Raw genomic sequence first — 64892 nt, 5'->3', positions numbered from 1 at the left:
CAGACGCTAGTCCCTCCATGGAATGAGTTTGACACCCCAGTTTTAAGGGGATTCATGGATATCGAAAAAAGTGTTTTTGGGCTACTGATGAAATGCAATGAACTAATTATCTACCCCAAGACAACAACTCTACTGAGACAGACCGATCAAAACTCTAATGAGACAAACCAATCAAAACTACTGAAACAGATCAATCAAAACTCTACTGAGACACAGACCAATCAAAACTCTACTGAAACAGACCAATCAAAACTCTACTGAGACAGACCAATCAAAACTGTTTTGATGTGTTTTGTGTTTTCACTTTTTTCTCTGAGGAAACAAGATGCCTCATCTCAGGGGTTAAACTATTTTCTAACTAAACGAGAGGTGTCCGCCCCTACTGCAGGGGTAGCCAACTAGATTCAGCCGCGGCCTGATCTTTGTTGGAGTGGATGGTCAGGGGGCTGGAACATAATTATAATCATTTGTACACTGCAAATTGTCCACAACTACGACCAAAATTAGATTGTATTTGAAAATAACAATCATTTCATACCATTGTATTGGGAAATAACAATCATTTCATACCTTGATTACATTGAGACACAATCACATATGTCTATTTTTATTCATGGGAATATGAGGTGAACAGATGACCTAAATCAAACACATTTTGTGCTGAATTCCTGGTGATTTTAGTCATTTTTTGACCAAAAACTAAAATCCCCCCAAAAGAAAATACATACATATACAGTGGGGCAAAAAAGTATTTAGTCAGCCACCAATTGTGCAGGTTCTCCCACTTAAAAAGATGAGAGAGGCCTGTAATTTTCATCATAGGTACACTTCAACTATGACAGACAAAATGAGAAAAAAATCCAGAAAATCACAATGTAGGATTTTTTATTAATTTATTTGCAAATTATGGTGGAAAATAAGTATTTGGTCAATAACAAAAGCTTATCTCTTTGTTATATACCCTTTGTTGGCAAAGACAGAGGTCAAACTTTTTCTCTAAGTCTTCACAAGGTTTTCACACACTGTTGCTGGTATTTTGGCCCATTCCTCCATGCAGATCTCCTCTGGAGCAGTGATGTTTTGGGGCTGTTGCTGGGCAACACGGACTTTCAACTCCCTCCAAAGATTTTCTATGGGGTTGAGATCTGGAGACTGGCTAGGCCACTCCAGGACCTTGAAATGCTTCTTACGAAGCCACTCCTTCGTTGCCCGTGTGTTTGGGATCATTGTCATGCTGAAAGATCCAGCCACGTTTCATCTTCAATGCCCTTGCTGATGGAAGGAGGTTTTCACTCAAAATCTCACGATACATGGCCCCATTCATTCTTTCCTTTACACGGATCAGTCGTCCTGGTCCGTTTGCAGAAAAACAGCCCCAAAGCATGATGTTTCCACCCCCATGCTTCACAGTAGGTATGGTGTTCTTTGGATGCAACTTAGCATTCTTTGTCCTCCAAACACGACGTGTTGAGTTTTTACCAAAAAGTTCTATTTTGGTTTCATCTGACCATATGACATTCTCCCAATCTTCTTCTGGATCATCCAAATGCTCTCTAGCAAACTTCAGACGGGCCTGGACATGTACTGGCTTAAGCAGGGGGACACGTCTGGCACTGCAGGATTTGAGTCCCTGGCGGCGTAGTGTGATACTGATGGTAGGCTTTGTTACTTTGGTCCCAGCGTGGAGGACAGAGGAGCCTCTTAAAGAAGAAGTTACAGGTCTGTGAGAGCCAGAAGTCTTGCTTGTTTGTAGGTGACCAAATACTTATTTTCCACCATAATTTGCAAATAAATTCATTAAAAATCCTACAATGTCATTTTCTGGATTTTTTTTCTCATTTTGTCTGTCATAGTTGAAGTGTACCTATGATGAAAATTACAGACCTATCTCATCTTTTTAAGTGGGAAAACTTGCACAATTGGTGGCTGACTAAATACTTTTTTGCCCCACTGTACATACATATATTATGTAAAAAAAAATTCTACAAACTTTTGAAAACACTTGCTGGCTAGTTTTGCCATTTTTTCTCACACTGTGGGTTGCTCTTGCAAAAGAGATTTTCAACCTCAAGGGTATTTTCTGATTGAATAAAGGTTAAACAGTCTTTACCAATCAGAATCTCTGACCCTGTTCTTCTTCCCCTGTCCCTCAGAACTGGTTGAAACTGGTTTGAGCATGAGAAGAACCCTGAAGACTGGAATACAGACTTGCGCTCCATACCTCAGCTTCTATCTCTGACCTCCTGTCTGTGTAGTCACTAGTTCTGTGGTTGACATCAGAACAAGAGAAAAAGAGCAGATCTCTCTTCCTGATTCTCAGAAAGTAAGTAAAGGGGCAAATCTGAACCTATTGAAGTACCACAATAACAGCTGAAAGAGCTTCAGTGAATGATTCATAGATATAGAAGATTATTCAAATCCAATCACATGTTTTTTGTCACATGGGCCGAATGCAACAGGTGTAGATTTGATCTGTGACATGCGTTGAGCCCTTTCCCAACCATTCAGAGATAAAAAGGAAGAAAAATGGTATATTGTCTTTGGGATGAATTGGTGTCTGACGTTTTGATAGGGAGGAGGGACCTTATCTGACTGACTAGTAACGGATTCTTAACCTACTTTTGTGAGACACAACCTCGATCTGTCTGTAGATTGACTGAACAAACCTGGATACTTCGTATATTCATCCTATAGTAAGACATTAACATCAAGGAAGTTAACCTATCCTAACGTGCTTTTTGTCTTAAAACCTTTTATCTCATATTACTCCAGTTGTTTTTAGGTCAATCCTTCATTAACCGGTGACATCACTGTATGTCATCCACTTCTACTGAGTCAAAGTGTGACGAAAACCCAAGAAGTGATGTCACAGTATGACTCCCCCTTTTTTATTGGGATATTGTCAATGAGTGACACTTCATGATTCAACGTGAGAACACAGTGGTAGTTGATTATATGGCATAAATAACCCAAGAGACTAAAACCTCTGGATAGGCCTACAGGTGGATACTAATGGTAAACATGTGCTGCATAGCATCAACAATAAAACAAATAAGTGATAGGAAAAAGAGACATAGATGGAGAGCATATTATGATCGCTGAGCATATAAGCCGTGTGTGTGTGTGCGTGTGTGTGTGCGTGTACGTGTGTGTGTGTGTGTGTGCGTGTGTGTGTGCGTGTGCGTGTGTGTGTGCGTGCGTGCGCATGCGTGTGTGTGTGCGTGTGTGTGTGTGTGCGTGCGTAGAGAAGCTCCTGACTAACTGTACCTTTAGCCCACACACTGGTGTGTGTTTATTGAATGTTGTATAACAGTCATGTGTTATCTGAATTGGTCTTTGACATGCACATACTCAGGGACAATAACACACACCTGTTCCTTTTTGCCCTTTCAGCCAGCCCAACACGAGGGGAGGTGTCTACTGTCACTTCACTTCACATTATCTACCAGTCCAACACGAGGGGAGATGTCTACTGTCACTTCACTTCACATTATCTACCAGTCCAACACGAGGGGAGATGTCTACTGTCACTTCACTTCACATTATCTACCAGTCCAACACGAGGGGAGATGTCTACTGTCACTTCACTTCACATCACATTATCTACCAGTCCAACACGAGGGGAGATGTCTACTGTCACTTCACTTCACATTATCTACCAGTCCAACACGAGGGGAGATGTCTACTGTCACTTCACTTCACTTCACATTATCTACCAGTCCAACACGAGGGGAGATGTCTACTGTCACTTCACTTCACTTCACATTATCTACCAGTCCAACACGAGGGGAGATGTCTACTGTCACTTCACTTCACTTCACATTATCTACCAGTCCAACACGAGGGGAGGTGTCTACTGTCACTTCACTTCACATTATCTACCAGTCCAACACGAGGGGAGATGTCTACTGTCACTTCACTTCACATTATCTACCAGTCCAACACGAGGGGAGGTGTCTACTGTCACTTCACTTCACATTATCTACCAGTCCAACACGAGGGGAGATGTCTACTGTCACTTCACTTCACTTCACATTATCTACCAGTCCAACACGAGGGGAGATGTCTACTGTCACTTCACTTCACTTCACATTATCTACCAGTCCAACACGAGGGGAGATGTCTACTGTCACTTCACTGTGTACTGACATTATCTACCAGTCCAACACGAGGGGAGGTGTCTACTGTCACTTCACTTCACATTATCTACCAGTCCAACACGAGGGGAGGTGTCTACTGTCACTTCACTTCACTTCACATTATCTACCAGTCCAACACGAGGGGAGATGTCTACTGTCACTTCACTGTGTACTGACATTATCTACCAGTCCAACCATACATTATATTCAGACAGTCTTGGAGGACAATGGAGATTGGAAGCTCAGTAGAGAAATGTTTTCTGGTTTAGCTTGTCATTGAGATATAATTAGTTTTTTACTCCATTGTCCTTCAGTGGTTGAATATTTTGTCTGATGTCCAGTCATTCCAGCTTGATCAATGGCCAAGACAGGCCAGAGAGATTCTGAGGGGAAGTTAATGGTTTTATCAATAAGAGTAACTCACTGGCCACCATACTGTCTGTCTGTGGGTATGTGAACCCTGTACCAATCCCTGATGATGACAATGATTAACAAATGTAGAGAGGTAAATGGCAGTGTGGGAGTCTTTATCCCTTTTCAATGCTACACAAGCTGACAGAACACATTAGAACAGAGTGAACAAGACAAAGCACTAACTCAGACTGGAGGAAAAAGAACATCATCAATGTTCATTTATAGTTGAATGAACAAGTTGAGCAAACACATCATTTTTAATTGACTGAATTTTTGCCACCGTTTTCTCAAGTTGGATCTAAGTTTGGGCCAACAATTCTTTGTTGTTGTTCAGGTAACACTTAGCTCCAAAAGAGTAAACAAAAAAATTGTATGTGGAACCAGTTACTTAATTAGTTGAAACAATATATTTGTTGGGGTTTCTTTTTTTTTTTACAGTGTGTGTTCTCAATGTAATTAATAACAGAAACTGTTTTGGCCTAAAGCTGAACAATTACAAGTGGAGGTAAGGGGCATTGGAGTGTGATAGTAACTAGTACATTTTTTATTTATTTAACTAGGCAAGTCATTTAAAAACGATGCTGGGCCAATTGTGCACTGCCCTATGGGACTCCCAATCACGGCCAGATGTGATACAGCCTGGAATTGAACCAGGGACTGACGCCTCTTGCACTGAGATGCAGTGCCTTTGCCCACTGCACCCCTGGGGAGTTTTACTATAGGCTAGTCCTAGATCATTTATAGTCATTGTTCACTCTGTGTTCTAGGCACGTCAATAGATGAAACAGTCAATAAGATCTTCATTTTGCTGAACTGGTAGGCTCTCCATTCTTTATAAGAGATTGGACATTGGCTATATGGATGCCCACTGTTGGTTCACGATGTTGTGAGAGAGAAAAATAATATCACTTTTTTAGAGTAGCGGTGGTTGTCTCTCAAATAGCGGCAACGTGAGATGGCCATGTTCGGTATCTAACGTAATAACAAATTCACACACTCAGCCATAACCCTATAGGTCATTGTCGCCTCCCTTAAAGCAGCTCCTGACGTCGAAGTCAAGGACAGACAGACGTTTGATGGACATCAGGTGTGATTTGAGCAGGGGCGGCACGCGGCAGTAAATGATGTCACCCCCGTGTAACTTTGATATAAGAGAAGCGCTGCTGCCTCCCTTGTTTCTCTATTGTGAGAGCGAAACAGAGGCAGATAAAGAGAGGACAGCACCGGAGCTGGGGGGTAAGCACCGATAGTGGACCAACTGGCGGGAAAGAAGCGGTGAGTTTATCTAATAACCATTATGTATTTGTAATGCGCTCGACCGGATCTTCCGGTACACGTTGTAATGTCAACTGCTTTTTCTAATAGCCTACAAGACAAGTCTAGACTATAGCCTATACTACACAACTATTTCAAAAGTGGGCCTAATAAATATGAAGTAGACTTCTGAGGCATATTGATGGTGTAAATTCACTACTGAGTCCAGACCATAGATATAGAATCTCATTCTAGTCATGTGGGCAAGATGTCATGAACCAGTATCATGCAACCAGTTCGTTATCGTTTAAACAATGAATTCGCACGCACGCCCATGATGAGTTCAAGCCTGTGGGTTAGCCCCTTAAATGCTTTATTGCAGGTGTCAAAGTTTGTCTTTCCCCAGACTCTTGAGGACGCTTAAATATCTAACCGTTACACGTCTTTGCGATCTCACCTGTACGGTTGTACCTGTCTGTATTGTTTCCTACATGCCATAAGACCCAGACATGGGCAAGAAGGACGAGATAGCTGTGGCCAAAGTCAAGATTGAGCAAAACGGAGACATTGGGTAAATATTTAGGTGCTATGCTGAGAATGTTGTCTTTGGGTGTTTGTATTTTGTCAACAATCGATTTGTGTTATTATTCCTTCATTGGAATTACGGTCTAGTTCCTGAGTTAACTAACTCAATAACTTTATCTGCCGTTTTTAAAGTTTAAAGATTATTATATGAAATTGATTTATAAAATGATGTTGTATATATTCTGTCTCTTCTAGAGAGGATAAAGATGAAGAGAAAAAGGGGGAGAAAGAGCCAAAGATGCCGATGATTGGCGCCATAGCTCTGGTGAGTAGCCGAGGTAAACTGTCACATACTTCTCCAGCTTTACACACTGTAGACTATTTATTATCAGGGCCCTGAGGTATTATTGGTGTGTGTGTCTGCGCGCGCACGCGTGTGTGTGTATGGGTTGGTGGTTGTGCGAAGGTGTGTGCATGTGACTTGTGTGCCTGCATGTGAACGTGTGCGTGCAACGTGCTTGCATGTGTGTAAAGTTGGAACCGAGATCAGACATGAATGTGGAAATAGGGGGGGGGGGGGGGGGGGGGGGGTTGGGAGTGGTCTGTTTCCTCTGTTTCCCTGCTGGGCCAGTAGAATAGCTGAAGGTTGAATTTCCTCTGTTTCCCTGCTGGGCCTGTAGAATAGCTGAAGGTTGAATTTCCTCTGTTTCCCTGCTGGGCCAGTAGAATAGCTGAAGGTTGAATTTCCTCTGTTTCCCTGCTGGGCCAGTAGAATAGCAGAAGATTGAATTTCCTCTGTTCCCCTGCTGGGCCAGTAGAATAGCTGGTTAAACTTCCTCTGGTTAGGAGCCTCTACCACTGGAGAAACATACTGGAGTTCTACATACAAAATGACTCAGAGTATTCATTACCTTCATATGTTCTCTTTCTCTCTCTGCTCATCTGTCCATCTCTGTCCCTTTTGTCCTCTCCACTTATCCTTCCCCCCTTTAATTCTTTCTCCCCTTCCCTCTCCCCTGCCCTTTCTCACTCCCTTTCTCTCTATCCTTCCCAATCTCTCACTTTCCTCATATCCCCACCCTGCCCCTCATTCTCGCTCCTCTTCCCCCATGCCTCTATAGTTCAGGTTTGCTGATGGTTGGGACAGGTTGATGATTGTGCTGGGGACCATCATGGCTATGGTTAATGGAACGGTCCTCCCTCTCATGTGTATCGTCTTTGGGGACATGACTGACAGCTTCATAGGAGACTCCATACAGACACAGAATAATTTCACCAGTGAGTCAGTCCCTACACACACACCCACACACACACACACAAGCATGCACGCAACCATACACAAACACACACACACACACCCACACACACACACCCACCCACCCACACACACACAAGCATGCACACAACCATACACACACACACACACACACACACACTCTTAAAGGACAACGCCACCACTTTTCAACCTCATTTTCATCTCCAACGCAATACCAGTGCCTGAAAACAACGCATTTCTACATCTTTAAAAAAATATATAAAGTTAAGTAGTTATACCTGATGACATCATAAAAAGCTAAAACATTTTTAAAAAACAGTGATTTTCAAACAATATGAGATTTGAGGTGATGCGGGGAGCAAGAAATTACCCTCTGGCTAGAAACTCAATGCAGGTTTTGAAAGTCACATTTTTTTGTCACAGATGACACTTTTTCAGGACCTTTCTTCTTGTCTTTTTAACCACAGATCATAGAAACAGGCTGTTTTCACATGTAGACACTGGTTTGGTGTTGGAGATAATGAACATGAGGTTGAAAAGTGGTGGAATTGCCCTTTAACTGTCTAACTGTCACATCTTTTCCTGCTCTAGACATCACATTCCCTGTTTCCAACACCACTCTGGGAGAGGAGATGACGGGGTGAGGCTAAGACTCAATGATATTTCAGTTTACCAAGAAGGGAGTAGTTCCTGATCTTTGACCGGATCTATTTCAGAGGCTCCGTATCCGTGAGTCCGCAAATTCTCACAGTATCTCACGGGAACTTGGACTTCATCTATTTTCATAACCTAGACAGGGTGAACTGCATAGTTAAAGGGCAATTCCACCACTTTTCAACCTCCTATTCATTATCTCCAGCACCATACCAGTGTCTACATGCGGAAAGTATTCAGACCCCTTGACTTTTTAACATTTTGTTATGTTACAGGCTTATTCTAAAATTGATTAAATTGTTTTTTCCCCCCTCATCAGTCTACACACTATACCCCATAATGACAAAGAAAAAACTTTGAAATGTTAATTTATATTAAAATTCAACTGAAATATCACATTCACATAAGTATTCAGACCATTTACTCAGTACTTTGTTGAAGCACCTTTGAAAATGATTACAGCTTCAAGTCTTCTTGGGTATGATGTTACAAGCTTGAGGAGTTTTTCCAATTCTTCTCTGCAGATCCTCTAAAGCTCTGTCAGATTGGATGGGGAGCATTGCTGCACAGCTATTTTCAGGTCTTTCCAGAGACGTTTGATCAGGTTCAAGTCCGGGCTATGCCTGGGCCACTCAAGGACATTCAGAGACTTGTCCCGAAGCCACTCCTGCGTTGTCTTGGCTGTGTGCTTAAAGTCATTGTCCTGTTGGAAGGGGAATCTCCTCCCCAGTCTGAGGTCCTGAGCTCTCTGGAGCAGGTTTTCATCAAGGATCTCTCTGTAATTTGCTCCGTCATCTTTGCCTCAATCCTGACTAGTCTCCCAGTCCCTGCTGCTGAAAAACATCCCCACAGCATGATGCTGCCACCACCATGCTTTACTGTAGGGATGGTGCCAGGTTTCCTCCAGACGTGACGCTTGGCATTCAGGCCAAATAGTTCAATCTTGGTTACATCAAATCACATTTGATTTGTCACATACGCTGAATATGTACATGTAGGTAAAGTTATTAAAGTGACTATGCATAGATAATAACAGACAGTAGCAGCAGCGTAGAGTGAGAGGAGGGGGTAATGCAAATAGTCTGGGTAGCCATCTGATTAGCTGTTCAGGAGTCTTATGGCTTGGTTGGTAGAAGCTGTTTTAGAAGCCTCTTGGAGCTAGACTTGGCGCTCCAGTAACGCTTGCCATGCAGTAGCAGAGAGAACAGTCTATGACTGGGGTGGCTGGAGTCTTTAACAATTTTTAGGGCCTTCCTCTGACACTGCCTGGTATAGACTGGGACTTACGAAATCTAAGGCTATCTTTTTCAAACAGAAATTTGCATCCTGTAGCACTAATTCCGAAAAGTTTTGGGACACTGTAAAGTCCATGGAGAATAAGAGCACCTCCTTCCAGCTGCCCACTGCTCTGAGGCTAGGAAACACTGTCACCACCGATAAATCTACAATAATCGTTCATTTCAATAAGCATTTTTCCATGGCTGGCTATGCTTTCCACCTGGCTACCCCTACCCTGGCCAACAGCTCGGCACCCCCTGCAGAAACTTGCCCAAGCCCCCCCTTGCTTCTCCTTCCCCCAAATCCAGAGAGCTGATATTCTGAAAGAGCTGCAAAATCTGGATCCCTACAAATTAGCTGGGCTAGACAATCTGGACCCTCTCTTTCTAAAATTATCCACAGAAATTGTAGCAACCACTATTACTAGCCTGTTCAACCTCTCTTTTGTATCGTCTGAGATCCCCAAAGATTGGAAAGCTGCCACTGTCATCCCCCTCTTCAAAGGGGGGAGACACTCTAGACCCAAACTGTTATAGACCTATATCCATCCTGCACTGCCTTTCTAAAATCTTCGAAAGCCAAGTTAACAAACAGATCACCGACCATTTTGAATCCCACCGTACCTTCTCCACTATGCAATCTGGTTTCCGAGCTGGTCATGGGTGCACCTCAGCCACGCCCAAGGTCCTAAACAATATCATAACTGCCATCGATAAAAGACAGCCGTCTTTCGACCTGGCCAAGACTTTCGACTCTGTCAATCATCGCATTCTTTATCGGCAGACTTGCTTTCTAAAATGACTGCCTCACCTGGTTCACCAACTACTTCTCAGATAGAGTTCAGTGTGTCAAATCGGAGGGCCTGTTGTCCGGACCTCTGGCAGTCTCTATGGTGGTGCCACAGGGTTAAATTCTCGGGCCGACTCTTTTCTCTGTATACATCAATGATGTCGCTCTTGCTGCTGGTGATTTTCTGATCCACCTCTATGCAGACTATACCATTCTGTATACATCTGGCCCTTCTTTGGAAACTGTGTTAACAAACCTTCAAACAAGCTTAAATGCCATAAAACACCCCTTCCGAGGCCTCCAACTGCTTTTAAAACTAAATGCATAATCTTCAACCGATTGCTGCCCGCACCCACCCGCCCGACTAGCATCACTGCTCTGGACGGTTCTGACTTAGAATATGTGGACAACTACAAATACCTAGGTGTCTGGTTAGACTGTAAACTCCCCTTCCAGACTCATATTAAGCATCTCCAATCCAAAATTAAATCTAGAATCTGCTTCATATTTCACAAACAAAACCTCCTTCACTCATGTTGCCAAACATACCCTCGTAAAACTGACTATCCCACCGATCCTTGACTTCGGCGATGTCATTTACAAAATAGCTTCCAACACTCTACTCAGCAAACTGGATGTAGTCTATCACAGAGCCATCAGTTTTGTCACCAAAGCCCCAAATACTACCCACCACTGCGACCTGTATGCTCTCGTTGGCTGGCCCTCGCTACATATTCGTCGCCAAACCCACTGGCTCCAGGTCATCTACAAGTCTATGCTAGGTCCCTGCCTTATCTCAGCTCACTGGTCACCATAGCAACACCCACCCGTAGCAGGCGCCCTAGCAGGTATATTTCACTGGTCACCCCCAAAGCCAACACTTCCTTTGGCCACCTTTCCTTCCAGTTCTCTGCTGCCAATGACTGGAACGAATTGCAAAAATCACTGAAGCTGGAGACTTATATCTCCCTCTCTAACTTTAAGCATCAGCTTTCAGAGCAGCTTACCGATCGATCACTGTACCTGTACATAGCCAATCTGTAAATAGCACACCCAACTGCCACACCCACTATCATCCCCATATTGTTATTTATCTTCTTGCTCTTTTGCACCCCAGTATCTCTACTTGCACATCATCTGCACATTTATCACTGGTGTTAATGCTAAATTGTAGGCCTCTATGGCCTATTTATTCCCTTACCTCCCTAATCTTCTACATTTGCACACACTGTACATATATTTTTATATTGTGTTATTGACTGTATGTTTGTTTATGTGTAACTCTGTGTTGTTGTTTTTGTTGCACTGCTTTGCTTTATCTTGGCCAGTTGTAAATGAGAACTTGTTCTCAACTGGCCTACCTGGTTAAATAAAGGTGAAATAAAAGAGGTCCTGGATGGCAGGAAGCTTGGCCCCGGTGATGTACTGGGCCGTACGCACTACCCTCTACAGGGCCTTGCGGTCGGAGGCCGAGCAGTTGCCATGCAAGGCCGTGATGCAGACCAGAGAATCTTGTTTCTCATGGTCTGAGAGTCTTTAGGTGCCTTTTGGCAAACTGCAAGTGGGCTGTCATGTGCCTTTTACTGAGGAGTGGCTTCCGTCTGGCCACTCTACCATAAAGGCCTGATTGGTGGAGTGCCCCAGAGATGGTTGTCCTTCTGGAAGGTTCTTCCATCGCCACAGAGGAATTCTAGAGCTCTGTCAGAGTGACCACCTCCCTGACCAAGGCCTTTCTCCCCCGATTGCTCAGTTTGGCCAGGTGGCCCGCTCTAGGAAGAATCTTGGTGGTTCCAAACTTCTTGAGGACCTTCAATGCTGCAGAAATGTTTTGGTACCCTTCCCCAGATCTATGCCTCAACAAAATCCTGTCTCGGAGCTCTACGGACAATTCCTTCGACCTCATGGCTTGGTTTTTCCTCTGACATGCACTGTCAACTGTGGGACCTTATATAGACAGGTGTGTGCTTTTCCAAATCATGTCCAGTCAATTGAATTTACCACAAGTGGACTCCAATCAAGTTGTAGAAACATCTCAAGGATGATCAATGGAAACAGGATGCACCTGAGTTTAATTTGAGTCGCATAGCAAAGGATCTGAATACTTATGTAAATAAGGTATTTCTGTTTTAGTTTTTTTATAAATTTGCAATAATTTCAAAAAAACTGTTTCAGCTTAGTCATTATGTGGTATTGTGATGTCATTATGGGGTATTGTGATGTCATTATGGGGTATTGTGATGTCATTATGGGGTATTGTGTGTAGATTGCTGAGGAAATTTATTTTTTTAACCCATTTTAGAATAAGGCTGTAAAGTAACAAAATGTGTAAAAAGTCAGGGGGTCTGAATACTTTCCGAAGGCACTGTGTGTGAAAACAGTGTTTTTATGTCCTGTGGTTAAAAAGATAAGATGAAAGATATAAAAATGTAATTTAAAGTAAACACAATGAGATGAAGCGGTGACGCGGGGAGCAGGACAACTGCACTCCACCCTGGCTTTTTACTTAACCACCAACATGGAACAGGACAGGACAGCGTCTGGACAAGAACACACAACAACATTAATGCAGACACAGGGAACACACGGGGAAGCAGACAGTTATTGATAGGACAATCAACAAAGGGAAGGAGTCCAGGTGAGTCCAATGAGCGCTGCTGCGCATAATGAGCGCCAGACAGGGAGAGCGGGAGCAGGCGTGACATGAATGATGTCATAGGGTAGGATTGTGTGGGACCTTTTATTTTGAACCACAGAACGTTGAAACACACCGATTTGACATATTTCAGATATGTGAACAGATACAGAGCCTCAGAATTGAAAGATCCGGCCCCAGATAAGGAGCTACTTCCCTATACAATACATTGTAATGTTAAATGGTATATTCAAGGGATCACCTTTACCTCTCTGCCTTTGTGCCTCAGTATCCTTGCTATTTACTCCATAATGGATGGCATTTTGTATAGATTCATATGTATAGATTAACCTGCGTAATGTAAACACACGAACAGTCATGTGTCACCGTCATGTTTACAAAGTCATCATTCCATAACATGTACCCCTGTGCCCCAATTATCTACAAACCATCATTAAGGTTTTGTATGTCTGGATGTGTGTGTGTTGACCAGCCGTATGTCTGTATTCCAGCCATGCTATCTACTACTCTATAATGGGTGCGGTGGTGTTGGTAGCAGCCTACATGCAGGTGGCCTTCTGGACCCTGGCGGCAGGCAGGCAGGTCAAACGCCTCAGGAAGCTCTTCTTCCACTGCATCATGCAGCAGGAGATCGGTTGGTTCGACGTCAACGAGACGGGAGAACTCAACACCCGCCTAACAGAGTGAGGAGATACCTATAGGAATGGATTGGCGTTTATAGGGGAAGGTGTTTTACATTGATACCATCTGGATGTAGCTTCAGGGTTTAAACAGCCCTGTTCAATCAAATATGTGGAGTGTGTGTATGTGTGTGTATCTATGTGTGTGTGAATGTGTGTGTGTGTATGTACGTGTGTTTGCGTGTATGTGAGTGTGTGTGTGTGTATGTGTGTGTGTATGTGTGTGTGTGAGTGTGTGTATGTGTGTGTGAGTGTATGTGTGTGTGTGTGTGTGTGAGTGTATGTGTTTTATTCGGTATTTCCTCCCCTCCACAGTGACATCTATAAGATCAACGAGGGAATAGGTGACAAGGTGGGCATGTTGATCCAGTCCTTCACCACCTTCATTGCTTCCTTCATCATCGGCTTCAGCAAAGGATGGAAGCTCACCCTTGTCATCCTGGCTGTCAGCCCTGTGCTGGGCTTCTCTGCTTTTATATTCAGCAAGGTGGGCCACACACACACACACACACACACACACACACACACACACACACACCTCTCTTGACTGTCTTTCTCCATTGTGTGTCTCTAGGTACTGACGTCCTTCACATCCCTGGAGCAGAGTGCCTATGCTAAAGCTGGAGCCGTGGCTGAGGAGGTGATCTCTTCTGTCAGAACAGTCTTCGCTTTCGGTGGACAACAGAAGGAGATAACCAGGTGTGTGTGAGAGAGAGAGCGGGGTAGAATGGAGACATTTTGCTAACGTTAAAGGAGCGGTAACTAAGGCAACAGACGGGTCACCAGGATAATGTTCCTAAAGGACTTGTTGCTGCTGTGAAGACCATTAGCCTGAGCAGTTAGTAGTTGTTATTATTGTTCTATAAGTGGATAGACCAGTCCACACCACTCTGTATAAAACCATCAGTGAGGAGGACAATTGGATTAGTGTGGTGTGTTTGTATATGTATACCATCTGTCTCTCTCTCTCTCTCTCTCTCTCTCTCTCTCTCATTCCCTATGTCTCTGTCTCTCTCTCTCTCTCTCGCTCTCTCATTCCCTCTGTTTTTTTCTCCCTCTTTCAATCCCTGTGCGTTTCTGTGTGTGTGTGTGTTGTTTTGTACCACAGGTACGAGAAAAACCTGGAGGATGCTAAGAACATGGGGATCCGTAAAGCCATCTCTGCTAACATCGCCATGGGCTTCACCTTCCTGATGATCTATCTGTCCTACGCTCTGTCCTTCTGGTACGGCAGCACACTCATCCTATCTGGAGAATACACCATTGGAACTGTCCTCACCGTGAGTACACACACACACACACACACACACACACACACACACACACACACACACACACACACACACACACACACACACACACACACAGAGATGTTTATTTGTGTCCTGTAGGTGTTCTTCACAGTGTTGATCGGGGCGTTTGCCATGGGACAGACTTCTCCTAATGTCCAGGCCTTCGCCAGTGCCCGGGGAGCGGCACACAAAGTCTACAACATCATCGACAATGTGAGACACACACACACACACACACACACACACACACCCTCTCCTCTCACACACACACACACACCCTCTACTCGCGCACACACACACACACACACACACACTCTCTACTCACACACACACACACACACTCTCTACTCACACACACACACACACACACCCTCTACTCACACACACACACACACACCCTCTACTCACACACACACACACACACCTCACACACTCTCACCTCACACACACACACACCCTCTCCTCACACACACACACACACACCCTCTCCTCTCTCACACACACACACACACACACACACACACCCTCTCACACACACACTCCCTCTCCTCACACACACACACACACACACACACACACCCTCTCCTCACACACACACACACACACACACACACACACACACCCTCTCCACACACACACACACACACACACACACACACACACCCTCTCCTCACACACACACACTCTTCACACACACACACACACACACCCTCTCCACACACACACACACACACACACACACACACTCTGGGCTGATCAGGGTTAACACAAAAAGCATCACTGTGGTTATAGCAGAATGGACTGTTCTTAGTTCACTGTGCATTTGTGAATGGTTCACGATTGTTAATGTTTCACGATGACTTGAGTTTACAACGCACAGTCAGACAGACAGAGCTGCTCTTACCATGCTTACATACAGTATATACACACTGGGGAGCGTGGTTGAATATGAATATCCTGACCATCAAAATGTTGGGTTGCAAAACTAACTTTTTACTATCAAGAGAAATCAAAGTTACATTCTTTGAACTCTCCCCCCAATCATACACACACACACTCACACACACAAACAAATACACACACACACACACACCAAAGACAAAAACAAGGGGAAACTGTGGAAGGGTGAGGTACCCAGGGGAACTTACATATTGTAAGATCTGAAAGAGCGAGAGAGAGACACACACACACACACTCCCTGGTACAGACACACAAACATACACACACACTGTAACAGACAGGCACACACACGTACTGTTCATGCTCTGTAACACAAAAACTTGTGTAAATAAACAGGGCTAAACTAACACGTAGATAAACCTGCCCTCTGGCTAACACTCTTTCTCCTATTGTCCCTCTGAGAGGGGAGAGAGAAGTGGGGGACTCATCGAGAGAGGGGAGAGAGAAGTGGGGGACTCATAGAGAGAGGGGGGAGAGAGGCGGGGGACTCATCGAGAGAGAGAGGTGGGGGACTCATCGAGAGAGGGGAGAGAGAGGCGGGGGACTCATCGAGAGAGGGGAGAGAGAGGCGGGGGACTCATCGAGAGAGGGGAGAGAGAGGTGGGGACTCATAGAGAGAGGGGAGAGAGCGGCAGGGGACTCATAGAGAGAGGGGAGAGAGCGGCAGGGGACTCATAGAGGGAGGGGAGAGAGGTGGGGCACTCATAGAGAGAGGGGAGAGAGAGGCAGGGGACTCATAGAGGGAGGGGAGAGAGGTGGGGGACTCATGGAGAGAGAGGCAGGGGACTCATAGAGGGAGGGGGGAGAGAGAGACGGGGGACTCATAGAGGGAGGGAGGTCTGATGGAAAGAAGGAGGGTGGTGGGAGGGGCGTAGAGAGCAGGAGGCACAGTCCCCAATCACCAATCACCACACTCCCACCAGAATCAAGCCTTTCTGATTCGGCCCACCATTTTAGCTGCGGGCTGCTCTGAATGGGGCCTTGAATTCCAGCTGGAATTACTGTCTACTTATATAATGTCTATGGTGTGAATGGGGAAACTGTTGGGACTCTGTAGAGTGCTTAACACACAGTAGAATAACACATCTTTCCCCACTGAGCAGTCAGGAATACAGGGAGTCTTCAGAAGGGGATGTTTATGCTGCTGTATAAACCAGGATACTCTTCTCACGCACCATATTGGTTGAAAAATAGTTACCGGCAGTACAATAGGCCTGTAGTATTTTATGGTATAATGTATGTTGTTTTCAGATGTTCTGAAAGAGCTGCAAAACCTGGACCCGTACAAATCAGCTGGGCTTGACAATCTGGACCCTCTATTTCTGAAACTATCCGCCGCCATTGTGGCAAACCTTATTACCAGCCTGTTCAACCTCTCTTTCATATTATCTGAGATCCCCAAGGATTGGAAAGCTGCCGCGAGTTCAGTGTGTCAAATCGGAGGGCATGTTGTCCGGTCCTCTGGCAGTCTCTATGGGGGTGCCACAGGGTTCAATTCTCGGGCCGACTCTTTTCTCTGTATATATCAATGATGTTGCTCTTGCTGCGGGCGATTCCCTGATCCACCTCTACGCAGACGACACCATTCTGTATACTTCTGGCCCTTCCTTGGACACTGTGCTATCTAACCTCCAAACAAGCTTCAATGCCATACAACACTCCTTCCGTGGCCTCCAACTGCTCTTAAACGCTAGTAAAACCAAATGCATGCTTTTCAACCGTTCGCTGCCTGCACCCGCACGCCCGACTAGCATCACCACCCTGGATGGTTCCGACCTAGAATATGTGGACATCTATAAGTACCTAGGTGTCTGGCTAGACTGTAAACTCTCCTTCCAGACTCATATCAAACATCTCCAATCTAAAATCAAATCTAGAGTCGGCTTTCTATTTCGCAACAAAGCCTCCTTCACTCACGCCGCCAAACTTACCCTAGTAAAACGGACTATCCTACCGATCCTCGACTTCGGCGATGTCATCTACAAAATAGCTTCCAATACCCTACTCAGCAAACTGGATGCAGTTTATCACAGTGCCATCCGTTTTGTTACTAAAGCACCTTATACCACCCACCACTGCGACCTGTATGCTCTAGTCGGCTGGCCCTCGCTACATATTCGTCGCCAGACCCACTGGCTCCGGGTCATCTACAAGTCCATGCTAGCTAAAGCTCCGCCTTATCTCAGTTCACTGGTCACGATGGCAACACCCACCCGTAGCACGCGCTCCAGCAGGTGTATCTCACTGGTCATCCCTAAAGCCAACACCTCATTTGGCCGCCTTTCCTTCAAGTTCTCTGCTGCCTGCGACTGGAACGAATTGCAAAAATCGCTGAAGTTGGAGACTATTATCTCCCTCACCAACTTTAAACATCTGCTATCTGAGCAGCTAACCGATCGCTGCAGCTGTAAATAGCCCACCCAATTTACCTACCTCATCCCCATATTGTTTTTATTTATTTACTTTGCTGTTCTTTTGCACACCAGTATCTCTATCTGCACATGACCATCTGATCATTTATCACTCCAGTGTTAATCTGCTAAATTGTAATTATTCACTCCTATGGCCTATTTATTGCCTACCTCCTCATGCCTTTTGCACACAATGTATATAGATTCTTTTTTTTCCTACTATGTTATTGACTTGTTTACTGTTTACTCCATGTGTAACTCTGTGTTGTTGTCTGTTCACACTGCTATGCTTTATCTTGGCCAGGTCGCATTTGTAAATGAGAACTTGTTCTCAACTAGCCTACCTGGTTAAATAAAGGGGTTCTCAACTAGCCTACCTGGTTAAATAAAGGGGTTCTCAACTAGCCTACCTGGTTAAATAAAGGTGTTCTCAACTAGCCTACCTGGTTAAATAAAGGGGTTCTCAACTAGCCTACCTGGTTAAATAAAGGTGTTCTCAACTAGCCTACCTGGTTAAATAAAGGTGTTCTCAACTAGCCTACCTGGTTAAATAAAAATGTGTCCAGTAATAGTATTAGTTGGTGACCTGCTTGAATGTTCACACCTACATGTTTATGTTCTAAGTCTCACTGCTGTTGTTGTTTGTCTGTTCAGAAACCCCACATCAACAGCTACTCAGACCACGGCTACAAGCCTGATGTCATCAAAGGAAACATAGAGTTTAACAACATCCATTTCACCTACCCCTCACGGCCCAACGTCAAAGTATGTGCTGCCTTCTTTACGTGTGCGTGTGTGTTGATGTCCAGTAGATGTTTGTAGATGTTAAACGGTGTGTTTCTGTGTGTGTCTCTTTGTAGGTGTTGAATGGAATGTCTCTGAGCGTGCGTAGTGGCCAGACCATAGCTCTGGTAGGCAGTAGTGGCTGTGGGAAGAGCACCACCGTTCAGCTGCTGCAGCGGTTCTATGATCCACAAGATGGATCAGTGAGTATCATGGAACACACACACACACACACACACACACACAGTATCTGTTTTGTAACAGAACCCTCTGTGTTCTGTAGGTGTTTGTAGATGGTCATGACGTGCGCTCCCTGAACGTGCGCTTCCTGAGAGAGATGATTGGCGTTGTCAGTCAGGAGCCCATCCTGTTTGCTACCACCATCGCTGAGAACATCCGCTACGGACGACCTGACGTCACACATCAGGAGATAGAACAGGCTGCTAGGGAGGCCAACGCCTACGACTTCATCATGACACTACCTGATGTATGTTACTCTGTCTGTCTGTTTGTCTGTCTGTCTCTGTCTGTCTGTCTCTGTCTGTCTGTCTGTCGTAGTGGTAGTACTATAATTAATTCTAGATAATGATTGATTACAGTATATTGATAATATTGTTTCTGTTGAGCAGAAGTTTGAGACTCTAGTGGGAGACAGAGGAACCCAGATGAGTGGAGGACAGAAACAGAGGATCGCTATCGCACGCGCTCTCGTACGCAACCCCAAGATCCTCTTGTTGGATGAGGCTACCTCAGCCCTCGACGCCGAGAGTGAGACCATCGTACAGGCTGCTTTGGACAAGGTAGAGAACACACACACACAGACACCCTTTGCACCAGTTTATCAACATCCACTAAACATTGCTATACCCCCCTCCTCCCTCCCTTTCACTCCTACTCCCTCCTCCCCCTCCCTCCCTCCCTCCCTCCCTCCCTCCCCCCTCCCTCCCCCCCTCCCTCCCTCACACCCACCCCCACCAGGTGAGACAGGGTCGTACTACCATCGTGGTGGCCCATCGTCTGTCTACTATCCGTAATGCTGATGTCATCGCAGGCTTCCAGAAGGGAGAGATCGTAGAGCTGGGAACACACAGCCAACTGATGGAAAAAGAAGGAGTCTACCACACACTGGTCACCATGCAGGTAACACACACACACACACACACACCCACCCCCTCCTCACACCCTCTTCACACATCTTGCATCTATGTCACCATTTAGGTAACAGCGTTATCAAAACAGTGTCACACACACGCCACATAACAAACAAATACACACATTTGACTCTATTCTATTATTATTATATTCTATTCTGTTGTGTTCTTCCAGACGTTTAAGAGTCCTGAGGAGGGCGAGGAGGCTGTGGAGGAGCAGGTTCTGGAGGAGAAGAGTCCATCAGTGACGCCGTTCTCAGAGACCACCCTCATCAGCAGGAAATCTACCAAGGGATCATCCTTCATCGGCTCAGAGAAAGGAGACAAGGACAAGACAGAGGTGGAAGAAAAGGTAAGGCTATGGAGCTAGAGGTACTAACTGGAATGGATATTCTCATTTTAATCCAGGATCAGTGGTGGACACACTGTGGGACATAATTGGTGTACCATTTGGAATGTTTCTGATGATCTCTCTCCTTCTTTTCTCTCTCTTTCTTCTCCCTCTCTTTCTCTCTCCTTCCTTTCTCTATTTTCTCTCTCTGTCTTCTCTCTCCTTCCTTTCTCTCTTTCTCTCTCGTTCTTCTTGCTCTCTGTCTTCACTCTCTCCTTCCTTTCTTTCTCTATCTCTCTCTTTCTCTCTCCTTCCTCTCTCTCTCTGTCTTCTCTATCTCTCTCTCTCTCATCCCAGGATGAGGAGATTCCTCCTGTGTCGTTTCTGAAGGTGTTGAAGCTGAACCTTCCTGAGTGGCCCTATATGGTGGTTGGTGTGATCTGTGCCACTATCAACGGGGGCATGCAGCCTTTCTTCGCTGTCATCTTCTCTAAAATCATCGCTGTATGTTAAATATCAGTTAATACCAGATATCATCATTCTATGTTTACTCATTTATTTCAGTTTATTCATCTTCACCCAAGTCGTTACTGTAAGTTGAATTAGTCATATTCTATCAAATAGCATCACCTCAGATGATCATGTTTGTGTTGTTGTCATGTTTCAGGTGTTTGCAGAGCAAGACCAGGAACTAGTTAGACAACGCTCCTCGTTCTACTCTATCATGTTCGCCCTCATTGGAGTCGTCTCCTTCATAACCATGTTTCTGCAGGTACGCACACACCTCACCTAATGCTAAATAATATGACGAATGAGTGACAGAATGTGGGAGGGGCTTAGGTTTGTATCTATCCTACAGCAGGTCAGTGGTCCCTTATGTATTTCTATTGATCGACAGCATCTTGAAGTTTTACTTACTATGACTGTGATATATGGTTTTCTTCTCTCCAGGGATTCTGTTTTGGGAAGGCCGGGGAGATTCTGACCATGAAGCTGAGACTGATGGCCTTTAAAGCCATGATGAGACAGGCAAGACAGTTTATTTAGGCTTATAGGGTGTTTTATAAAGGTGAGACAGTTTATTTAGGCTTATAGGGTGTTTAATAAAGGTAAGACAGTTTATTTAGGCTTATAGGGTGTTTTATAAAGGTGAGAGTTTATTTAGGCCTATAGAGTGTTTAATAAATGTGTTTATTTAGGCTTATAGGGTGTTTAATAAATGTGTTTATTTAGGCCTATAGAGTGTTTAATAAAGGTAAGACTGTGTATTTAGTCTTATATAGGTTATAGGGCTTATGGAGTGTTTATAAAGGCTCAAATAGGTTATAGACAATTTGAACATGTAACTCTCTTCGTTCTCCTGTAGGAGTTGGGCTGGTATGACAGTCACAAGAACAGTGTTGGAGCTCTCACCACTAGACTGGCTACAGACGCAGCACAAGTACAGGGGGTAAGTAGTAAGTACACACATGAACACACAACACACACACACACACTAACCCTCCCTCCCTCCCTCTCCAGGCTACAGGAGTGCGTTTGGCCACTCTGGCCCAGAACGTGGCTAACCTGGGCACCAGTCTGATCATCTCGTTTGTGTACGGCTGGCAGCTGACTCTTCTCATCCTGTGTGTGGTACCTGTCATGGCTGTAGCTGGAGGCATACAGATGAAGATGCTCTCTGGTCACGCTGTCAAAGACAAGAAAGAGCTAGAACAGGCTGGCAAGGTACACAACCACTCACACACACAGTCTTATTCACTCTCTTCATAGCTCCCAAAATTTGCAACAGTGAATATCTATACGTTCTATCTATACTTCTCTCGAGTCTAACCAGTGTGTGTGTGTCAGATTGCCACAGAGGCCATAGAGAACATCCGTACGGTGGCATCTCTCACCAGAGAGCAGAAGTTTGAGTCTCTGTACCAGGAGAACCTCATAGTGCCTTACAAGTACGTGTGCTACAAAGTTTACAATTTCCATTATAAAAAGTCCTAGTCACTGCTGTGTTTTTAATGTGTCAACAGTGTCAGTCTTGTAAATGTACTATATTACTTTTGTTTATGTAATCACCCCTCTCTTTAATCTCTCTCTCTTCCTCTGTAGGAACTCTCAGAAGAAGGCCCATGTGTATGGCATCACATTCTCCTTCTCTCAGGCCATGATCTACTTTGCCTATGCAGGCTGCTTCCGCTTCGGAGCCTGGCTCATAGAGGAAGGCATCATGACCTTTGAAAATGTCTTCCTGTGAGTACAGCAGCTACCTTTGATTGGATTAATTCAGTCATGTGTCCATGTTCACAACTGTCCTTATAGCCTTTTCCTATGTGACTCAAAGGCCATGTTGGAACGACTCAATTGCTTCCCTAATATTGGTTCTTGGTGGACACAGGAACAGTAGTGTGCCGATTTGTGTATACATTGTACAATACAGCTCAGGTACAGTAGTGGAGGATGTGTGTGTACATTGTACAGCTCAGGTATAGTAGAACACACCCCGGCCCAGCTCATCTAGGCCTGACAGGAATGTCCAGTATTACAGTGGTCAAAGGTGGTTGTGGTTAATCATTACCTAACTGGGAAGTGTGTTGGAGGTCAATGCTGATCTAGGGACTCATCACCGTAGCAACAATGGCCATATAGCCATGACATGTCTAACATGTAACCCATAGAAATGGATGTTATAGAGTAGATATCACGACTAAAGGCTTAGATAACATTTTATTTTAAAAGTCAGTCATAACACTGTCATAACAGCAACATAACGTCTGTCATAAACAGATGTTACTATTGTCATTTTAAAGCTGCAATATGCAACTTTTTTGGGTGACCCAAGTTCCAGATCTGTCATTCTCATTGAAAGCAAGTCTAAGAAGCGGTAGATCTGTTCTATTTTCTCTATTTCTATGCATTCATTTTTTTAAATTTAGTTTTTGCTTCATTTACTTAAGTTTTTTTTTTTTTTACACCAGCTTCTAACAGCTGAAAATACCATATTTTGAGTTATTGAAGATATATTTCACAGAGGTTTAGATCGTACAATGATTCTCTACTACTTGTTTTGTCACATAAACTAAAATTAGACAAACTATTAGAATTTTAGCAACCAGGAAATGGCAGAGCGATTTCCTACATATTGCACCTTTAAGTGTCATGCGGTTGTATTATTTCACTTTCAATGTGAAGTTCAAATAACTCTGGCATGACTTCAAGATAATTTAAGTTTAACCTAAATTAGACTTTAGTGAGCTTGATACAATAGTTTCCGAGCTTGATACACTGTTTTAGCATTTGTGACGCAAAACCAATGCACATTTTTTCATGCTTCATGTCCAAATCATAGCATCTTAAATTGATTGTGTAACTCGATGCAGTTATTTATCGCTTTTCATTACAGTGTTATCTCAATGCTCTACATGGGCAAATAATTTGAATCAAGGCAGGAAATAGCAAAAGTAGGCTAGGTGCTGAAATACTTTTCAGATTAGGACTATGAGGAAGATAGTCTGTAGAAATGTATTTTAAAGGCTCCAATTGATGTAGCGGCTCTCAGATGGTCAGGGAGAGCATTCCATAGGCGAGGGGCATCGGAGCAGGGGACGTGCCCTGGGGACTTGAAGTGGTGATTTGGACATTGATTTGAACATGGAGCTCGTAAATATAATATCGGTAACATTGACTTGCATTGGATTTGTGCCACGAATGCTAAAATGTTACCATTTGGAAACAGTGGCCGGGTAAACAAAACCAAAGCAGCCCATAGACTGCTTACAGGGTAAGGAAACCAATATGTCATTTTGAACTTTGGGTGAACTATCCCTTTAAGATACATGTTAGATAGAGAGAAACCTGTTCTCTCTGTCTCGCTCTCCAGGGTGATCTCTGCAGTGTGAACTGTCTCTTTAAGATACATTATATATACACTGCTCAAAAAAATAAAGGGAACACTTAAACAACACAATGTAACTCCAAGTCAATCACACTTCTGTGAAATCAAACTGTCCACTTAGGAAGCAACACTGATTGACAATACATTTCACATGCTGTTGTGCAAATGGAATAGACAACAGGTGGAAATTATAGGCAATTAGCAAGACACCCCCAATAAAGGAGTGGTTCTGCAGGTGGTGATCACAGACCACTTATCAGTTCCTATGCTTCCTAGCTGATGTTTTGGTCACTTTTGAATGCTGGCAGTGCTTTCACTCTAGTGGTAGCATGAGACAGTCTACAACCCACACAAGTGGCTCAGGTAGTGCAGCTCATCCAGAATGGCACATCAATGCGAGCTGTGGCAAGAAGGTTTGCTGTGTCTGTCAGCGTAGTGTCCAGAGCATGGAGGCGCTACCAGGAGACAGGCCAGTACATCAGGAGACGTGGAGAAGGCCGTAGGAGGGCAACAACCCAGCAGCAGGACCGCTACCTCCGCCTTTGTACAAGGAGGAGCAGGAGGAGCACTGCCAGAGCCCTGCAAAATGACCTCCAGCAGGCCACAAATGTGCATGTGTCTGCTCAAATAGTCAGAAACAGACTCCATGAGGGTGGTATGAGGGCCCAACGTCCACAGGTGGGGGTTGTGCTTACAGCCCAACACCGTGCAGGACGTTTGGCATTTGCCAGAGAACACCAAGATTGGCAAATTCGCCACTGGCGCCCTGTGCTCTTCACAGATGAAAGCAGGTTCACACTGAGCACATGTGACAGACGTGACAGAGTCTGGAGACGCCGTGGAGAACGTTCTGCTGCCTGCAACATCCTCCAGCATGACCGGTTTGGCGGTGGGTCAGTCATGGTGTGGGGTGGCATTTCTTTGGGGGTCCGCACAGCCCTCCATGTGCTCGCCAGAGGTAGCCTGACTGCCATTAGGTACCGAGATGAGATCCTCAGACCCCTTGTGAGACCATATGCTGGTGTGGTTGGCCCTGGGTTCCTCCTAATGCAAGACAATGCTAGACCTCATGTGGCTGGAGTGTGTCAGCAGTTCCTGCAAGAGGAAGGCATTGATGCTATGGACTGGCCAGCCCGTTCCCCAGACCTGAATCCAATTGAGCACATCTGGGACATCATGTCTCGCTCCGTTGCACCACAGACTGTCCAGGAGTTGGCGGATGCTTTAGTCCAGGTCTGGGAGGAGATCCCTCAGAAGACCATCCGCCACCTCATCAGGAGCATGCCCAGGCGTTGTAGGGAGGTCATACAGACACATGGAGCCCTACTGAGCCTCATTTTGACTTGTTTTAAGGACATTACATCAAAGTTGGATCAGCCTGTAGTGTGGTTTTCCACTTTAATTTTGAGTGTGACTCCAAATCCAGACCTCCATGGGTTGATCAATTTGATTTCCATTGATAATTTTTGTGTGATTTTGTTGTCAACACATTCAACTATGTACAGAAAAAAGTATTTAATAAAAATATTTCATTCATTCAGATCTGGGATGTGTTATTCCCTTACTTTTGTACACTGCTCAAAAAAAGTATGTGGACACCCCTTCAAATGAGTGGATTTGGCTATTTTAGCCACACCCATTGCTGACAGGTTTATAAAATCGAGCACAAACCATGCAATCTCAATAGAAATATTGGCTGTAGAACGGCCTTACTGAAAAGCTCAGTGACTTTCAACATGGCACCGTCATAGGAGGCCATCTTTCCAACAAGTCAGTTCGTCAAATTTCTGCCCTGCTAGAGCTGCCCCAGTCAACTGTAAGTGCTGTTATTGTAAAGTGGAAACGTTTAGGAGCAACAACGGCTCTGCTGCGAAGTGGTAGGCCAGTGGTAGGCCAAGCTCACAGAATGGAACCGCCGAGTGGAACCGCAAAATCGTTTGTCCTCGGTTACAACCCTCACTACCGAGTTCCAAACTGCCTCTGGAAGCAACGTCAGCACAATAACTGTTCGTCAGGAGCTTCATAAAATGGGTTTCCATAGCTGAGCAGCCGCACACAAGCCTAAGATCACCATGCACAATGCCAAGCGTCGGCTGGAGTGGTGTAAAGCTCACCACCATTGGACTCTGGAGTAGTGGAAAATCGTTCTCTTGAGTGTTGAATCACGCTTCACCATCTGGCAGTCCGGGTTTGGCAGATACCAGGAGAATGCTACCTGCCCCAATGCAGGAATAATGGCCTGGAGTTGTTTTTCATGGTTCGGGCTAGGCCCCTTAGTTCCAGTGAAGGGAAATCTTAACGCTACAGCATACAATGACATTCTAGAAGATTCTGTTCTTCCAAATTTGTGGCAACAGTTTGAGGAAGGCCATTTCCTGTTTCAGCATGACAATGCCCCCGTGCACAAATTGAGGTCCATACAGAAATGGTTGGTCGAGAACAGTGTGGAGGAACTTGACTGGCCTGCACAGAGCCCTGACCTCAACCCCATCGAACACCTATGGGATGAATTGGAACGCCATTGGGTCATGTGATGGTTACAAGCTTAAAAAACGTATTTGGCACTATATAGAACCATTTGTTTTTAGTGTATAACCTGTTCTCTGTCTCGTTCTCTCTCCAGGGTGATCTCTGCAGTATGAACTATCCCTTTCAGATACATGTTAGATCGTAACCTGTTCTCTGTCTCTCTCTCTAAAGGGTGATCTCTGCAGTGCTGTACGGAGCCATGGCAGTAGGAGAGGCCAACTCCTTCACGCCTAACTATGCCAAAGCCAAGATATCAGCATCTCACCTTATGTTCCTTATCAACAGAGAACCTGCCATAGACAACTGCTCACAGGAGGGAGAAACACTGGTACACGCACACACACACACACACACACACACACCACATCACACCCAGTGGCTATCACAGTGGAGAGTTGTGGAGTGATTGTATAGTACATGCCAGGAGATTATTTCATGAAAGGATGTTCTTCTGCCTCCCTCTCTTCCCTCCAGGACCACTTTGATGGTAACGTACGTTTCCAGGGGGTGAGGTTCAACTACCCGTCCCGTCCAGACCTTGCTGTCCTGCAGGGACTGGAGCTGAAGGTGCAGAAGGGCCAGACTCTAGCCCTGGTGGGCAGCAGTGGCTGTGGGAAGAGTACGACCATACAATTACTGGAGAGGTTCTACGACCCACTACAGGGCACAGTGGTGAGTACACACACACACACGTTATGTTCCTCTATCCTCGTGGGGACCTACAATTAATTTCCATTCAAAACCCTATTTTCCCTAACTCCTAACCCTTACCATAATCTGAACCCAAACCTAACTCCTAACACTAATTGTAACCCTAAACCTAACCCCTAAATTTAAAATAGCCTTTGTCCTGATGGGGATGTGGGAAATGTCCCATGAGGGAGAATTTTTGTTTTACTATCCTTATGGGGACTTTTGGGCATTTTTAGGTCCCCACAAGGATAAAAGACCCAACCTACACACACAAACGTTTTCACACATGTGTATACACACATTGATTATTAAAGCTATATGTACTGTATGTTTAATGACCACTGTCACCAGTCAGACAGTGAGATATTTGCTGGAATTTTTATATGCAAAAATACATGAAACATAGAGCCCGCATGTGTCTCCATGTGTGACTGTGTAGATATTCTCCTACTAAAACACGGTTCTATAATTACTGATTGACAGGCCAGGATGTTGACACTGTTGCTTCATAATGCTCTACTATACTGGCTCTACTGTACTGAGACCTTGTGGGTTATGATCCTGCTCAAAGTGCATTTGTGTGTTCATGTGGAGGTTATTGCCCTGCTAAGGGCACTGATAAAATGACAAACACTAGAGGATTATCCAACTTTGATGTTAACTCTTCCTTCTGCTCTTCTTCCTCAGATGTTGGACAACAGTGATGCTAAGAAGCTGAACATCCATTGGCTGAGGGCCCAGATGGGCATCGTATCCCAGGAGCCCGTGCTGTTTGACTGTAGTCTGGCAGAGAACATCGCCTACGGAGACAACACACGCAAAGTTACCATGGAGGAGATCCAGAGTGCTGCTAAAGCTGCCAACATACACAGCTTCATAGACGACCTGCCTCAGGTACACACTAATACTACTACTGTCACCACTACTACTACTACCACCAATACTACTACTGTCACCAAAACTACTATTACCACCAATACTACTACTGTCACCACTACTACTACTACCACCAATACTACTACTGTCACCAAAACTACTATTACCACCAATACTACTACTGTCACCACTAATACTACTACTGTCACCAATACTACTACTACTACTACAACCACCAATACGACTACTGTCACCACTACTACTACTACTATTGTCACCAATACTACTACTACTACAACCACCAATACGACTACTGTCACCACTACTACTACTACTAATGTCACCAATACTACTACTACTACAACCACCAATACGACTACTATTACCACCAATACTACTACTGTCACCACTACTACTACTACTGTCACCAATACTACTACTACCACCAATACTACTACTACCACCAATACTACTACTACCACCAGTACTACTACTACTACTACTACTACCACCAGTACTACTACTACTACTACTACCACCAGTACTAATACTACCACCAGTACTACTACTACTACTACCACCAATACTACTACTACTACTACCACCAATACTACTACGACTTCCACCAATACTACTAATGTCACCACTACTACTACTATTACCACTACTACTACTACTGTCACCAATACTACTACTACTACCACCAATACTACTACTACTACTACCAATACTACTACTACTACTACCACCAATACTACTACTACTACTACCACCAATACGACTACTGTCACCACTACTACTACTGTCACCACTACTACTACCACCAATACGACTACTGTCACCTCTACTACGACTACTACTGTCACCACTTCTACTACTACCACCAATACGACTACTGTCACCACTACTACTATTACCACCAATACTACTACTGTCACCACTACTACTACTACTACTACTACTGTCACCACTACTACTACTACTACTACCACCAATACTACTACTACTACTACTACTACTGTCGCCACTACTACTACTACCACCAATACGACTACTGTCACCACTACTACTATTACCACCAATACTACTACTGTCACCACTACTACTACTACTGTCACCACTACTACTACTACTGTCACCAATACTACTACTACTGTCACCACTACTACTACTGTCACCACTACTACTACTACTACTACTACCACCAATACTACTACTACTACCACCAATACTACTACTACTACCACCAATACTACTACTACTACTACCACCACTACTACTACTACTACTACCACTACTACTACTACTACTACTACTACTACCACCAGTACTACTACTACTACCACCAGTACTACTACTACTACCACAAGTACTACTACTACTACCACCAGTACTACTACTACTACTACTACTACTACTACTACTACTACTACCACCAGTACTACTACTACTACTACTACCACCAATACTACTACTACTACTACCACCAATACTACCACCAATACTACCAATACTACTACTACTACCACCAATACTACTACTACTACTACTACTACTACCAATACTACTACTACCACCAATACTACTACTACTACCAATACTACTACTACTACTACCAATACTACTACTACTACCACCAATACTACTACTACTACCACCAATACTACTACTACTACCACCAATACGACTACTGTCACCACTACTACTACTACTACCACCAATACTACTACTGTCACCACTACTACTACCACCAATACGACTACTGTCACCACCACTACTACTACTACTACTACTACTACTACTGTCACCAATACTACTACTACTACTACTACCACCAATACGACTACTGTCACCACTACTACTACTACTACTACTACTGTCACCAATACTACTACTACTACCACCAATACGACTACTGTCACCACTACTACTACTACCACCAATACGACTACTGTCACCACTACTACTACTACTACTACCACCAATACTACTACTACTACTACCACCAATACTACTACTACTACTACCACCAATACTACTACTACTACTACCACCAATACTACTACTACTACTACCACCAATACTACTACTACTACTACTACCACCAGTACTACTACTACTACCACCAGTACTACTACTACTACCACCAGTACTACTACTACTACTACTACTACTACTACCAGTACTACTACTACCACCAGTACTACTACTACCACCAGTACTACTACTACTACTACTACTACTACTACCACCAGTACTACTACTACTACTACTACCACCAATACTACTACTACTACTACCACCAATACTACTACTACCACCAATACTACCACCAATACTACCAATACTACTACTACTACCACCAATACTACTACTACTACTACTACCAATACTACTACTACCATCAATACTACTACTACTACCAATACTACTACTACTACCACCAATACTACTACTACTACCACCAATACTACTACTACTACCACCAATACGACTACTGTCACCACTACTACTACTACTACCACCAATACTACTACTGTCACCACTACTACTACCACCAATACGACTACTGTCACCACTACTACTACTACTGTCACCAATACTACTACTACTACTACCACCAATACGACTACTGTCACCACTACTACTACTACCACCAATACGACTACTGTCACCACTACTACTATTACCACCAATACTACTACTGTCACCACTACTACTACTACTGTCACCAATACTACTACTACTACCACCAATACTACTACTACTACCAATACTACTACTACTACCACCAATACTACTACTACTACTACTACCACCAATACGACTACTGTCACCACTACTACTACTACCACCAATACTACTACTGTCACCACTACTACTACCACCAATACGACTACTGTCACCACTACTACGACTACTACTGTCACCACTTCTACTACTACCACCAATACGACTACTGTCACCACTACTACTATTACCACCAATACTACTACTGTCACCACTACTACTACTACTACTGTCACCAATACTACTACTACTACTGTCACCACTACTACTACTACTACTACCACCAATACTACTACTACTACTACCACCAATACTACTACTACTACTACTACCACCAATACTACTAATACTACCACCAGTACTACTACTACTACCACCAGTACTACTACTACTACTACTACCACCAGTACTACTACTACTACTACTACTACCACCAGTACTACTACTACTACTACCACTACTACTACCACCAATACTACTACTACTACTACTACTACTACTACCACCAATACTACCAATACTACTACTACTACTACCACCAATACTACTACTACTACTACCACCAATACTACTACTACTACTACTACCAATACTACTACTACTACTACTACCAATACTACTACTACTACTACTACCACCAATACTACTACTACTACTACTACCAATACTACTACTACTACTACCACCAATACGACTACTGTCACCACTACTACTACTACTACCACCAATACTACTACTGTCACCACTACTACTACTACTACTACTACTGTCACCAATACTACTACTACTACTACCACCAATACGACTACTGTCACCACTACTACTACTACCACCAATACGACTACTGTCACCACTACTACTACTACTGTCACCAATACTACTACTACTACTGTCACCACTACTACTACTACTATTACTACTGTCACCAATACTACTACTACTGTCACCACTACTACTACTACTGTCACCAATACTACTATTACTATTACTACTACTACTGTCACCACTACTACTATTGCTACTACTGTCACCAATACCACTACTACTATTGCTACTACTGTCACCAATTCTACTGTACTACTACTGTCACTAATACTACTACTGTCACCAATACTACTACTACTACTACTACTACTACTACTGCTAATACTACTACTACTGCTAATACTACTGTAAGCATCTTCTGCTTTTGTAAGTTTGGTTTCTTGAGATCTCTACATCAGCACCAATACCTTAATAGTGGCTGCATGGTCAGATAACCACAGACAGACTGATAGTGGTATCAGCTTCTCTCAGATGCCGTGCCAGAGATAACACTGCAGGTCATTACTGGAGTAATTTCGGCTTAGTGCTGTTCCCTGTGTAAGGGTGTAAGGTCTTTCACTCTGAGGGCTTACCACCTGTAGGACTGAAAGAAGTTATGAGCTGGTTTCACACACAGATTAAGCCTAGTCCCAGACTAAAAATAGATTTTAAATGGCCTACGTGTGTTAGTCCCGGTCTAGTTTTAGGCTGGGATTTGATGCAAGGCGCATTATAGAGCACTACACAGCCAACAATACGCCTTTCAAATACATTTTCCCCAGATGTTCACGGAGATCGCGTTCATGGGAAACACTGCGCATGTCAGCTCAATCGTCAATTGAATCCCGGCCTTAATCTGTGTCCGTAAAACCAGCCCTAGGAGTTGTCATGTGTGAGATGACGAGCATAACCTCTTTCTTTCCCTCCATCTCATCTTCCCTCCATCTCCCTGAGTAGAAGTATGACACCCAAGCTGGTGACAAGGGGACCCAGTTGTCAGGAGGGCAGAAGCAGCGTATAGCCATTGCAAGAGCCATCCTCCGCAACCCCAAAGTCCTGCTGCTGGATGAGGCCACCTCCGCACTGGACACAGAGAGCGAGAGGGTGTGTGTGTGTGTGTTTGTGTTCTGCTGAACTATATATATATATATATACAGTTGAAGTCAGAAGTTTACATACACCTTATCCAAATACATTTAAACTTAGTTTTTCACAATTCCTGACATTTAATCATAGTAAAAAGTCCCTGTTTTAGGTCAGTTAGGATCACCACTTCATTTTAAGAATGTGAAATGTCAGAATAATAGTGGAGAATTATTTATTTCTGCTTTTATTTCTTTCATCACATTCCCAGTGGGTCAGAAGTTTACATACACTCAATTAGTATTTGGTAGCATTGCCTTTAAATAGTTTATCTTGGGTTAAACGTTTCGGGTAGCCTTCCACAAGCTTCCCACAATAAGTTGGGTGAATTTTTGCCCATTCCTCCTGACAGTGCTGGTGTAACTGAGTCAGGTTTGTAGGCCTCCTTGCCTACACACTTTATCAGTTCTGCCCACACATTTTCTATAGGATTGAAGTCAGGGCTTTGTGATGACCACTCCAATACCTTGACTTTGTTGTCCTTAAGCCATTTTGCCACAACTTTGGAAGTATGCTTGAGGTCATTGTCCATTTGGAAGACCCATTTGCGACCAAGCTTTAACTTCCTGACTGATGTCTTGAAATGTTGCTTCAATATATGCACATAATTTTCCTGCCTCATGATGCCATCTATTTTGTGAAGTGCACCAGTCCCTCCTGCACCAAAGAACCCCCACAACATGATGCTGCCACCCTCGTGCTTCACGGTTTGGATGGTGTTCTTCGGCTTGCACCCTTTTTCCTCCAAACATAACGATGGTCATTAAGGCCAAAACAGTTATATTTTTGTTTCATCAGACCAGAGGACATTTCACCAAAAAGTACGATATTTGTCCCCATGTGCAGTTGCAAACGGTAGTCTGGCTTTTTTATGACGGTTTTGAAGCAGTGGCTTCTTCCTTGCTGAGCAGCCTTTCAGGTTATGTCGATATAGGACTCGTTTTACTGTGGATATATATACTTTTGTACCGGTTTCCTCCATCTTCACAAGATCCTTTGCTGTTGTTCTGTTGTTCTGCACTTTTCGCACCAAAGTACGTTCATCTCTAAGAGACAGAACGCGTCTCCTTCCTGAGCGGTATGACGGCTGCCTGGTCCCATGGTGTTTATACTTCTGTACTATTGTTTGTTTAGATGAACATGGTACCTTCAGGAGTTTTGAAATTGCTCCCAAGGATGAACCAGACTTGTGGAAGTCTACAATTTTTTTTCTGAGGTCTTGGCTGATTTCTTTTCATTTTCCCATGATGTCAAGCAAAGAGGCACTGAGTTTGAAGGTAGGCCTTGAAATACATCCACAGGTACAACTCCAATTGACTGAAATGATGTCAATTAGCCATGATGTCAATTAGTCAGAAGCTTCTAAAGCCATGACGTAATTTTCAGGAATTTTCCAAGCTGTTTAAAGGCACAGTCAACTTAGTGTATGTAAACTTCTGACCCACTGGAATTGTGATACAGTGAATTATAAGTGAAATAATCTGCCTGTAAGCAATTGTTGGAAAAATTACTTGTCATGCACAAAGTAGATGTCCTAACCGACTTGCTAAAACTATAGTTTGTTAACAAGATATTTGTGGAGTGGTTGAAAAACGAGTTTTAATGACTCCAACCTAAGTGTATGTAAACTTCCGACTTCAACTGTATACCTCTATGTGGATTCATGATACAGACGTTTTAACTACTGTATGTATTTGTCTCTGTTCTCCCTCCCTCCCCAGATGGTGCAGGAGGCCCTGGATGTGGCTCGACAGGGCAGGACGTGTATCGTGGTGGCCCACCGCCTTTCCACCATTCAGAACGCTGACCTGATCGCTGTCTTCCAGAAGGGAGTGGTGGTGGAGCAGGGCACTCATCAACAACTACTGTCCCAGAGAGGAGTATACTACTCACTGGTCACCACACAGCTGGGCCATGGCAGAAACTGAGGGAGGAGAGGAGGATGGGGGGGAGAGAGAGGCTGAGGGTGCAGGGGGTTGCTGGGAGGGGCTGAGTGTGCAGGGAGGGGTTGAGGGTGCAGGGGGTTGCTGGGAGGGGATGAGTGTGCAGGAAGGGGTTGAGGGTGCAGGGTGTTGCTGGGAGGGGCTGAGTTTGCAGGGAGGGGTTGAGGGTGCAGGGGGTTGCTGGGAGGGGCTGAGTGTGCAGGGAGGGGTTGAGGATGCAGGGGGTTGCTGGGAGGGGCTGAGTGTGCAGGGAGGGGTTGAGGGTGCAGGGGGTTGCTGGGAGGGGCTGAGTGTGCAGGGAGGGGTTGAGGGTGCAGGGGGTTGCTGGGAGGGGCTGAGTGTGTAGGGAGGGGTTGAGGGTACAGGGGGATATTTTGTATTTAAAAGGAAGAGGTGGTGGTGCTGTATTTCAGTTATTTATTCAAAAAGTATCACATCTGTACCATAGAGTGCCTGTGTGCCAAATGAATACATGGAACACACACATATACACACACGTCTGCGCATTACTGTAAACTGCACAGAACTAAGCCAATGAGACGCTGAAGCAGTGTGTATCCTCAACATTCAGATTATTACAATGATTTGTTCAATTGTTTTGGGCTTAAAGTAAAACTCCACCCAAAAACTATATTTTGGTATTTATTTCATTAGTCCAGGTTATGTAACTTTCAATATACAGAAATCCTCCCCATATGGGGCACCAGGTAGCCTAGTGATTAGAGCATTGGACTAGTAACCGAAAAGTTGCTAGATCGAATCCCTGAGGTACAAATCTGTCGTGCTGCCCCTGAACAAGGCAGTTAACCCACTGTTCCTAGGCCATGACTGTAAAGGATTTGTTCTTAACTGACTTGCCTAGATAAATAAAATGATGCATTTTGCATCATATCATACGAAGCAAAATGCATCATACAGGGATGATTTCTGTATTTTGAAAGTTACATATCTTGAAAACTTGAGTGCTGACAAGCAAAACATTTGGGATCATGTCAATAATGGACTAATGAAACAAATACCAAAATGTAGTTTTTGGGTGGAGTTTTCCTTTAAAGGCCCAGTGCAGTCAAAAACTAGATTTCCCTGTGCTTTATATATTTCCACACTATCAGGTTGGAATAACATAGTACACAAAATAACTGCACTACACTGCATTTGCACTCTGTTCATCGCTCTGCATTTAGATATATTCATACTGATACTGTAAAATTGTACATCCACTGTATGTCATCTGTATACCAACTTATGTATTTTCACACTATGAGATAATAAAGGTGATTCTAAAATTGTGAAAATGATGATAATGCCCTTTTAGTGTAAGAGCTGTTTGAAAAGCCTGCCTGGAAATTTCTGCCTGCTTTGGTGGGATGGCGTTTTGGCCTGCCTGGTGACATCACCAGGCATACATTGGTTTATTGACCAATAAGAAAGAGTTCAAAAACTCTCTGACAATAACAGCTAGTTTTTAGTTTTCCCCACTCCGACAGTCCTAGCAAAATTCTCGCTTGAGAAATTGCTCTTCGCTAACAAGTTATTTTTATTTTTAAAATTACAATTTTAATTGAAAACAATCACAGTAAGGTACTTAATTGTTACCCAGAAATGATTTTATATTGCGATAAAAAACAGCTGCATTGGACCTTTAATGTTGAGAGGAATTCTTTTTTAAATGATCATGAGATGTGGCCTTCCAAACTGTCTCTGTGCTATGCTCATGCTACTGGAAGTGCCTGAGGTATTTGAAAGGACCAAAGAGTTCCTGAATGTTTTGTTTACCTTAACTGAAGGTAATATGTTGAGTGATATACACACACACACACACAGCTGAGGGTTGGGGCTCAAGCACTAACAGTATATTGGTACAAACCACGTTCCTGTTTCTACGTTGCACTGAATTAACTGACCTCTGCTTGGGTATGTACTGTATGTATGCATGACTTTTTTCCTTATGTAAACAGGTATCATTAATAAAGATGTTTTATTTGAATATTTGGGCTCATGACATGATTCAATCACTTTGATTTGTCAGTTCAATCACACTAAACAACTTTCATATTCAATTAAACATTTTCCAAGTTTACATTGTCAGCCAAGTCAATACTATAATTTTCCTACTGTAAAGTGGGTTACATCATTTTCACTACTTTAGGCATTAAAACAGCTTCTTTTCATTCTGTTGACTGAATCAAATGCAGCGCTCGTCTTTTATCACTTTTCTATCATTTACAACAAAAAAACATGCTGAAAATCTCAAGACTGTCTGAGAGGTATTAACACAATGCTGTGTTCGAGATCATCAAAACCGTGATGTATCATGGGTAAATTGTGACAGGAATGTTCATTATTACAGACATCTACTACATAAAATGGCATATTGCATAGGGCGGCAGCCTATGGATCTGGCATAGGAGTGGTAGAGCTATTGAAGTCTAAAAAGTTCGGTCAATTAGGGAGCTATTCAATCAAAACCACTAACCAGATCTCTGGGGACAGACTAAAATAAGGACACAGCAAAAAGGCACATTATAATTGACTTTTTTTCCGTCTCACCCAAACACTGTTTCATTGATCATATCCAGCCAAATGCATAATCCTCTACTGATGTGCAAAACATAAAAACAATCATTTTTCTTGCCCTGGAAACTGGAAAACAGTTTTGATTGAGTAGGGCCCTTATATAATACCCATGAGGCCTGAGGTGAGACGGTAGTCAAAGACAACATGACCCGTTTCTCTCTGTTTCTCAATTTCACAGCTACAACGACAGTTACGTTCTAAAATAGTCATTTCAACCAACCAAGAACATCTATGCCTCAGTCACTCTTCTGGAAAAGCCAACCAATGTAGAAAAATAATACTATTCATGAATCACTAATGACCAGGGACAGGAGACGCGATGCTACGCTGGTCACTGCAGAGTGAAAGTGTTATGGTGACAGCGAGTTAGGATGTGTATGTTAGCTTAGCGGTGTACAGTGCATGGCATGGGTTAACACTAAATGTTTCTCATAACATAAAAACAGACGAAATCTAAACAGAATCGTGGTAGGAAATTCAATCTATACATTTTGAAAACAGGGAATCCCCGATCTAGCTGCTACATAAAATCACAGAGAATGATTCACTAAGTGCAAAATAAACTAATTTGTTGAGCTGCATTTAAACAAATAATATATTTTTCTTTATTAAATGTAGAAAACAAATGTGCCTTTGCATTGATCTGTGCAGAACTAAACTATTATTGACTACCATCTACAAACTCTGTGTGTGTGTGTGTGTGTGTGTGTGTGTGTGTGTGTGTGTGTGTGTGTGTGTGTGTGTGTGTGTGTGTGTGTGTGTGTGTGTGTGTGTGTGTGTGTGTGTGTGTGTATTAGAGCTGCGCTGTGGTAGCGAGATGTAGCATCTCATGTAGGGAGGAAACCAGGTTCTGGAACAGTGCCTCTGCATCTGTCTCTGGACTGGACTTCCACGCCGTACAGGAAGCCACGATCCTGAAACAGGAAGTACAGTCAAAATCTGTCCATCATAGAGAGGACGGAACAACACAGCTGCACTTTCTAACTACTACTATTAAACTTCACCTTTGACCTTACCTTGACCGCACTAACTAGATGACACGGAAAACAGCTGGAATAGTAACTGTTATCTGACCGTGTGTGTGTGTGTGTGTGTGTGTGTGTGTGTGTGTGTGTGTGTGTGTGTGTGTGTGTGTGTGTGTGTGTGTGTGTGTGTGTGTGTGTGTTTACTGGTCAAACGGTGGATGATGTTGTGTTGGGTCAGTGTGTGTGTGTGTGTTTACTGGTCAAACTGTGGATGATGTTGCTTGGGGTCAGTGTGTGTGTGTGTGTGTGTGTGTATGTGTGTGTTTACTGGTCAAACTGTGGATGATGTTGCGTGGGGTCAGTGTGTGGGTGTGTTAGCCCACCTGTCGTCTCCGATGCGGTAGAAGAACCCGTAGCCATGGTGCACCATGGGAGCAACCGCTCCCAGGACTGTGGTGTAGCCAACCAGACTGGTGGACAGGGTAAAGTTACCGCCCCCGCCACTGGAGAGAGAACACACACAAATTACAAAACACCATAAACATAAACACACACACACACACACACACACACACACACACACACACACACACACACACACACACACACACACACACACACACACACACACACACACACACACACACACACACACACACACACACACACACACACACACACACACACACACACACACACACACACACACACACACACACACACACACACACACACACACACACCTCTTGGAATACAGTGGATCAGTGAAAAGGTCTGGCATAGGAAGTCCCTCCTCCTTGGCGATCAGGTAAAGGCCCAGGAGATGTCTGTCAAAACCTTTTCCGTTCTGTGCCTCAGCCATCAGTTTGTTGTGCTTGTTGAAGGCCAGCAGCAGGGCTTTCCTCTTAGCCTCAGCCTGGGAGACATACAGAAAGTCAGAGTGTAAGTATCCTGGTCGCCAGATTTACATGTATGGCATGACAATATATGAAGAACTAATCGTTTACTGGACACACACACTCTCACACTTACGCTGGCTGCAGGGAGGAGCATGGTATGGCACCAGTTCTGTGCCTCCAGGGTACAGGGCCTCATGGTCTCAGTCCTGCCGTGGTAGAACCTTCTGGTCATCGCTGTCTCATAGCAACTACCTAACCTGGGAGCAGGGATTATCATCAATCATCAGTTATGGAGAGAATATTGGGGAGGAAGGATGGATGAAGTTGATTGATAGATGGGTGGGTGGATGGATGAATGTTGGGTGGATGGATGGATTAATTGGATGGATAGTGGATGCAGGGTCGGCTCCAAGCATAAGAGAATATAAGCCGTTGCCAGGCCGCCCTCAACCTCACCCCAAATTATAATTTTTTGAGAGTTAGAATAGTAGAATACACCAGTTGCAAGGTTGAAATGTGGTTCTACACCAGTAATTTCTCTCTTGTTATGCTCTGGCAGTCAATCAATTCACCATGTCTTCTAACATTTCTTAAAATTGGTAAGTTAGTCTAGCCAGCTATCTAAACTTGTAATCATGGCTGAACCCCGACCAGGGTGTCTAAGGGCCCTGACCTCCAGGGGGCCCCTATTGATTTTGTTAGTCACTCACTCTATCATCACTAACATGGCATAAGTCACGGCAAAATGTGTAGAATTACAAGAAATTAGTTTTAAAACTGAAAATAATGTCTCTCCACCCCATGGCCTAGCTTAGGCCCCAACGAAATCTCGCTTAGGGCCCCCAAAAGGCTAGAACCGGCCCTGGCTGGATGGATGGTATTACCTCCCATGCTGTCTGTAATAAGCCAGTTGAAGGGCCAGTTGTATGAAGGTGTCTGGGTGGAGCTTCCTCTGTTTGATGGCTGCTTTCCCAAACGAGGTGAACGCATAACACACCACCTGCAAGTCCTGAGTCTGGAGACACACACACAGGTGTCTGTCAAACCAGATATCACACAGATTAGAGTGTGTGTGTGTGTGTGTGGTGGGGAGCGTAAGGGCCTGTGAGGGTGTGTTTGTGATGAACACAACACCTGCGATGGTCCAATCTGACGACCATGGAGATGCACAGAGTCATGAGTGTGTGTGTGTGTGTGTGTGTGTGTGTGTGTGTGTGTATGTGTGTGTGTGTGTGTGTGTGTGTGTGTGTGCTCACAGTCTCGAAGTACTGTTGCTTGGCATGTGCAACGTCCCTCCTGACTCTGTCATCCACAGTGAAGACCAACTCTTCAGGAAGAGGCATAGGCCGCACCGTCTCAGAGCCCTACATAGACACACACAATACAAATTATACTGTTGCTTACTCACAGTGAAATTAACCTGTTTATTACCTGATACATGGCAGCATAATAGAGAGCCACCTTATCCTGTTGTTCTCAGGTGTGAGCTACGGCGTAAAATCTTCTAACTAGAACCAGAGTGTAGTTTTATGCTGAGCCGGCATGCTGATGCCCAGGCGCCCAGAGTGTCCCACACTCAGCAATACTTATGCGTCCGATTGAGCAGGCCAGTAAGGCACTTGGAATTAAGGACAAACAACATATACAGTCACTGAAAATAAGTTCAATAGAAATAGTATTTACCTTCCACCTGCCGTCTGTAGCTTTGAGCTGCTGATCCACATAGTAACCCTGAGTTACCAGCACCATGGCATCGTAGGGGGCATGCTGCAACACACACCAGCAATTACCATATATAGGAGCAGACTCACAACAAAACATCATTACACTACTGCTAACAGAGGAGTATTGTTATTTCAAATCATATCTCTCTCTACAAAACAGTAACACACGTCACAATTGGATCCGAAGCTTCCGTCGGCGAAGGAGAGGGAGTTGTAGGACTTGTCTCCCCAGCGAATGGTGGGGTCTCCTGTCAGCGCTTCCCGGGTCACCTGGGGGCAAAGGCCAAAGGTCAGATTATACCATACTAAGGATGGTATGGATGCCTGTGGTGTGTGTGTGTGTACGTACTGGTGTGTAGTTCTCTGCAGTAGCGTAGGGTTTAGCATCGTCCAGTGAGACCACAAACAGACTGCTCTGGATGGTCTCTAAGATGGTCTTATTGGCTGGATCTATACCTATCAGATACTCCCTGGCCTAAAGACACAGAGAGAGCGAGAGAGAGAGCGAGGTTTAGGGCATGGTGATGTCCATTCTATACAGCCAACTTCACACACACCTTAGCCCAGCGTGTCCTCTCCTCTGAGGTGAGAGCGGCGACACCATCTCCCGCTGGCTCCCCTTCACAACACTGCTTCACATGGGTCAGCTGCCTACACATACACACACACACACACACACACACAAAGGCACATAAATACATGCAAATATATGCAGATGCACACAAATATACCTAAATATCCACCGGCCAGAATACCTGAGCAGCTCTGGAGGGGTAAGAATGTGTCCATCGCACACTGCATCAAACGAGAAGAAACGCCCCTTACACATCACCACCACGTGGGAGGGGCATGGACCCTCGCTCTCTACAACACACACAGAAAAAACATCAATACATACAGCACCAGTCAAAAGTTTGGACACACCTACTCATTCCAGGGTTTTACTTTATTTTTACAATTTTCTACATTGTAGAATAATAGTTAAGACATTAAAACTATGAAATAACACATGTGGAATCATGCAGTAACCAAAAAGGTGTTAAACAAATCAACCTATATTTTATATTTGAGATTCTTCAAAGTAGCCACTCCTTGCCTTGATGGCAGCTTTGCACACTCTTGGCATTCTCTCAATCAGTTCACCTGGAATGCTTATCCAACAGTTTTTAAGAAGTTCCCACATATGCTGAGCACTTGTTGGCTGCTTTCCTTCACTCTGCGGTCCAACTGATCCCAAACCATCTCAATTGGGTTAGGTCGGGTGATTGTGGACGCCAGGTCATCTGATGCAGCACTCCATCACTCTCCTTACTCAAATAGCACTTATTTTGGGTCATTGTCCTGATGTGTTGGGTCATTGTTCTTTTGAAAAACTAATTATAGTCAAACCAGATGGGATGGCGTATCGATGCAGAATGCTGTGGTAGCCATGCTGGTTAAGTGTGCCTTGAATTCTAAATAAATCTCTGAGTGTCACCAGCAAAGCACGCCCACACAATCACACCTCCTCCTCCATGCTTCACGGTGGGAACCCCACATGCAGAGATCATCTGTTCACCTACTCTGCATCTCACAAAGACACAAATGTTGGAACCAAAAATCTAAAATCTAGACTCATCAGATCAAAGGACAGATTTCCACCGGTTTTATGTCCATTGCTCGTGTTTCGTTGGCCCAAGCAAGTCTCTTCTTATTATTGGTGTAATTTAGCAGTGCTTTCTTTGCAGCAATTCAACCATGAAGGCCTGATTCATTCAGTCTCCTCTGAACAGTTGATGTCGAGATGTGTCTGTTACTTGAACTCTGTGAAGCACTTATTTGGGCTGCATTTTCTGAGGCTGGTAACTCTAATGAACTTGTCCTCTGCAACAGAGGTAACTCTGGGTCTTCATTTCCTGTGGTGGTCCTCATGAGACAGTTTCATCATAGCGCTTGATGGTTTTTGTGACGGCACTTGAAGAAACGTTCAACGTTCCTGAAATGTTCCAGATTGACTGACCTTCATGTCTTAAAGTAATCAATACACACATCCACACACACATGGAAAACACACACACACACACACACACACACACACACACAAACACACCTAAATAAATAACAGAGTACTACACACAAAAACAAACCACAAACATCATATTGCATGGCGGTGTCATGGGGGGGGGACACCTACCTGTCTTAAAGTAGTTGATGATGGTATCCTTGGTGACTCCAGGAACTTTACATGTACAGAACAGCATTCTGAACTGGTCCATATCCAACACCACATTACCAGCTTTGTGTGGGTCCAGCCTCTCCCTGTCGGGGACCACACAGTCAGAGTGTGTACTGAACGTGTGTGTTTAGGGACACTGTCCAACTAAATGCTTAGTTGCAGGTTCCTTCTCGACAACGGAACAACAATAAAAAATCAAATATAATAATATGAACATAAAGTAACTGGCTCAGTAGAATAGAATAAATATTTTAAACAACTATAATACAGGAAGAATTTATAGTTAAATAAAAACACGTGTTTTTAGAGTCTGGTAGCAGTAGTTGTGATGCGTGTGTAACCTTAATATATATACACGGAGTGTACAAAACATTAGGAACACCTTCCTAATATTGAGTTGCACACTCTTTTGAACCTCAGAACAGCCTCAATTCGTTGAAGCATGGACTCTACAAGGTGTCGAAAGCGTTCCACAGGGATGCTGGCCAATGTTGACTCCCAGTTCAAAAGGCACTTAAATATTTTATATAACCTGTCTTTCAACTTCTGAATGACACACATACATACACAATCCATGTCTCAATTATCTCAAGGTTTAAAATCCTTCTTTAACCTGTCTCCTCCCCTTCATATAAACTGATTGAAGTGGATTTAACAGGTGACATCAATAAGTGATTATAGCTTTCACCTGGATTCACCTGGTCAGTCTATGTCATGGAAAAACCATGTTTTGTACACTCAATGTGAGTATCTTACGTGCGAAGCAGGTCCCAGTACTGTAGAGTGTGCCACATGCTTATGCTGGTCCTCTGTAGCTGTACTCCCTCTGTAGGGGGCCAGCAGTGCTCTAGGTAGGGTGCAGGACCTCCGAAGTTCACATTCAACTGGGAGGGGTAACGCAATTCCAGATAGGCTGCATTCAACCACCACTCCTCCAACTGCAGGAAAACACACAGAATAAAGATGAAACAATGCAGGGAGACACCATAATGACTGCAGTATTTAAAACACTCAAAGATTCCCTTTCACAGTTGCTCAGGGTCGAGCATGGTGTGTGACAAGTTCCCACAGGTTCTAGCTGTGCAGTGTGTTGAGTGTAGAGGTCGACTGATTAATCGGAATGGCCGATTAATTATGGCCGATTTCAAGTTTTCATAACAATCGGTAATCTGCATTTTTGGACTTCGATTACATTGCACTCCACGAGGAGACTGCGTGGCAAGCTGACTACCTGTTATGCGAGTGCAGCAAGAAGGTAAGGTGCTAGCTAGCATTAAACTTATCTTATAAAAAAAATCTATTTTAACATAATCACTAGTTAACTACACATGGTTGATGATATTACTAGTTTATCTAGCTTGTCATGCGTTGCATATAATCAATGCGGTGCCTGTTAATTTATCATTGAATCACAGCCTATTTCGCCAAACAGGTGATTTAACAAGCACATTCGCGAATAAAGCACTGTCGTTGCACCAATGTGTACCTAACCATAAACAGCAACGCTTTTCTTAAAATCAATACACAAGTATTTATTTTTAAACCTGCATATTTAGTTAATATTGCCTGCTAACATTAATTTATTTTAACTAGGGAAATTGTGTCACTTCTCTTGCATTCTGTGCAACAGAGTCAGGGTATATGCAGCAGTTCCGTATTTCACTGAAAGAATAAACGTTTTGTTTTCTAAATGATAGTTATTTTCTGTGTGTTATTATATTATAATTAAGTCTATGATTTCTCTCTCTCGGAGGACCTGAGCCCTAGGACCATGCCTCAGGACTACCTGACATGATGACTCCTTGCTGTCCCCAGTCCACCTGGCCGTGCTGCTGCTCCAGTTTCAACTGTTCTGCCTGTGATTATTATTATTTGACCATGCTGGTTATTTATGAACATTTGAACATCTTGGCCATGTTCTGTTATAATCTCCCCCCGGCACAGCCAGAAGAGGACTGGCCACCCCACATAGCCTGGTTCCTCTCTAGGTTTCTTCCTAGGTTTTGGCCTTTCTAGGGAGTTTTTCCTAGCCACCGTGCTTCTACACCTGCATTGCTTGCTGTTTGGGGTTTTAGGCTGGGTTTCTGTACAGCACTTTGAGATATCAGCTGATGTACGAAGGGCTATATAAATAAATTTGATTTGATTTGATAGCGTAGTCTGACTGAGCGGTGGTAGGCAGCAGCAGCCTCGTAAGCATTCATTCAAACAGCACTTTCCTGTGTTTGCCAGCAGCTCTTCACTGTGCTTCAAGCATTGCGTTGTTTATGACTTCAAGTCTATCAACTCTCGAGATTAGGCTGGCAATACTAAAGTACCTAATAGAACATCCAATAGTCAAAGATATATGAAATACAAATGGTATAGAGAGAAATAGTCCTACAATAACTACAACCTAAAACTTCTTAATTAACTGGGAATATTGAAGACTCATGTTAAAAGGAACCACCAGCTTTCATATGTTCTCATGTTCTGAGCAAGGAACTGAAACGTTAGCTTTTTTACATGGCACATATTGCACTTTTTCTTTCTTCTCCAACACTTTGTTTTTACATTATTTAATTAAACCAAATGAAACATGTTTCATTATTTATTTGAGAGTAAATAGATTTTATTGATGTATTATATTAAGTTAAAGTAAAAGTGTTCATTCAGTATTGTTGTAATTGTCATTATTACAAATATATATATATATATATATAAAAAAATTGGCCGATTAATCGGTATCGGCTTTTTATGGTCCTCCAATAATCAGTATCTGTGTTGAAAAATCATAATCGGTCGACCTCTAGTTGAGCGTGTGTACCCAGTTCCTGTGTGTCCTGGCTCTCTGCAGTAGTTTTTGGTGCAGGTCTTTGCCGGTGCCCTCTCCAAACCTCTTCACTATGGCTGCAGTCACCTGGTACTCCTCCTCTGTAGCAAACGGCCGCACTGGAAATTACACACAGACATTTCAGTAACTAGACACATTTTTGTCTAGGGTCCATGCTAACAGCGCTTCTCTGTCTCACATGCAGCTGGCATCTCACCTGCATCCAGGTACTTGGCGAGGCTCCCCTCTAGAGACGGTACAGGGAGAGGAGGCAGGCTATGCTGGTACTGGAACGTCCGCTCAGTGGGGAACTCTGACACCTGGTTGGTCATGTCACCTACATCACCAAAACACCCGGTTAGCCATGTTGTCACCTACTATACCAAAACACCTGGTTAGCCATGTTGTCACCTACAATACCAAAACACCCGGTTAGCCATGTTGTCACCTACTATACCAAAACACCTGGTTAGCCATGTTGTCACCTACAATACCAAAACACCCGGTTAGCCATGTTGTCACCTACTATACCAAAACACCTGGTTAGCCATGTTGTCACCTACTATACCAAAACACCTGGTTAGCCATGTTGTCACCTACAATACCAAAACACCCGGTTAGCCATGTTGTCACCTACTATACCAAAACACCTGGTTAGCCATGTTGTCACCTACAATACCAAAACACCCGGTTAGCCATGTTGTCACCTACTATACCAAAACACCTGGTTAGCCATGTTGTCACCTACTATACCAAAACACCTGGTTAGCCATGTTGTCACCTACTATACCAAAACACCTGGTTAGCCATGTTGTCACCTACTATACCAAAACACCTGGTTAGCCATGTTGTCACCTACACCACCAAAACACCTGGTTAGCCATGTTGTCACCTACATCACCAAAACACCTGGTTAGCCATGTTGTCACCTACAATACCAAAACACCTGGTTAGCCATGTTGTCACCTACTATACCAAAACACCTGGTTAGCCATGTTGTCACCTACATCACCAAAACACCCGGTTAGCCATGTTGTCACCTACTATACCAAAACACCTGGTTAGCCATGTTGTCACCTACAATACCAAAACACCCGGTTAGCCATGTTGTCACCTACTATACCAAAACACCTGGTTAGCCATGTTGTCACCTACATCACCAAAACACCTGGTTAGCCATGTTGTCACCTACAATAATAAAACACCTGGTTAGCCATGTTGTCACCTACAATACCAAAACACCTGATTAGCCATGTTGTCACCTACAATCCCAAAACACCTGGTTAGCCATGTTGTCACCTACTATACCAAAACACCTGATTAGCCATGTTGTCACCTACTATACCAAAACACCTGGTTAGCCATGTTGTCACCTACAATAATAAAACACCTGATTAGCCATGTTGTCACCTACAATCCCAAAACACCTGGTTAGCCATGTTGTCACCTACAATCCCAAAACACCTGGTTAGCCATGTTGTCACCTACAATCCCAAAACACCTGGTTAGCCATGTTGTCACCTACAATACCAAAACACCTGGTTAGCCATGTTGTCACCTACAATCCCAAAACACCTGGTTAGCCATGTTGTCACCTACAATCCCAAAACACCTGGTTAGCCATGTTGTCACCTACAATCCCAAAACACCTGGTTAGCCATGTTGTAACCTACAATACCAAAACACCTGGTTAGCCATGTTGTCACCTACTATACCAAAACACCTGGTTAGCCATGTTGTCACCTACATCACCAAAACACCCGGTTAGCCATGTTGTCACCTACAATCCCAAAACACCTAGTTAGCCATGTTGTCACCTACAATCCCAAAACACCTGGTTAGCCATGTTGTAACCTACAATCCCAAAACACCTGGTTAGCCATGTTGTAACCTACAATACCAAAACACCTGTTTAGCCATGTTGTAACCTACAATACCAAAACACCTGGTTAGCCATGTTGTCACCTACAATCCCAAAACACCTGGTTAGCCATGTTGTCACCTACAATCCCAAAACACCTGGTTAGCCATGTTGTCACCTACAATCCCAAAACACCTGGTTAGCCATGTTGTCACCTACAATCCCAAAACATCTGGTTAGCCATGTTGTCACCTACAATCCCAAAACACCTGGTTAGCCATGTTGTCACCTACAATCCCAAAACACCTGGTTAGCCATGTTGTCACCTACAATACAAAAACACCTGGTTAGTCATGTTGTCACCTACACCACCAAAACACCTGGTTAGCCATGTTGTCCCCTATAGCACCCAAAAACCTGGTTAGCCATGTTGTCACCTACACCACCCAAAAACCTGGTTAGCCATGCTGTCACCTACACCACCAAAACACCTAGTTAGCCATGCTGTCACCTACACCACCAAAACACCTGGTTAGCCATGTTGTCACCTACACCACCAAAACACTTGGTTAGCTATGTTGTCACCTACATTACCAAAACACCTGGTTAGCCATAGACCTACTGTCCCCTAGCCTGGTAGACTCTACGAATCCAAGTGTGGACTGAACAATCCTCCAATTTCGTCTAACTTTTAGATATATATATTTTTAATTTTGGATCTTGGACCATGCTAACTGTACGGGAGAGTGGGGTAAGTTGAGACATTTTTCAAGGGAAATATAGTATTCTTTCTAAAAATATATATATATTTCAGGATGTTGTGTATCCCTGGAAATAATCAGAATTAATGTAAACAGTTTTGAAAACATAGCTAGTCACACAAGAAGTGGTCTCTTGGCACCACATACCATGGTAAGTAAGTTGAGCTGCAGGACAGGGTGAATTAAATAAAGCGCCTTCAAATTTCTGTACTGAATGAAGTAACACCACTACCTTTTAAAACCATGTCCATCTTTATTTTCTAAACACATATTTTTTAAAAATCTTTTAATCACAATATTTCACAGTGGTTTAGATGGTACATTTATTCTCTATACCCCTCACACTCAACTCTGGACCTCGAAGCCAGTTCACTGCATTTTGTTAATTGCAAGATGGCGCCGACAGATGGTTGCCTCGCATCGAGTCCTTAGGAAACTATGCGGTATTTAAAAAAAAAAAGTATTATAAGCACTCGCTACACTCGCATTAACATCTGTATGTAACCAATAACATTTGATTTGATCAAGGACTGATTTAGCCCTGGGACATCAGGTGGGTGCAATTCATTATCAGGTAGAACAGAAAACCAGTAGGCTCCAGATCTTGTAGGGTAAGAGTTGAATACCACTGCTCTACACACTAAGTATACAAAACATTAGGAACACCTTCTTAATATTGAGTTGCACCCCACATTTGCCCTCAGAAGAGCCTCACTTCATTGGGGAATGGACTCCACAAGGTGTCGAAAGCGTTCAACAGAGATGCTGGCCCATGTTGACTCCAATGCTTTGTCAAGTTGACTGGACGTGCTTTGGGTAGTGGACCCCTCTTGATACAGACGGGAAACTGTTGAGCGTTAAAAACCCAGCAGCATTGCAGTTCTTTTTTGTATATATTTTTCTTTTACCCTCTTTTTCGATATTGTCTCAAAGCTGCAACTTTCCAACAGCCTCGGGAGAGGCGAAAGTGGAGTCATGCGTTCTCCAAAACATCACCTGCCTAACATCACTCCTTAATCAATGTGTCGGAGGAAACACTGTTCAACTGGCAACCGGTGTCGGCCCGCAGACATTCGGCCCACCACAAGGAGTCGCTAGAGCGCGATGAGACAAGTAAAGCCAAACCCTCCCCTGACCCAGACGACGCTGGGCCAATTGTGCACCATCCTATGGGCCACAGCCGGTTGTAGCACAGCCCAGGAATGACTCCGAGTCTGTAGTAACGCCTCAGTCCGCTGCGCCACTCGGGAAGCCCTAGTGTTGCAGTTCTTGACACACTCAAACCGGTGCACCTGGCATCTACTACCATGTACTACCATACCCCATTCAAAGGCCATTAAATATTTTGTCTTGTCAAGTCACCCTTGCAATAATGCATTGCATTACGCCTGAATTTAAAATAAAAAAATTCATTTGCTCAACTTGCCATTGGCTCAATTTACTCCAAGGTAAACATTTACTATATTAGCCCACACAGCTACAAGGATGCACTTTCATGCTAGGTTTCAGACCTCATGCTGAAGCTTATAGAGACCCCAACGGAGTCAGCAACTACTCTTCCTGGAGTCCAAACACATTAAGGCACTTACTATTACGCGGACCCAAGAGCAGACTCAGACGAGGAGACTGGGATAATATAACCATGGTATTTATTGAAAAACAGGGGGAAGGGGCCTCCCGGGTGGCACAGTGGCTAAGGGCGCTGTACTGCAGCACCAGCGGTGCCACCAGAGACCCTGGGTTCGTGCCCAGGCTCTGTCGCAACCACCCGCGACCGGGAAGTCCGCCATCCGGGTTAGGGAGGGTTTGGCTGGTAGGGATATCCTTGCATCAGCGACACCTGTGGCGGGCCGGGCACAATGCACGCTAAGGTCGCCGGGTGCACAGTGTTTCCTCCGACACATTGGTGCAGCTGGCTTCCGGGTTGGATGCGTGCTGTGTTAAGAAGCGGTTGGGTTGGGTTGGGTTGGGTTGGGTTGGGTTGGGTTGGGTTGTGTTTGCACTTTTTCTTTCTTCTCCAACACTTTGGATGGATGCTGCAGTACAGCATCCAATGTGTCGGCGGAAACACCGTGCACCTGGCGACCCTGGCTAGCGTACACTGCGCCCTGCCCGCCACAGGAGTCGCTGGTGCGTGATGAGACAAGGATATGCTGTTTGAATGCTTACATGCCTGCTGCTGCCTACCACCGCTCAGTCAGACTGCTCTATCAAATAGCAAATCATAGACTTAATTATAATATAATAAAGGCACAGAAATAAGAGCCTTAGGTCATTAATATGGTCAAATCCGGAAACTATTATTTCGAAAACAAAACGTTTATTCTTTCAGTGAAATATGGAACCGTGTTTCTGTTATATTGCTGTTACATTGCACAACCTTCAATGTTATGTCATATTTATGTCAAATTCTGTCAAATGAATTCCGATCTTTCTTAGGAAGAAATGGTCTGAGCCAGGCAGCCCAAACTGCTGCATATACCCTGAGTCTGCTTGCACTGAACGCAAGAGAAGTGACACAATTTCCATAGTTAATATTTCCTGCTAACATTAATTTATTTTAACTAAATATGCAGGTTTAAAAAATATATACTTGTGTATTGATTTTAATTAAGGCATTGATGTTTATGGTTAGGTACATTGGTGCAACGATTGTGCTTTTTTCGCGAATGCGGTTTTGTTAAATCATCACCCGTTTGGCGAAGTAGGCTGTGATTCAATGATAAATTAACAGGCCTCGCATTGATTATATGCAACGCAGAACAAGCTAGATAAACTAGTAATATCATCAACCATGTGTAGTTAATTAGTGATTATGTTAAGATTGATTGTTTTTTATAAGATAAGTTTAATGCTAGCTAGTAACTTACCTTGGCTCCTTGCTGCACTAGCGTAACAGGTGGTCAGTCTGCCACGCAGTCTCCTCGTGGAATGCAATCGGCCATAATCGGCATCCAAAAGTGTGGATTGTTATGAAAACTTGAAATCGGTCCTAATTAATCGGCCATGCCTGTTTACAATCCTAGGTTCAAAGCAGTTCATTCACCTCCATTTCCTCATTATTCATTACAATATTTAGTTGAGGTTTAGGGTTTAGTGAATGATTTGTCCCAAATACAATTTGGAGTTTTTGAAATATTTAGGACTAACTTATTCCTTAATTCTGAAACTAACTGCAGCTCTTTGTTAAGTGTTGCAGTCATTTCTGTCACTGTAGTAGCTGACATGTATAATGGTAAGGGAAAGGGGGATACCTAGTCAGTTGTACAACTGAATGCACACAACTGAAATGTGTCTTCCACATTTAACCCAACCCCTCTGAATCTCAGAGGGGTTAAATCAACAGAGCCTTAAATCAGCCTTAAATCAACATCCATGTCTTCGGCACCCGAGGAACAGTGGGTTAACTGCTTTGCTCAGTTAACTGCTTTGCTCAGTTAACTGCTTTGCTCAGGGGCAGAATGACAGATTTTTACCATGTCAGCTCGGGGACTCGATCCAACAACCTTCCGTTTAGTGTCCCAACGCTCTAACCACTAGGCTACCTGCCGTAGTGTTCAGTCATCCGCATACATAGACACACTGGCATGTCGTTGGTAAAGATTGAAAAAAGTAAGGGGCCTAGACGGCTACCCTGGAGAATCCTTGATTCTACCTGGATTATGTTGGAGAGGACTACACCCTCCGTGTTCGGTTATCCACATTACAGCAGGGGGTGTAAAGCCATAACACATACGTTTTTCCAGAAGCAGACTATGATCGATAACGTCAAAAGCCGCACTAAAGTCTAACAAAACAGTCCCCACAAACTTTTGATCATAAATGTATCACAGCCAATCATCAGTCATGTGTGCAAGTGCTGTGCTTCCCAATAAGCATGCTGAAAGTCTGTTGTCAATTTGTTTACTGCAAAACTGCCTTGTATCTAGTCAAAGACTTTGTCCCTTTCCCTTTAAGAACAGTGATGACATCACAGCTATCACAAGCTGGCAGAGTGTTTAGTTCATTACCAAGTGCAGCTGGCTGTGAACACAAATCTCAGTTTTGGACATTATTTTCTTTCTGGACATTATTGGTCTCGTTTTTATGCTAGCTATCTAACATTCTTAGCTACATTTTGTTAGCTGGTTAGTCTGATGTTGCTAGCCACTTGTATTTTCGTTTCAGTCATTGGTTTAGTATAACAGATGAGAGCTGTATATATTGTTTGTTATTGCTAAATGAATGTACTGTAATGAAACAGCAGGGAGCAGGTCTCGAACCCTTCGACCTTCTAGCCCAAGGTCCGGCGCGCTATCGACTGTGCCGCAAAAGCATGCTCGTGCGGCAGGGTCGATTTCCGCGCTTATAAACCCAGGGTCGTTACAGTACATTATCTTAGTATTAATGCCATTGTATTCATATTTATTATTTATTATTTCCAGATCACATCTTGTATGGATAAATTGACAATTAATTGGATAATACCAGGTGAGTGACATAGCACAGAATTGCAAACATTGTTAATCTCCAATCAAGATTAAAGAACCCTAAACTGAGGAACTGTCTTTCTCACCGTTTCTCTAATAAGAGTACAATCTCCATAACACTAACCTACATCAATCAATGTATACATTCCAGAGGCATCAACCTCTAATTCGAAAACCTAAAAATCTCAAAGTTTACTAAGGGTTGGTAACAGGCTGATTGGTCGGCTATTTGAGCCAGTAAAGGGGGCTTTCGTATTCTTGGGAAGCAGAATGACTTTTGCTTCCCCTCCAGGCTTGAGGGCATACACTTTCTAGTAGGCTTAGATTGAAGATATGACAAATAGGAGTGGCAATATCATCCGCTATTATCCTCAGTAATTTTCAATCCAAGTTGTCAGAACCCGGTGTCTTGTCATTGTTGATAGACAACAATAATTTGTTCCTCTTCCACATTCGCTTTGTGGAATTCAAAATTACAATGCTTGTCTGCGTTTGTTGTTGGCATTTCATGCCTAAGTTTGCTAATATTGCCAATTTAAAAAATAATTAAAGTAGTTGGCAATATCAGAGGGTTCATCTGATTCGATTAATTATGGAGCCGAGTTTGCATTTTTATAGAACAACCTTTAAAATGATTTACTTTGATTTAGATACAAGCATCATGAAACCTCCCAAAAATGAATGACTTGATGAAATTCCCGTTTTTTGGACCTAACGTTAACTTCCTTACAACTTTTCCATATTTCGTCAAATTATAAATGTTGTTTATGGTTTCCTAGAAAAAAGGGTGGCTCAACCTACCCCTTTGGCTCAATGTACCCCAATCTCCCCTACTACAGTACAGTCATTATCTACAAAGATAGTTGTAGAATTTGTAGCTGGGCAATTCCATTGTACGGGAATTACTCTGAGACTCAGGTTTTTCACTTTAAAATGTATGTCAAACAAAACCCATTGATTTCAAAGTTTAACAAACCATACAACCAAATCGGAGTATCAGAGTAATTCCACATAAACATGTAATTGCCCAGCTAGCTAGACTCGCAGGCCAGATGCAACTTTTATTATTGGAGATCAAATTCCATCTTTTCCGAGGCGGCGCAGCCTTGTACCAATCGCATTAATAAGCACGTTTATAGCACAATTGCTCAGCAATTGATTACCATATGAATTCTGGCTACATAACCATATGATCAAACATAGTTAGTTAGCAAGTCAGTTCTACTTACTGCAGAAACAAGTGCACTAGCTAGCTATAAAATAGTTGGCCCCTTGCATTGTTTTCACGCCTCGAATGTAGGTCCGTTTCAGTTTTCAATCCGATCGAAGCAGCTTAATCCCACAAACACGACAAGCAAACTCACCGTAGTATTTTGCGATATTCTGCAAATTCCGATATGTGGAAAGTTGTCTTCGTTCGTCCATTCAAAATAAAAATAATGTTGCGGCTATTTTCTAGACTAGACTGTAGAGGAAGGCGCTTGCGGTAGTTTGTGTTGTTGCTCCGCTCGTGGTGTATGCAGCGCTTCTCATCACCTTTCACCCAGTAAGAGGTCAAGGCTAGAAGGGCTACAGCTTTTGTCAAAAGTGTATTTATTTTGGCATTTTAGCTAACTCTGACCTTTTTCCAAATATTAACCTAATTCTCCTAACGTGCTACGTTAATTATCCTAACATGCTGTGTAAATTATCCTAACCTGCTACGAAAAGTCAAATTTGACAAAAGCTGTATACTGTCTAGTCAACCCCAGTTAGCGGACTGCCAACACCCGGAAGAGAGAAGTGGTGATATTATTACACGTGACTTGGCTTTTCATTCTTCATGGATATCGATTGTGAGACTGCTAAAACACTCCTCTTAAAATAGTTGTTTGATCTTTACACGAGGCCAGATGTGCATGCATTCTTTTACGGTTGCACTTTTAGATGGTGCATTGTCAGCATTAGATCCTGGTGCATTACCTACCATTACAGTGTATATGAAACATCACAAACTGTGAACAGTGATGATCACGGCACCATACAGATTACAGAAACAGCATCTTTTTAAGGCTGCGTTACACATTTAATGCGCAATGGGTTGTACCATAACTGTGTATTAGTACAATTTTTTAAATAATAATAATACATATATATATCTCAAAACAAGCACATAAAGGCTTCATAGTTCATAAAGGTCACGTTAACTGACTGATATTATCTCATAGAATACAACATATTAGATCTCCTAAACCAACATTTCTGTGTATATCCCAAAACCCCATTCTTTCCCGATTAGAAATGGCCAACAAAGCAAAGACAGAAAATGCTAACTAATTTCTGTTTTTGAGGACTACAAGCTGGCTAGCTCTATATGCAACTGGATTTCCAGCAAAGTTGCTCATTGGTTGTTGAAAATAACATAAATATTTTACGTGACAACATTTGAAGCCTTGAAAATATAATTTAAATTATGAAGTCTAAAACACACATTTAGTTGTTAGCTAGGCAAGTTGTTGTATTTTAAAGCTTAAAGCCAGACTCAGTAAGTCTCATTTACATCATTTGTGATTACAAAGTGAGTTCATAAATACATTTTGACTATCTACACCGATTTTTAGAGCACTCTCGTTTGAGTGTGCCAGAGCGGAGAATAACTGATGAATTTACAAACGCACAACACCCATTGAATATGACAGGTGTCAGTAAAGGTTGGCAAAAAAACAATACAATTGTTGCTAGCAGCACAGTTAGTCACTCATGTTGCAATTGTGGTGGGAACCATGGAATGCCCAACAAGGGTGAAAGAGAATGAGGTGTCTGAAGTCAGGGCTATCCAGAGCATTTCATATGCAGCGGCTGTTAAAAGGTTTGAGGGTTCGAATGGTGCTCCTGAAGATTCCATGGTGGTGGTTAGGCCTTCACTGAAGGCTGCAGGGGTTTCCTTTCAAATCAAATGTTTGATTTGATTTAAAAGCAGGGGTTGCTTTTTAGCAGCAGGACCAAGATATGTTAAAGGTTAAGAAGGTGGACTTTGTGGCCTTTATAGCCAATGTTGATTAATGGCACAGCCAAGGTGGAGAGGAAGTCCAGGAAAATAGATATTACTGTCGTTGCGGTGGAGACTTCTTGTGGGGGAGTTGCATGGAGTATTGTCACAAGCCTTACTTCCCTCTCAGGTCATCCAGCCTGAGAAGGGAGATATTCAGATTCGAAGGAAGGGATTTTGGTTTTGTCAATATTTTTTTATTGTTTTATTTTGGTGTGGATTAAGTTAGTTTTTCCTATCACGTATGGGTAGTATTTTTACCTTGTCCAGTTGGTGGCGGTAATACACCTATTTGGGTTGTAGTCTGCCATAAAACCCACAGAAGAATAAGAAGAATTTACAGTCACTAAACACCATACCCAAACTGGACATGCGTCCGCTAGCGATGGGCATTCCGGCTCTTTTTGGCTCGGCTCACCAAAAAGAGAAGGCTTTTTTGGCTCCCAAACGGCTTTTAAAAAAAATATATGTTTTGTATTTTTTCAAGTCAAACAGTTTGCGATAGTTTGACTATGATTGGTGTTAAAACAATTGTAATTGTTTAATTATTACATTAATTCACACTCTACCTTAACCACAATCTATCTAAAAATGCATTGGTTTGTTATGAAAAAGAATGCTGTTTGCATTTAAAGTATAACTTTTTAATATATATAAACAAAGTGCATATAAATCTAACCATTCAAAACTAATACAATCTGAACAGCATATTAGAATATTGCACCATATCAAAGAAAAATAAATAACAATGTCTAAAACTGTAGCATCCCACTTAAAACATTAAACTGGTCCCTCTTTTCTCTCTCTTCTTTATTACCATGTTATAACCAGCAGCACACAGCATCCAAACAGCAGACGTTTGTAGCACTACTGCTGGTGCTTCTGCTCCATCTGATCCCTCTTCTTCCTGTTGCCCTGGTGCCTGAGCCAGCTGACTGCTGGGGCAGTCCCTCCCTGCTGCTGAGGTTATTCTTTGAAGAATGAAGTGACATGTAACCGACCTGTAAGAAGTGGTAAGGAGTGGTTACCCTTGATGTCCAGCAGTCAGTGGTAAAGCAAACTGCAGTAGCTTTTTGGACTCTTTCCCGCACTGAAGCCTGTGTGCTCTTGTACAGTTGTGAAATAAGTGATCTTGAAAGGAATTTCCTGCTTGGAATTGTGTACATTGGATTTAGTTTATTGCTAGAATTTCTTAAACCTCTGTCCTCCACGATCGAAAATGGCTGGAAATCGGTGGCAATCATTTTAGCCAATGCAATATCAAATTGGCCTTGTTTTGCTTCAGACATAGACTTTGGCATAAACTTGTCCATAGAAGACTGCGTTGCTGTGGGTCACGGAGTAGGTCTACTTGACTGAGTGATCCGCTAGTTTCTCGACGCTCCGCTACAGCTAGCGTCACAGTTGGGTGCACAGTTCGCATGTGTAGGTTATGCGTAGAACCGGCTTTAGGATATTTTGTTTTTGCAAATTCTACACTGTGCTTTAACATTGTCTACATTATTAAAATGCATCCAAATGCTACTGTGCTTCCGACTCATTTTCCAGCTGTTGTTTTCACAGCTGTCCTTCCTCTCTCGCCTTGGCTGCTAAGTGTGTGACTGTGAGTGAGTTGGCTCAGCCCTCCCTCACGCATCTTTGGTTCATTGGTTGACACTGCGTGTCTGATTGACAGGAACAACCGGGAAGGCTGTTAGTCTGAGCAGACAGAATGAATGTGTGCGTGTTTAAGCATTTAGGCCTATATTATTTTATTAATGTTTTCGTTCTTTGAATTAGTTAATTTTATTCATTTAAATCTTTTGATTATTTATACCTTAATTAAAAAAAAAAAAAAATTACAAATAGATACGGCTCTTCTGATATGCGAGCCGACTCCCAACGTTCACCTACAAGACTCGGTTCGTTCGCAAAGGACCCATCACTTGCGTGCCATCGTGTGCAATTTGATTTTGTCCCCCCCCCACACCAAACGCGATCACCACACGCAGGTTGAAATATCAAAACAAACGCTGAACCAATTATATTAATTTGGGGACAGGTCGAAAAGCATTATACATTTATGGAAATTTAGCAAGCTTGCAGTTGCTAGATAATTTGTCCTATTTAGATAGCTAGCTTGATGTTGGTAGCTAATTTGTCCTGGGATATAAACATTGAGTTGTTATTTTACCTGAAATGCACAAAATCCTCTACTCCCGACAATTAATCCACACATACAATGGTCAACTGAATCGTTTCTAGCCATCTCTCCTCCTTCCAGGCTTTTTCTTCTTTGGACTTTATATGGCGATTGGCAACTAACTTTCATAAGATGTATTACCACAACCTAACTCTGTTCGTCTTTCAATCAGCCACGTGGGTATAACCAGTGAGGAGATGGCACGTGGGCATATGCTTCTAAAAGCCAATGAGGAGATGGGAGAGGCAGGACTTGCAGCACGTTCTGTTCCACAAATAGAAGCAACTTCTATTTTAGCTCTTGGCAAAGCAGACTCTCAACAAGCGAGCAATGATTGAATAACATATGTGTACATTTATACATTTATTTTGCAACGTGAGCGGTGTGGTCAACATGTTGCGAACTTGATAACATGAAAACAGTCTAACCAACTCTGCTAGGGTGAGTAAAATGGTCAGAGTGAGGTGTTCTCTCATTTGTGTCTGGAAATAGCTAGACAACTTTAGCCAGTTAGCTTGGGAGTATGACTGCCGGTGTGAGGTCAGACCACTCGGATTAACCCTACTCCTCTGCCAGAGTGTCCAGTGTGCTCGCTGCTGAACACTCTGAGATCAAAACGCTCTGAATTTACCAAAGGACAACATGTACATCACCAGGACCTGGCTTTCGGCACTTTAACACCAAATGATTTTGGGTCAACCCCGAATCTTTTGACCTGCTGCTGCAATGGTGTAAAAACTGAATGTGGCACTTAGTTCATAGAGCTGTGGTTATGTGAGACTTCCGAAGTCATCCAACGGTTATAATCAGGGGTGTAGTGCTGCCAGCGGTGTTCAACGGAGTGATGCTCCACCACTTCTCAGAATGGTGCTATGTCTCGAAAGATTACTTAATGATTAATTAGTATTCTACATAACACATTGAATATAATAGCATGATAATGTCAGGCATACCAAAACATGTCATTTCTTAAGACAATTTAGAAGGACTGTGCTGGTTATTTTTATTCCATCTGTTCTAAAATGTGATTAGTTTATGTGTCGGGGGGCTAGGGTCAGTTTGTTATATCTGGAGTACTTCTCCTGTCCATGTGTGAATTTAAGTGTGCTCTCTCTAATTCTCTCTTTCTCTCTCTCGGAGGACCTGAGCCCTAGGACCATGCCTCAGGACTACCTGACATGATGACTCCTTGCTGTCCCCAGTCCACCTGGCCGTGCTGCTGCTCCAGTTTCAACTGTTCTGCCTTATTATGCTGGTCATTTATGAACATTTGAACATCTTGGCCATGTTCTGTTATAATCTCCACCCGGCACAGCCAGAAGAGGACTGGCCACCCCACATAGCCTGGTTCCTCTCTAGGTTTCTTCCTAGGTTTTGGCCTTTCTAGGGAGTTTTTCCTAGCCACTGTGCTTCTACACCTGCATTGCTTGCTGTTTGGGGTTTTAGGCTGGGTTTCTGTACAGTACTTTGAGATATCAGCTGATTTACGAAGGGCTATATAAATACATTTGATTTGATTTGATTAGTTAGGCTGGTTAGCCACCCTTACTTATGTAACAGTGTAATTCAATTGTTAAATTCCTGCATAAAGATGGGTATTATGCCACCTGGTGGATTAGTGTGTTTACATTGTCTAATACACAGGTATGGAATTCTAAGTAAAACACAGCAGATTTATGGAGAATTGCTGTCGTTGAGTTGAAAATGGAATGGTCCCGGGATAGAAATGTATCAAATTGACATTGCATAATAAAATCTACCTTTTACATCGTACATGATTAATTTATGTTATTAGTAACTAGTGTTGTTGGTTTGGCGTCAAATAAGCCACTCTATATGTTATTTGCCATATGGGTTTTATGCTAGTTAAAGTTCCATACTTGAAGTTAGCAACTAATTCGAAAAGCATCTTCTTTAGGGGTGCTATTTATATCCCGTAGATTACCCATCATTCATCCATACTGTGTGTGTCCCATGATTGCAGGTAATTTATGAAAAATGTATTAAGTATATGTTTTCTAAATGTATGAGCACCAGCTAGCAGCGTAATAGCCTGGTTTTGTTAGTTTTGGAAAATATGTGGTACATTCAAGGTGTATTATATTTCCTTGCCACAAGAGTGTGACGTTGAGTCATTTCAGGTTCATTTGATATGTTTTGAATACTAAAATGGATAGTTCATTCTGATTTTGTGAATATGAGATTACACATGGAAACAACATTTTTATTATAGTAAATGGGTGATTATTCAACTTCGGCACTTTGGCCGTGCAAACTTTCAGAAATGAAAACTTATTCAAACACCATTTTACCAGTATTGTACTTGTCATTGATTTGTCTAGAAACTATATCTGATAATGGCTGCGATCGTACTATTCAGGAATTTATATATTTTTGTCATTTCCCCCAGACAGCCATAGACAAATGTAATTTCCATCAACGTCATTAAACATCCATTTTCGTTGAAAATGAAATCATACAATTGACTCATAACGTATTTCTTATGCATTTGTACATGAACTTGTATCGAATATTATTTCAAGTGATTGTTTTCCTAATATTAATAATTCAACACGAAGCCTGAATGTTTAAACTTGCCTTGGTGACAGCTGAAAACATTTATTTATCACGAAAAATAAGATATTTGCACCCAACCTTTTTATGAGATTATAATAACAACCATATGATTTCCATATCTAAAACAAATGAATGTAAATTATACATAATATACTCATTTACCTCAAAATATGGGTTGTGATGGAAATGACATCTATGTTTAAAATAATGTATGAAAACAATATTTTATTGCAAACATTTTGAACAACAACCATTGTTAAACATTTCAGACCTATACTGGGTTGTAGGCCCATCATTCAAAGTGTACAGCAGTAGCCAATGGGCAGAGCTCAAGGAAGTAGGCCAGTGTTTTGAGAGTTGGGCCCAGATAGCAGAGGGGTCGTCCGCATAGAAGAGCTCAGTGAGCAAAGTGAAACTGTATAATTTGTGGTATATCCAACACAGGTGTGGAGGGTCACCTGCTTGTGAGAATCACCAAAGGGAACTGCGTGGATTTCACTGGTGTATTTACACAGGTAGTTCTCTGCAAAGTCAATATGCACAATGATCTCCTCTTTCCCCAGATTCTCTTAACTCTCTGTTTGGAGTATTGGTGTCGAATGTTGTACACGTGTTTCCCCAGCTTCTCTTTCAATCCTTTGGAGAAGTCCTCCAATATAATCTGCAGTTTGTCACATACCTTTTCTTTTACTGTCAAATGTAATGTTTCCCTCTTTGTTTTTCTTCTCTCTCTCTTCAGCTTTGTTTTTCCACTCAAACCACCATGTCTGCTCACCAGCATCAAAGTCAGATGTTTTAAGCTCTTTTGCTTGGCGAAGGGAGCACTCTGTGTACATGCACTCTTTCTTCAGGTTCTCACAGCACAAAGACTCAAACTTTCTCAGTGTTGCTGCAGCTGATCACTTTGTGATGCTGTAGTTTGTCCGCCATGAACTGGAGGTTGGCATGGGTTTTGCAGAGACATGTGTCCCTATCCTGGACTGTTGGCTTGACAACCCAAAAATGACATATTTTGCAGAATTCACAGTAGGAAATTTGAATGTCTGAGTAATCCCTCTTAAACTTCTGATAAAGGTTCTGAATTGTGCCATTCAAGAAGCGCTTCTGCTTTTTCTTGTCCCTCGTTAGTGTTTCCTTTTTCCCTGTAGTTGCTCTTCTGTTGTCATCATGTTCATAGAATCTAGTGATTTTCTCTTCTGTGGCAGTGCCAAATCTGTTACACTGATTTTTCCTGGAGTATTGAAGACTTGTTTTCCTGTTTTCATTTGCCCTCATTGCTTTTGCTGAAAAATTCAAAATCTCTGTTTGTGGCTTTGACCAGGCCATACTTTCTCAGGATGTTGCCTCTGAAGCCACTTGTTTGTCCTTGGCACTGCACATTTTTTAATACTTTTGTTTTAACTCTGCAATGATGGCATTTTGAAACAACAAAATCCTTCTCAAGTTCGGAGTTCCCTTCATTTGCTGTATTGTCTTTGGGGAATCTTGTCTCTTTTTGTTCATCAGTCAATCATACCTTTTTTTGTATTTCTCAGCTTTCCGTAAAGCATTATCAAGTTTGACATTTGTCAAACTAAGATCTCTGTGCTTTTGACCGACCTCTTCCAACCTTTTTCCTTCCAGCAAGTATTCGACTTCTCATTCATGTTGCAGACAATGAGGAAGGGGTATCAGGGTGTGCATCAGGGCAGATAAGTTAGGGGCAGGTATGTTAGCCTCATGTTCTGGCTGCAAGTTGTCGTGGAAATATCCTGTATTACCAAATCATGAGAGAGCAAACCACACACAAGTCAGAGTTATCATAAAGTCCATCTTTAATTATATAAGCTTCATCACAACCCTGTGACCCTCAGATCAATTCAGTGTCTATAAATTAATTATCTGAGAGTGCTTACATATTGGCAACTGAGATCCTTTATAGCAAAGACACACATAGCCAGACAGCATTGGCTATAAATTATCGTTCAGTTTGGTCTCCTAAACTAAGTTCTTCTCTCATTCTTGGTACCACTTAGAACCAAAAACATGACTTCATCCAATGGCATATATCAAATACACCCCCTCCTGGACAAGATCAGAAAAGACAGTGAGCCTCTTAGGTCATATACTAAATCAAGATAAGGGCAACCTCAGAGGGGACATGTAAATAGTTAGACACATTCCCATAAGAAGACAGGCCTGACCTCTACCCTCTCTGGGGCCCAATGTGACTAAGCCCTGGCAGAGAAGGGATAACTGCAAACTGCAAACAGTATTATCCAAAAGAAGACATTCTAATGACAAATATCTCACATAAGCATTATTATATAAATACAACATCTTATTTATCAATGTTACCTAACTAATTCTGCTACTACAAAGTCATCTGGTGACTGAGGTGGTGTGTTGCCTGATAGGTAGGTCTCCATTGCAACTGTTCTCTTTAGTTTGTCTTCTATTCCGTTGGTTACATTTCCATCTCGTTTCTTTGTTCTCGCTTTGTAAGCTCAGAGATAGATTTCACTTCTCCATTCTCTTTTCTTCCAGTATCTCTCCTTGTCTTTTTGCAGATGTTCCTGGTATCGTATATGATCATTTTTGATTTTGTTTCTAAATGTCTGTGACCTCTGTGCTGTTTTATGTGGCATCTTCTAGAAATAAAGACAAATACTACTTATATTTCAACTTGTGCACACCTTGGAGCATTTTCTGGATTCAATTCATTTTAAACATGATTAAATAAGCCAAAAGTAAAAACAAATAAGATAATGGATTTCTGTCATTTCCATCACACCTAAGTTTGTGATGTAAATGACATTTCTACAGTTCCTACAGAAAATTGACAGAGTGTTTAGCATGCTTTGATTAGTATTACAGCTAGCATATAATTTACACTAAATATATACAATATATTTTTTAAATTCAAAAGTTCTACCACAAATTAAAGAAATTCTAGCCTGTTTGAAAATGACTGACAATTAAAATATTCTCTACACAAGCAATATTTACCTCGAGTTTTCTTCCAACTTCTGGACATCACATCTGGAACAACTGTCTACTGCAGCCATGTGCTTCAGTGTCACAATATGTTTCCATGGTAACTAAATAAACATTCTCTTAACTTTATTAATGAGGAATTTGTCCTCAACGGACAGGTATATTTTATGTAAAAAACAATATAAAGGGCATACTCACAATAAATATTGATACATTTGATTTGATTTACTCTTTCTGTAGTACATAACATTATATAATGTGTAATTATTGTTTTCTCATAGAAAAACATAGAAGCTTAAGTCTGTTAAGGGCAAAAAAGTGAAATGAAGGTATAAAATGCATCTGAAAAGTAGCTAAAATATTTGATAGAGAGGTGTTTAAAAAAAGTATGGGGTGATTCCAGTGTGAACTTAACATGCAAGTATGTGTTTCATTTTTTATAAAATCCTCAAAATTGACCCGAGGACATGGAAGTGCCCATAGTTGCAGAATCACCCAAATTATGAATTATTAGAAGTTGTTAAATCCACTGTATGATCCCAATGACTTTGATAGACATTTCAATTGTTCTTTTGTTAGTATATTATACAGC

General features: G+C 42.9%; 2 protein-coding genes and 1 long non-coding RNA gene across 8 annotated transcripts; 2 read left to right on the top strand and 1 right to left on the bottom strand.

Annotated features, from left to right (window-relative positions):
* The first annotated feature begins 4693 nt into the window (after positions 1-4693).
* On the top strand, positions 4694-37241 carry LOC110507788 (ATP-dependent translocase ABCB1). 5 transcript variants are annotated; one of them, XM_036967168.2, is made up of 28 exons: positions 4697-5828; positions 6309-6378; positions 6588-6657; positions 7454-7610; positions 8200-8248; positions 13474-13665; positions 13978-14149; positions 14237-14361; positions 14771-14942; positions 15054-15167; positions 18980-19090; positions 19186-19311; positions 19392-19595; positions 19738-19908; positions 20087-20248; positions 20435-20611; positions 20948-21094; positions 21258-21362; positions 21542-21619; positions 21957-22040; positions 22112-22315; positions 22439-22539; positions 22694-22834; positions 27177-27333; positions 27480-27677; positions 28386-28592; positions 33126-33272; positions 35033-37241. In XM_036967168.2, exons 2-28 carry the CDS (start codon positions 6317-6319, stop codon positions 35237-35239), a joined length of 3840 nt encoding a protein of 1279 aa, XP_036823063.2. In that variant the 5' UTR covers positions 4697-5828; positions 6309-6316; the 3' UTR covers positions 35240-37241. The 5 variants fall into 5 exon arrangements, with proteins under 5 accessions (XP_090079406.1, XP_036823063.2, XP_090079417.1 ...); XM_036967169.2 differs by having other exon boundaries at positions 5592-5828; positions 6214-6378; XM_090223280.1 differs by lacking the exon at positions 8200-8248 and having other exon boundaries at positions 4694-5828; positions 6214-6378.
* Positions 37216-55528, bottom strand: LOC149984428 (peroxisomal carnitine O-octanoyltransferase-like). Of its 2 annotated transcripts, XM_090223319.1 has the most exons (16): positions 54902-55528; positions 46664-46783; positions 46441-46565; positions 44391-44572; positions 43593-43717; positions 42175-42283; positions 41977-42070; positions 41769-41894; positions 41588-41689; positions 41379-41462; positions 40952-41059; positions 40580-40710; positions 39829-39952; positions 39540-39712; positions 39180-39299; positions 37216-38745 (listed from the first exon to the last, which is right to left on the bottom strand). In XM_090223319.1, the coding sequence occupies exons 1-16, from the start codon at positions 54960-54962 to the stop codon at positions 38625-38627; spliced, it is 1905 nt and encodes a 634-aa protein (XP_090079445.1). In that variant the 5' UTR covers positions 54963-55528; the 3' UTR covers positions 37216-38624. The 2 variants fall into 2 exon arrangements, with proteins under 2 accessions (XP_090079445.1, XP_090079454.1); XM_090223328.1 differs by lacking the exons at positions 46441-46565; positions 46664-46783 and having other exon boundaries at positions 54902-55324.
* Positions 55529-59037: 3509 nt separating this feature from the next.
* LOC149984427 (uncharacterized) lies at positions 59038-60520 on the top strand. The gene is made up of 2 exons (XR_016492394.1): positions 59038-59188; positions 59888-60520. It is a non-coding gene; the product is annotated as an uncharacterized LOC149984427 (long non-coding RNA).
* The last annotated feature ends 4372 nt before the right edge of the window (positions 60521-64892 follow it).

The sequence above is a fragment of the Oncorhynchus mykiss genome, chromosome 3 (assembly GCF_057628025.1).
Source record: "Oncorhynchus mykiss isolate SJ-2025 chromosome 3, ASM5762802v1, whole genome shotgun sequence".
In the NCBI taxonomy this organism is placed as follows: domain Eukaryota; kingdom Metazoa; phylum Chordata; class Actinopteri; order Salmoniformes; family Salmonidae; genus Oncorhynchus; species Oncorhynchus mykiss.
The sequence above is the reverse complement of the archived record's forward strand: the minus strand, read 5'-3'. Positions and strand labels throughout refer to the sequence as shown.

What these genes read in the sequence shown, in the direction of transcription:
- LOC110507788 (XM_036967168.2), top strand. Translation starts at nt 6,317, where the DNA reads ATGGGCAAGAAGGACGAGATAGCTGTGGCCAAAGTCAAGATTGAGCAA. An exon ending in ACGCAGCACAAGTACAGGGG is followed by an intron (nt 22,041 to 22,111) that starts GTAAGTAGTAAG and finishes CTCCCTCTCCAG; the next exon opens with GCTACAGGAGTGCGTTTGGC. An exon ending in AGCTAGAACAGGCTGGCAAG is followed by an intron (nt 22,316 to 22,438) that starts GTACACAACCAC and finishes TGTGTGTGTCAG; the next exon opens with ATTGCCACAGAGGCCATAGA.
- LOC149984428 (XM_090223319.1), bottom strand. Translation starts at nt 54,962, where the DNA reads ATGGACGAACGAAGACAACTTTCCACATATCGGAATTTGCAGAATATC. An exon ending in CTGCAGAGAACTACACACCA is followed by an intron (nt 41,690 to 41,768) that starts GTACGTACACAC and finishes CTTTGCCCCCAG; the next exon opens with GTGACCCGGGAAGCGCTGAC. An exon ending in AGCAACAGTACTTCGAGACT is followed by an intron (nt 40,711 to 40,951) that starts GTGAGCACACAC and finishes GTGTGTCTCCAG; the next exon opens with ACTCAGGACTTGCAGGTGGT.